Below are 72,089 nucleotides of genomic sequence, written 5' to 3'. Positions count from 1 at the left end.
TAATTATTGTATTTCATTGTACTTTGACAGATTGTCTTTAAATCAATTGTCAGAATATCCCCACCTCCAAACAAGAACAAAATTGCAACGATTTTAATAACTGGCTGTTTCAGTAACCTAAAGTACATGTTTTAAGTAATAATTTAACAATATATGTAAATGTTTTAAGATATGTTTATGTTGTGAATGTCTGTAGATTGTATCTTATTTTTAGTTTTTGTTTTGTTTCACGTTAATTTTATAAGGGAATCTTGATTCAAATACTTTTTTTTTTCACAATCTGGTAATGCCAGACAGAATTCACATTCGCTGCAGCCAAATGGCCTTGCAGATCAGATATCAAGGAACAAAACAATTATCGCGCCCGGCTCCTCAATGGAATCGCTTTAACATGCTAATGCGTTGGTGTGTCTACAGTACATTGTGAACAAACCGGTTTCACAGGTATTTTCAACCCCCAGCCACTGTTGTTTCATCGGTTGTTATCCTGTAAAGCGCTTTGAGGAGCCACCTTTAAAGGCGCTATATAAAATAGTTTATTATTATTATTAATATTGATCATATTTTTCCTCCCAGAACTTGTAAATTGTTGTTGTTATTGTTGTTGTTGTCCAGTAAAGCGCTTTGAGAAGCATACTTTCCAGCTTGTCAGGTGCATTCTCTTGTAAAATAATAAGTAGAGCTTTGGGCTTATTAGTGCTCCACTTACAGCACTACCCAATGTAAATACATTTTGTCTCCAAATCCACCACCACTTCATAGCAATCATAGCCCTGCCAAATGATGCAAATTCCGCTGCAATGGTTATGTGCAGGAATTTTTCCGTATGGTATTGATAGCAATATCAAAATAGCAATATTATGGACACATAATTGACAGCTGGTTTTAGTTGACAGCTTGACACAAGTTTATCAATGAAAAGACCACGAGCATTCTTCCTCCCCCCTACATTCTCAGAGTAAAATATAATTTATTATCAGCACAATTTATTACAGTCCTAAATTTAATATTATTGATTACTAATATTTTATGCTAAAACCTAGCTTTCTTAACGCGAGAAGTACTACCGTAAGTACTGTACAGTAAATACTTACTGTACTTACTGTACTGTACTTAAGTACTACTACTGTAAGCAAAAAAAAAAGTTTTTTTGGGGGGGGTGTCTTGCCCCCTTCTACTTTGAAAATACCTGTGAAACCGGTTTAATTCATCACAGCCAGCACTCCCGCAGAGAGTGATGAAAACCACGCAGCGTCAGGCGAATGCACATTAATGTTGGGCTTTTGGGTCCGGGTGGATTTACACCCTACAGTTCAACCTGCGGTACCGCTGTGTACTGTACATACAGTACAGTACGAACGTGTTATTTTGAAATATAAAAAATGTCAATATACTTTAGGAGAAATTGAGTACTAGTGTGTATTTTTTCTTTAAAATGCCAATAACAGCATCATACAGTTTACATAATATGTTTATATTCCTAAATTAATATTGTTTATGACCTTTATGACCTTCATTATGCTCCTCTGTGTTTTATGCTTAGCTACTAAAATTTCCCTTTAGTAGTAAAATTCCATATAAATATTCAATACTAAGCGGTTTAAAATGTGCACAGTAAAGAGATTAAATTATAAAATATTTTCACTAACGACCAATACACCACATTATCTTCCGTGTCGCATTAACATTGGATTTTTTTTTACAAGTGTCAAAAGAAGCGATACACAACCTGTCTCCTCTATAACTCTTCAGTTTACAGAGAAATTCCACCAGAGCCTCACAACATTGTCCAATACTCTTCTCGTGTCTAACTTTTAGTTAAGCAGGATTTGAGCTACAGACCATAACAGACCAAAAAACAGAATCCACGTGCAATTCGGGTGTTAACAAAACGTGTTTACAAAGAAAGTGAAATACAGTTATACTACCAGCTATATAGATACATAGATTTAGAAATTTAGATCCTTAAATTAATATAATTATTAATTTATTTAGATACGTGCTTACATATTCTCGATTATAAAACAGATAATTCCGGTCCTGGAATCTGACTGGCTGACACCCTTCTGAAGCAGTACCATAATCTCTGGTATACGGACGCCCCTGAAATTTAACTTGTTACTGTGTGATACATTTTAAAGACGTAGATAAAAAAGCTTGAATTCTCATGTATCTGGTACAAATATCTTTTAAAACAGTCTTTGTTGTGCTCTTAAATAAAAAATCTGCTCCTTGTGATATTTTGAGCTCTGGTTGAATGATAAGTGTCGCAGTTTAAATAATTTTAGTTGTTAGAAATTATGAAACGCTCTGTTAAAAGCAAGGGAGTTTTATGTGTGTTATACTAAAAGAAAATGCCCAACGAACTAGGGATTGGACAGTTTTTCAGTGCTTGTACAATCGATGGAAATATTCAAATAAATGTGCTAAAGAAATAAACCAAAAAAGTAATTTATTCCTTTATCATATTGGCTAGCTAATGTCCCGTCCTTCTTATTTAGATCAATGAAATGCTGTGGTGTTACTTTTTGTCAATGGTAGCTAAAAATAAAAATAACCAAAGTATAGTAACATCTTTGAATTTCATTAACCATTTCAATTTAAGATAAATAATGAAATATAATATGCATACTGTATACAGTAACTAGTTACTAGTTACAGCTAAAAATTAAAAATAAGGTACACACCAGTATTTCACCTTCCTCATAAATATTTTCTGCATAAAAGATTTTAACTTGGTCACTTGCTGTGGTTATTTTGGGAAGGTGATGATGTACTCCTTTAACTACATGTGTTGTAATGGTGAACCAGAGCAACGGTTGGTGGCACAGTGATAAACTTCTGCAAATATGGTCTAGGTTTGATTCCAGCCAAAACAAATTGCCCCTTCTGTATAATATAGACTTTCTCTAACAATGAATAATATGTAAAGTATATTTCTGATTTTATATATGACAGTATGCCAAATATTAAAACAAGATTAATAACAAAGTAATAATATGAATGAACCTTCAGACCAGCAATCTCCAGGATGCACGGAAAAAGCAAGAAAATTTAAAGATGGCCTTAAACAGAAATCACAATTGAGTTTTTTTTTTACATGTATACAGCATTTAATGCCACTATGTATATTTTTCAATCATTTAAAATCTAAAATTTATTTTTATGCATGTTTTTTGCTGCCCTTTTTTTCCTTTGTACTTGATATAACCATAGCAGTTATATATTATTATATTAGTCATTTTTATAAGAATAACATTGTCTCCTCACATTAGGGGGAGGGAAACTGGTTGTGGGCTTTTATTTTAACTCCCCTTCTTCAATACACATTCCCAATATTCACTGATTCTGCTTTAGTTTAGTAGCTCAAATTCCCATAAAACCCACGGAGCAACTTTCTGGTAGCGTTAATGTCTCCTGGTTACTCATGCACCTTAATGTAAGGCAAGTTACATAATGCAACAAATTAATTCAAATGAATACTCACATTTTTGTGACTGCTACTTCCAATGCCGACTACTCACTGATGGAACTGTTCAGCTAAGGACTTTTTTAACCGCCTGCTACTGTTCTAATTCAGGTTTTCCTTCCTGGTTTTTGTCACATTGTCATGGATTCCATGAAAATGTTTCTAAGGTACTCCTCACTGCAACTACTGGAACTGAAACAGAAAAAACACGTATGATTGCCACCGTAATATTGATATCCTGCGACCAATGCATTACATTCACCACAGCACAGGACACCATTTCTTTCCTTCATCCACCTGCAGAGTTTCTATCCCTGCCTCTCGGCGCAAGGCTGCAAGACCATCCCGCATTGGCACCAACCTAAAAAATGTACTCACTCTACCATACCTGGAACCAAATCCTCTGCCCCCTGGCTCCCTGAGATTTGCCAAATCAGCACTATTAAACACTCACTCCATGAACAATGAGGAACTTCTTATATGTGACTTTATCATAGAAAACAAAAAATTGACTTTCTGTGCTTAACCAAAACCTGGCATAGACATAGTGATGGTCTCCTGTTCAGGGGCGGTGTGGTGGCTCGGTGGCTAAGGATCTGCACCTCTGGCTGGAGGATTGGCAGTTCAAATCCAGCAGCCGGCAGAGGAATCCTACTCAGGTTGGTCCCCTGAGCAAGGCCCTTAACTGCAACTGCTCCGGGGGTGCCATATAAATGGCTGACCTGTGCTCTGACCCCAAGCTTCTCTCCCTGTCTATGTGGGGAATGTGAAAAGACAAATTCCTAATACAAGAAATTGTATATGGCCAATAAAGTGATCTTCTCTTCTCTGTTCAACCAACTAATGCCTCCCGGGTATGGGTTGTTTGACCTCCCTTGTCTTTCAGGCAGAGGTGGGAGCATCATTTTTATTTATAATCTTCTTTAGAGTTTAAGTCCTGTTACTGTACCTCTTCTCTCTTTTTTGTGTGTCTTGTTTTAAATGTCTGAGCAAAGGGTACATTGACCTAACCAAGTTTGTTCTTAGCCCAACACAAAACAAAGAACAGACCTTTGGTTTAATCTTTGCAAATGACTCTTTTGTTTCTCACTTCTCTTCCTTCAAACTAGGCCTCTCTGACATCTCAGCTATTCTCTTCAATCTGGAATTACCTGTTTCAAAAACTTTCCACTAATGCTCCGCATATTTTCATTAACTGGAGATCAGTTGATCAACCTAGGGTCACGAATTCTATTCTGTCCTCCTTATCTTGTTTCTCTACCTCTGATGATCTAGAGGTCAAAATACATTTGCTTAATAGCACTCTTTTATAAAAACGTGAATCCTTTGCTCCTCTAAAAATCCGTACCATCTCTCTTTTTCACTCTGCTCCCAGTACACCGACCAACTGTGTTCAAAGGAGGCAGTCTCCTGGAAACTTGAACATAGGTGGCATTTTTCTGGCCTAAGCATACATTATCAGGCTTGGAAAGATTACTTGTCTGAATAAGGAATATACAGTCTGCGTCCAGCTACTTCTCTCACATCATTGAAAATAAACATAACAACCCTACACCCATTTTCTCTACCATCAACAAACTGCTAAAGCCAAACTGTCCCACCACATCTATCAATTGGCTTCATTACTCTGCTCTCCTCCCCACTGATAGCTGATGTGTGGTGAGCGTTCTGGCGCACTATGGCTGCCGTCGCATCATCCAGGTGGATGCTGCACATTGGTGATGGTGGAGGGGAGTCCAGATTACCTGTAAAGCGCTTTGAGTGGATTGTCCAGAAAAGCGCTATATAAGTGTAAGCAATTATTATTATTATTATTATTATTATTATTATTATTATTATTATTACCTGCCTTATCCACAGACATGCCAAAACAATTGTGTGCAAGTCAATGAATTGCAATATGATTGAGACACTGTATACATATTCTACATATACTGTAAATACCGTGATTTATGATACCATATGGTTTTAAAGCCACGATAGTACAGTACGTGCGAAATATATTTTTCACAATCAAAATCTAAAGTAAAATTGTTTCCTAATTACTTTTTGCAGATATTTACAGTAAGACTGTTACGAATGTCGGAATGGCAAGCCATGGAGTGGCAGGAGAGAAAAAAAGACCCTATGGTCAGATGATGTCGGGTAGAAACCTATGCTGCAGGCTGCGGAGAAGGTGACCTGGTGCTAGGCGGGTCTCAAGACATCCGAACCCTCAATGCTGAGCGAGGAACAGAGCAGACACAGGAAGTAAATAGGCTCAACAACAAGACACACCAGAAAGACATGAATAATCATAGGGAACTAGGAACAGGACAGAAGAGCAGTGCCCTCTAGGTGTACAGAGCATGACAAAGACAAAATATAATTTACTGTAATGTTGATGGAAACCTGAAAAAAAAAACAAGCAATAATAATAAACTATGTATATGAGTACAACTGATTAAATTTGCTTGGTAAAACAGCAGTGCTTTCTTATTTAATATTAATTTAATATTTAACATAATGTAATACTCATTATGAAATTAATAAAAGTAAAAAAAATACATGTTGAATTTGATAATTAGAAAAAGATTGTCCATACGGTGCTGAACAGCATTTTAGTGGACAGCCCAGAATACTTCCACACACTGGACTCCCATGTCACTGCACCTCCTGGCGATTTTACAAAGAAGTGCAGTGCTGCATCAGATTATTTAAACATGTCTTGTAATTTGGTTAATGTACTGCATTATGGGACATTCTTTGTTGTGCATTCTGGAGTGCTGGATCTGTATGGAGATAGGTATAACAATGTTCTATTAACCATTTTGTGAAGCCTAGTCATTTACAGTTAAAAGGACTGAATCTTCCAATCTCAGGGTAAGGATATGTCTTTAAGATATACAATATGTCTTTAAGATCATCTCTAGGCACACGACTTGTGAGCAGGAGATTCTTAAAGGCCTCTCTAAATTTCATTGGGATCCAGTGCCATTTACAGTATAGTGGACAGGATATACAGTATATGTTGATGAAGAGAACCATAATTAGAAGCAGTTATTGAGTTATTATGCAGAAGGCTATTAGCACATGAACCTTGGACTTCAGAATATACTGAAACCTATTTAGCATCTTAGAAGTGTTGGAGATGCAAGAAGTCATGTCACAGTTCATTGCAGTTTAAGAGCAAGTTTATTTTGTGCAGGCCTGGGAGAGCAAAGCAGATGTATCTTTGCCTACTCTGCTGTGAAACCTACACACCTAAGAGGGCATTTTATAAACCAGGCAAAGACACGATCGACCTATTGTATAACCATAAATGTAAATTTAGGACACACATAGCACAGAATATGTGACACACTCTTTATAGTCAGTTAAATAAAAACATGTCACTGTTAGAGTCAAACAACAGATGCAATACCTTCTTTCACTGCCTGCATTCTTAATATAAAGGAACAATGTCAAACTGAATTCTACAGAATATAGTGTACTATGTAAGATATTGCAGATTCAACAAAATGTCTTTGCCGTTTCTTGCATTTTGGTTGTTTTCAATTGGCATACTGTGTCATAAGCTCCTTTTACAGTGACTACTGTATAAACCTACTAAGTAAATATACAGAACTCTCATTTGAATATTTTTTTGGCCCAAATGTTTAAATAGATACTATCTGATCTTTTCATCCATGTACTTTTTATAAATAGGTTAATTTGTATATTGTCATAAACAAATAAAAATAAAAATAAAAAGAACCATTCCTCTCAATGGCACTACCTTACAGTTTTCTACCTATGGACCCTTAAAACACAAACAGATACAATGGAACCCTTATGCAACAAGCATTTGACTTCACAAGCACTTCAAGCCACACATTTCTCCTACTCACACCAGGAATCCTACAAGTCAAAAGGTCTATATCAATTGTATAGACCAGTAGGAGTGATTAAAGGAAAGGGAATGCAGAGATTCCATAACAGTACCAACAACATTTTAGCTGATTTTCTACATTGTTTATAGGTAACTCAGTGTTTGCTTTTCTTAAATAAGTATGAAAGAATTAGATGAATATAGGGATGAGGGAAGCAGTAGAGTGCAGTGTATTGTCAGCCTTACCTTATGGTACAGTATGTGTAACTGTCAGTTTTCATTAAGAATTTTCATTTATGATCATGTGTTCAATTAAAGTGGTAGTGTATACGATTTCAGTATTTGTAATACCCTTTTTATATCCTATAATGAGTCATCTCTAACATTGTCTACAGTAGTTGCTTATTTGACTGCTCCCTCCTGTTTAATCATGACCCACAAACAGAATGAAGATTAATTCAGTAGTCTTCAAAGAATAAATCTATTCATCCTGGAGGATATCAAACTGCATATATAACTCTGATGTTATACAACTCCATTAACCCTACATAGTTCTATTTATAATCAACATACTGTAAAATATTTTGTTAAAAACATAAAAAAAACTTCTCAGCTGTTGATACAAAGATCATAAAAAGTATGTTTTTGTCTCTAAAGATGAAAGAGGACACCACAATCTCATCTCATTTGTCAAGTATGCCACACATTAAAATAGATACATAGTGGTAAAGCAAATATGGCATTCAGTTCTTGAACAAACTACAGTTATAACCTGAATGTACAGTCATAACAACAATTATTAAGCTGTGTCATGTTTTATTTAAGTAATGTATTTGCAATACTATTTTATACTTGATTTGGGTGAAAGTCAATTATTGATAATACATATTCAGGAGTCTCTAAGAAGATAAAACATTATTAAGTAAACAATGATAATTAATAGTAATAAAACACAAAAAATGCTATTGGTTCTGATACTCATTTGTACTTTAATACCTCTCAATATATTTTACAACATATTTGTTTAAGCTACAAACAGAAGTTCAGAATATCTGCTTTAGAACTTGAGCTTGTTAGAACAAAGAACATTTAACACAGTATTTACATTGTTGACTTCCATGTTTACATTATCTTATTTCTGAGCACCTGAGCCCCACAGCGTGAATAACTGAGAGCCTTAGCCCTACATATAGGACACAGGGAGGGACTGCAACTTGGCTGGGATATCTGTCCATTACAGGGTATGTACAAAGTGAAAATTTAGAGAAACCAATTAGCATAGTGAATGTCTTCAGAAGTTGGGTGAAAGCCAGAGCAAACAGACAAAACCATCATGAACGTTAGGATAATATGTTAACATTAACATTAATATGAGGCATTAACATTAACATCCAAACTACTTTGTTCAGTATTGGTGTTGCTATAGTGTTTTTAGTGTTAATAGTATTAATTGTCATTTTTATATGTACAGTATACATTTATTTCTGTGACAGAGACCCTTAACCCAGACAGCCTACAGTGTGAAGATGTATAGTAAGCTTAGGTACAAAATGAAGCAACAGATTTGACTACAAGAAAACACAATAAAATGACGGTTAACTCCTATGCCATGCAATATGATTCCTTATGACTACCCAAAGTACTAATGTCAGTGTAGCATACCTGATATTAAATGTGAGCCTTTTATATATACATTTCATTACAGAAGCAAAAGATGTGCATGCCTCTGCTTTCACTTTTCTTAAAATGTATTTTTAATATGGTATTATTTACGAGATATTATGGATTCTGCTTAGCCTTGTAAAATTGTCTCACTGCATATATTGAAAGTTTTATATTCAAATAATCAAATATGATGGGACTACATTGCAGAAATAGTATTAATGCCACAAGTAATGATTAAATGTCCTCAGGATCAATCATGTAAAGCTCCACTGAATGAGCAGTCTTGAGTGTCACAATGTCTTAGCCCACAGGTGGAATTATTAAAGTGGAACTCTCTATGGCATCATCTTTAATTATTATAGTCTGTGGAGAATTTCTAGTGACGGCAAAATTTGTCAATCTGACAAGCAATGGGCAACTACAGTACATTACAATCAAGGTAATGAAAGTGAAAGGACATTAGAACAAATTCATTTCAATTTCAAACTTTTCTAAGTGGCAGTCCAAAACCTTTAAGCACACCGACATGTATAACATGTCGCACGATGGCAGTCTTTTTAGTTTTGGTATAAATATTTTGTAATATTTGTAATAAGTTGTTCAGAATTTATATGAAATATAAAAAAAAAACCTTTTTAATTGCTATAGTGACATTTATTTGTCTGAGAACTATAAAACAATTCAAATCCACTATTGATCATGGTTGATTAATTCAGAAGCTGCCTCATTTCATTTCTTTGAAAAGAAAAAGCAGCTTAATACTGGCTCATTGCAATGAAAATGTATGTTACGCCATAGATTGGATTGTACGCCTTCTATATGGCATACTACAGTTCAAATTGTTAGGAACTGATGCAGAGGATTGTAATTTGCTCTGCACACATGCTCAATAACCAAGATACTAGCTTTTCAAATTATACATTAATAGAGGAGTGACAGCTTACATTTTGGTTGCTTGTGATAAAGCTTTTAACACCTTTCACCAACTTGGTATTGTTTCCAGCAATACAACTAGCTTGTAACCCATTCACCTAAATAAACAGCACAATCTTATTTCTCTCTGTAAAATATTTGCCATATACAGAAGCATTTTTTTGTTTTGTTTTTTGTCTTAGTTTTATTTAGACAGGATTAGTAGTGTAACCTGTGGCACAGTGGCGCAGTCATTAGCATTGTCTGCCTCGAAGTGCTGAGGTTCTGAGTTCAATTCCTTTGGGTTTCTAGTGGGTTTCCTCCGAGTGCTCTGGTTTACACCCATACTCAAGGATGAGGCCCTGCTGTGATTGTCAGTGTGTGTCCCTTGAGTCCCTTGATGGACTGGCATCCCACACATGGTGTATCTTGTCTTGTGCCCATTGCTTCCTGGAGGAGGCTCTGCCCCCCCCCCCCCCCATCCCTGTATAGCATAACACAGTTAGAATATGGATATATAGTAGTATAATTGTTTTCAGTATCATAAAATGTCAAATTAAACTTCTGTTCTATATTAGTAAATAATATCGTTATTAAATGTCATGAAGTATTTCTTTTCATTTCTGAAAAGGCTTGTGGTGGGGTTTTGCATTGATCAATTATTGGAAAATTAGAATGGTCTGTATTTCCCCCAAAACAAAGTACTTTACTCATTTAAACATTAATTAATTGTTTCAAAGATCCTCTTCTGAACAACTTATTCAGTTCTTCTTGAGAGCAATACTCCATCTCCCAGGAGATTAATATTGTTGCTGCCCAATTAAAATATTCTATTGAAGACAGATACTACACTAATTGAAAATATTTACAGCACAGAATATTCCATTTGCTACTGGATCCATTCCTGCTGTTCACTCTCATCCAGATAGACCCAATTCAAATCTCAGTATTTTTTCATCCCTTGCTCTTAATCAGGCTTTCAGAACTGCCTGTCAAGAACCGCACGTGAGCACTTAGATGTCACCACATACTCAAGTGCACCTCTCACTGTAGACTTTCATGCACTAATTAATCAATTATCATTCCACGCGATCTTCCCTATTTATACCCACTCACTCACTAATAGTCTCTGCTCACTATTGAGGTTCCCTCTCCCGGGCTCAAAATTCGTCTATCCTTTTTGGAAAGACACTTTCATCTGGTTGACATCTTGGCTCTCGAAACTCTTGCACTATCCCTTGACTTAGGCTTCACTTAACATTTTTTAGGGTCCAAACCAGCTGCTTTGCTACGATTCCTGGCACACCATAATATTATCTAATGAACATTTCTCTATGAATTATGGTAATGAATGTTCTTGCTATTTCACAATGATAAGTCGTGGCGAATAGTCTAAAAAAATTATAATCAACCTTTTTGCATATGAAGTCAAGTTTAGCAGCCACAGGCAACAGTTTCTGTCCTTATTAGGGCTCATAAGCATGAAAGAACAGTGACATGGAAGTATATTTGTATTTAAAATCAGGTTTATGTTGTGTTTTAAGAGTATGCAAATGCTGGAATGAGTATGAAATAGTTCACACTGTGTAGAGTAGAGTAGTAAAATCTTTCAAATAGACTTCTAGTTCCGCTGCATGTATATACAGCTATAGTTATCAGCCACAGACAACTGTTTTGCTCTCTTTAGGGGTCATTAGACAGCTGTATTTAGTAATATCATTGTCACGCCAAAGCAAGCCAGGGTTTGCACTGAACTTCACAGGGTTCTACAACAATGGCAAAGAGCCATATTCTGATGTGGGATGCTGATCAGCCCATTGCCAGCTGACATAGAGCTAGCTGCTGCCCCTTATCATCGTTCCCTGGTTAATTGCTCAATTAGGTTTATTTAAACAATTTCCGGGTTGCATTAAGTGCTTTGACATTAAGTCTGTTTTCCACCTCTAAGTGCTTCAGTGTCTGTTCTCTCCTTCCTACATTTCCAACTTTCCCCCTCGATTCTCAACCTACAGTAGTCTTTGGATTTTCCCCTCGACCTGATATTTTTTAATTATCTACTACCAAACTCAAACCTGTGTAATCCTTTTTCAGCACACAGTGCTTGCAGCTCCAGCCCTGTCTGCAAGCTGTACTGTAGCAGCCCCTGTGCTTACCTTTGCCAGTGTTGCATAACCCGAGTTTTATCTGTTCTAGCTGCTACCTGCTCTGTCTGTTTCATCTACCACTTTTATTTCAATTGTCTCTCATTCATCCCGGTTCTGGCACATGGAATCTTTAGCTGTATTACTCACTAGTTGCAACTCCCTCAAACTAAGCAGCTACATTATTACAATCAAAGTTTGATCACTGAAATATTCCTTGTGAGACATGTATACAAGTTCATTTCACTTAGCAATAGTTAGCAAATGTAGCACTAAAGATCAATCCTTAAAATTACGATTATCATCATCATAGGATTTCCCCTGCCTTCAACCAAATTTAGTTATCATATCATATAACAGTCACATAGAGCAATCTTAAGATGTTTTTTTATGTTTAAAGAGTTGAACTATTATAATTTGTAGTTATGTCAGCCACAAAAAAACTCAGAATACAGATGCAGCCATTTAGAAAGCATCAGCAGTAAGCAAACTGCAGTATACTGTGCACTGTTTCTGCATACCGAATTTAGCACTTCACTGCTCAAAGAAGATCAATAGCTGGCAATTGCACATTGTTAGATAAAGTAGTCAGAATAGTGAAGCTTCATTAATCTGTTTTTTTCTTAGTCTAATAATCATATTTCATAAAACGATAACATATTTTATGTGCTCTATAAATACAAAAATACATATATCTGTACCACCTGCTGTTTTAAAGTGTAATATGGCTGTACATTTTTTTAAAGGGGATTACATGCCATGTTCTTCATTCATCCTTTATGTCAGTGATAGCAGTAATGTTACAAGAATTGTCCAGTTTTACAGCGCCAAAAATGGAAACCACACATTGATTGTCCATTACAAAGAAATGTTTTTATGGTCCTGCATCACTCCCTCTGGCAAACCCATGTATTTTTGGTTGTTTCTGAAGTGGTCAAGTGGTTTTGAACAGAGTGTTTTTTTCTGGTTCTTTCGTTTGCCTGTGTTCAAGCAATCTATCAAGTTTAGATACTTTCCTGTGTTCAAGGTTACTGTAGATACTGAATAGTCTTCAACTGAACATTTAATTTCACACTTGTTTCTCAGGTGCAGCCTTTGGCTGCAGTACAATTTGTTTAAAAAAAATATTGGCATGTTTATTCCTGCTGTGTGTAGGTTCATGCATTGGGGTCCTTTGTTTCTGAGTAAACTGGTAATTGAGCTCAAAATAACAGAAGGAAACATTCCCCTAAAAGTGCTTCAAGATACTCCTAAAGAGACAGGAGTTAACATGACAATGAGTTATTCACATATACTGTATCTTTGCAGACAGTATTGACTTTTACATGAACAGAAAAAAGATCCACAGATTTTATATCAAAGGTTGCAACAAGCAGCCACAAAGAACTGTGTATTTCACATAGAAAACTTTTTGTTAACTTTACTATTGATTGTTTGCTTTGAAACATGATTTCCAGGTGCAGATTAAATCACCTATTGCACATCTAATATTGTAACACAGTGGGTTCATATCATACTATCAGTATTCTACTACAGCGATTGACCTTGAAAGACCTTGCCTTTGATGTCTGTATCTACCTTCAGTCTCTTACAAACATTTCACAAATCACTAGATCATATACTCTACGCTTTGCTTTTTAGAAAATGACAAAATTATGCTTTCTTAAAGTCTGTTGCAAGATGTATTTAATCAATTAAATTAATCAAAATATATTTCACCAACTGTACTATGTATCATAACATGTCACATTAGTATAACTTTAGTCTTCATTGTGTTCTTTTTTAAAAGTTTTGTCTTTTACTCAAGTCCTACTAAACACAAAAGCAGTTACCTTGTAAGCTATACAATTCTTACATGGTTAATGACAGAAGGACTGTTTTTCTCTCCAAAACTAATTTGAAATAAATCTCTATCAAATTCTTCCTAGTTTTTAAATAATGTTTAGCTTTTGTTATAGTATTTAACTACATGTGGAAATAGATAATTAAATAATAGGTGTTAAGAAATTATCATTGTGAAGCTGATTGTTCAAATTTTTGAGGAAATCATTTAAAGTAGTGTTTACAATTCAGGAATACTTAGTAGCTATTATTCTCTAGTTTTATCAAGCATAAATGTTTTAATCAATTATTCAGTATATTTGATTTAAAATAATAGGTTCCACGTTGTGAGATGAAAGTTTGGTTTTCCTGACCTTTTTATAACACTTGTCAAATAGTCCTCACAATAATTATTACCTCTTTTCCCCTGTTCTTTTTTATTTTAATTAATATAATATCAGACTTATACTTCTGACTGCATTTTCTGCTCATTATTTTCACTGTGTGTGAAATCTCATTGCTATCATGCATTATGACATAAATCTAAGTAATGATGTTTTCATTGAAGAAGATGGCAGAACACATAAACCAGAAAAAACAATTAGGCTTTTAAATAATAAAAATGCCACCATCAGGGAATAAAAGATCTGTTCCATATTTAATTCCTTATGAATATAGATGTAAGAAATGCCACATTTAACATGATAGATAGGGCATTGGTTCCATGTAATTTTTAAGAGATTGAAAATTCTTGTTAATCTAATGAGATAATTCCAGATTTTTCAAAGGAAGCAGCATAAAATTAAATTCTCATCACTTTAAAAACAGAACATCAGCTCATTCCATGTTATTTTAAGAAATCAAAATGATTGTTTTCCTTCTAAATTATGTCTTCCAATTTTTCTAAGTGTTTCTTTTAACAAATTAAGATCAAAGGAATGGTAACTATGTGAGCTGAAGCCATTTGGTATGATCTAGTAAACAGAGTATATCAGGGTTTTCAAAACAGTCTTTTGAGATAATTCTAACATTAAAACAACAAAACAAACAAAACAAAAAGTCAGTAAAGCTAAAAAGAATACCGAATTACCAATATGTCAATTACCAGGTATTTTCTATCACCCACAAGACAGCAGAATTAAATGGGCTTCTTAAGGGAATTTTGGCTGTCTGACTAAGAATTTTGTTGATGTCATTATCTGATTACTTGCAAGGAATCAATTACCAGGCCGGATTTTGAAGGCCAGTTCTCCATGATCTTTCAGGCAGCAGTTTGATGAGTTTTAGAATCAAGTGCTCCTATCAATTTGGCATTTGTGATGAGCTGAACAGCCTTGTCTCTGAGGCATGTGCTGTTCCCATGATCTGAACTTACTTTACACAAAGACCAATTCATTCATGAAAATATGCAGTATTTGATACATTAAACAATGTGCATATGATATAATTGTACACAGACTATAGTACAGTCTACAGTATTACAAATATAGCCTCTGATCATTTGTATACAATTACTTTTCATGAAGAAAGAACACAAGGGTAAAAATTGAGAGAGAACAGTCTTAGATTATGTTGTTGCCATACCTGATTTCCTTTATCTAATTGTTCTATTGTCAAGACGTTTATCTGACTCTTTTTATGTTTGCAGAAATGGAGAGCAAGTTGGGGTATGCGAAGAGACACATTTCTAATACAAGAAATTGTATATGGCCAATAAAATTATCTTTATTTATCTTAAATGAGGTCAAGCCGCTAGTTCATTTAGTTCAAATATACAGTACGCAGATGTACAAGTATTTGGAATGAAATAACGGTACAAACTGTTTTTTATTAAAATCAGTGTATACTTTTCAAAGTTAAAGGAATATTCCTTTTACACATATTTACATAAATAAGTTATTTGAAAGCATTCAAGATAAATCTGTTTTTGGATTGTGAACCTGTTAATGAATGGTTGATTCAATTATATGGTGTATCGCAGAGATATTAGTATTAGGACTACTGCTCTTCTTAATTTGTTTAAATGATTTTCAAGATACTGGCAAAGTAAATATTGAACTTTAAGATGATACTATGCAAAAATACATATTTTATCTACATATATATTATAGACAATGTTTGGAAGCTATTAAGAAAGCAAACTGTATAATATAAATAAGTAGTTCAATAACAGTAGCTATTTAAATAGGTTTAACAGATTAGAGAAACTAGCCTCTTTTCTGAATCAACAATGAAACATTAACCAACACAAACCAGAGGAAAAAAGTAGAAACTAATGCACTTAAAATGAGAAAAGGGAATACATTTCTTATACAAAGGGTACTGGGGGTCTGGAACAAGCTAACCAGTCAAGTAATTGAAGCCAATACCCTGCCTTCTTTCAGCAATAGGCTATATTAGATCCTCATTTCAATAAGTTACCAGCAAACAATCATGATGGTTTGACTTGTAGCCTCTTATTTCCTTATTTAGAATGGCTACCTTACCAAGAGGCTTAAATCATTCCTGAACAGAAAACAAAGCAGTAAAAGAATGAATAGAACTGTGAATAAAATACAATAAACATTACAGGACATGGTAGGTTTAACAAGTGCAAGTATCAGGCAGCATAGATTTAGTATCACACACCTGAAAAAGGCTCCACAGTCGGAACGTTGTGTTTTCTATCTTCTCTTTTCAGCATCGAATAAACCTATTACAAGTAAATATACCCTTGGATACAGAAGTGAATATTTTCAGCTTGTCCTGCAGATTGATCCAGTCATTGATAGTAACAAATTCAAGTAATTTGCTCACTGAGACGATAGTTACTTTAAAGAGGTTCAGATTCATAAAAAAGAACACTTGTAAAATTTAACATGAAATGCGATACGTTATTAGGACAGAAAGGTGTTTTGGTGATCTGCAAATTAACTTGAACCAGTGATTCATTCTTCTAGTGTGCAACGAGATCCAATAGATATAAAAATAAATGTCACAGGGGTACGTTTAATGGGCACCTGTTGTGATTATAATAAAATCTTTTTTATACTTAGATTTTGTGTATCACCTTTAACAATAATCATCATAAAGTGCTTTGCAGTACATAAGTTCATTACATTTCAAAGTTCAAAGTTTGAACTGAAGTGGAAATAAAAAATGAAGAAAAATACAATGTTTCTGTTGCAGTCCTTAAAAGAGAGTAGAGATATAAGGGTAAAAGAGGGTAAGGAGAAAAAAAGGGCAATATCAGAATGGATCAAGGGAGGTTGGTATGTTGTCCAAAGATATGGAAATCTGGGAGATGAATGCCAGAGGAAGTGTAGATGTCAGAATTCTGTAAATGGAGTGCTGGGGGTGGTGTTAACCTAGTTAAATATTAAATTTGAATCTGTTGTCTTTCTTGGGTAGGAGTCTTTGAATCGCTGTGAAATGACATTTACAGAAAGGACTGCATAATCATGGCCAGTAGAGCTAAAATGGGGATAGGTAAAATTGGCTTGGAGCGATGTCTGATATGCATTGCTTTGACATTCCTAGAAATACATATGGCCAGTCTTATTTTTGTTTCACCAATGTAAATTCCTGCTAAAATTTCTGTACTTCAGATAAAATATTAAACTGTGATCCTATTTATTTGATCATTAAAGATCCCAGTGGAAAGATTGTAGAAATACAGGAGTTAATGGAAGTATTGAGGGTAAATTCTGTTTTGGGCTTGGACAATCGAATCTGTCCTATCTAAATCCTCCTTGAATTCAATTTTTACTTCTCCACCTGATGTGCTGTGTAGGGTATTTTGGTGCCTATTAGCTGCTGTGCATCACCGAGGTGGGTGCTGCACACCAGCTGTGATTGACACAGGTCACATCTGATATGTAAATTGCTTTGAATAGCAAACTATATATACAAGGACTGTGTGGAACTATTAATATTAGTACTATTAACACTACAAGCCATCATTCACTGTAATGCATTGACTTGGGTGGCAGTTTGGTTAGAGAGGTTTTATACTAATGCAGTGAAGGCTACTTTTTCATGCCAACAGAAAAGATAATAGGTCTTAATAGTCTTAATAATAATGTGTATTCTGAGTTCTTGTGTATTTTTGAAAGGTGCCTATATTGTATTTTCTGTCCCATGTCACACTTTGCTCTGTCTGTCTGTTACCAAAGTGTATCTAGGGAGAGGTAGCCTTGAATGCTGCCTTTTCTACCCATTTATTTATTCCATTTATTTATTTTTCCATTTTCATTTACTTTTATTTACATTTGTTATCATCTCAGTTTCAGGAATGGCATAGTATATTCTAATGTTCAAGGCCACAAGCCTGAATGGAAAATAAATTTCATTTAGTTAATTTTCAATATGCCAGTCATCCCCTGGTTGTTCTCATTTCTTCATTTGTACAACTGTATAGGAGACAACAAGAAATAGATAAAATATCAGGGAAGAGGGTGTACAGAGTGCTTACATTTTTAAGTCTTTACATCACAGCATAAAAATAGATTTTCTGGGACAAATAGTCTTGCTTCCTAAAATCACTGCAATATAAATATAACAGAACATGTCATGCCTTTTAGCTTTGCTATTTTTCTTATACATTTTCTCTCTTGTAGGCTAGAATGTGTTCCTATGACAACCCTTCTCAAAGTGTTTTTACTGCAACTTTGCAAGCATTGTAATTTTTGTTAAGGGTTCTAACATCTTTGACAGCTTTAAGATGTAATGAAGTTTCAAAGTAAAGAAACAGGAAAAATAAATCTTTATTAAGAAATTATATTTATGTGGGATATGCTAATTATTGTAATGATTTATGATGAAAGGAGGCCATTTGGCCTATTCAGCTTGCTTGGTTGCTTAGGTAACTGATTTGAGGATCTCATCTTGACATGTCTTGAAAGATAATAGGAAATTAACTTGAACAATGTTGGTCAGGAGCTTGTTCCAGACTCCAACAAATCTTTGTGTAAAGCATTTACCTCCTTCTCTCAGTCCAAATACACTTTATTGTAATTTCCATTTTTGTGTCAGCTATCTTGTTTTGTACTGTTCAACCTGCATAATAAAGCTTTACAAATATAGGAATACATCTTGGACACAATAAACCTCAACTGTTTTTCATCTGAGACAGTTGTACTGGTTTACAAAAGAATGCATTTTCCATTTAAAGTGTCCTTGGAGATAGTTGACTAAATGGTGTTTGTAAAGAAGCAGTTTGAAGTGTGAACCTATTATATCTGAATTTTATACTGATAACAAAAATTATTGCATAACCGTATATCATAGAAAATTTGGATTTGGCTTAAGAATGACATTACTGAAGTTTCAGATCAGTTTGTATACTACTTCCCAACAAGACATTTTACTGACACAGGAACACACTTTTTTAACATTTCAATCATTCTGATTTAAAGAAATATCTGACTAATAACTAACCAATTGACTAACCACACAACTGATACAGATGCAGCAATATAGTGTTCATGAGGTGTTAGTAGGTATAATTGAATGTAAAATAAAAATGAAAAAAAAATCTGATTATAGGATGTTGACTAGTGCTGTGGCACGCGAGGCTGTTATCAATGAGTCAACTGTTCACAATATCCAAAAGATATACAGTAGCACCTCTAAGTAAAAGATGCCATTCTAAGTGGCTTCTATGGTTCATGATTTCTACATTGAGAAAATGGAAAATAGACAAAATTTTTAGATTGAAGAGATGGTGAGTGATAGAAAAATTGTGGTGTACAACATGGCTGTGAAGCAACAAGCTCTGCACATCTATGAGCGTGTAATGAAAGATCACGAAAACCCCAAGGCTTCCGTGGCCAACCAAGGCTGGCTACAAAGATTCAAGAACAAGTATTTAATATTGGTGAAACCACCTCATTTTATAAGAGAGTTGGGGCTCAGACTTACATTTAATAAAAATCAGAAAAGGTACCTAACTTTTAAAGACCATGCCACATTGCTTCTGTGAAACACTACTAGGTGGGATTTTAAGTGGAAGCCTGTCATGGTGTACTGTACAGAAAAAACAAATGTGGTTGAAAGAAAAAACAAGAATCGAACGCTAGTTCATTGTCGGTTTAACAAGAAGGAGTGGACATTGATGCAAATACTCTGGGATTGGTTTAATAATTGCTTTATTACTGAAGTGATTAAATATCTGCAATTAAAGAACCTGGTTTTCAAGGTAATTTTAATCCTGGATAATGCTCCTGCACATTATAAAGGCACATTACAGCATGCATACTCTAGCACTGAAATTCTACAGTATTTGTGCCTGCAAAACCAATTACCCTGATCCTGCCATTAGAATAAGGCATTATATTTTTTTATAAGTTATTATACTCAAAATCTGTATAAGGTTGCCGATGAAGCCCTTGAAATGATTAATGATGGTGTTTTGGAGAAATTTCAACAATCGTGGTATCATAAACTTTGTTTATGGAGCATGGGAGATGGTTTCGGCAAACACGATAAATAATGGTTGGGAAACCCTGTGGGATGCAGCAGTGACCAACTTTGAAGACATTCCATGGATAATTGGGGTTGTGAAACACATCATTCTTCTTTCTAAAGAAACTGCAGGTGAAGTAGTCAATGATATGAATGAAGAAGATGTTGAAGAAATTCTCGATGCAAAAGCAGGGGAGTCTACAAATGAAGAGCTGGATCAGCTGGCTAGTGAGGGAGGAGTTGATGATAGTGATGATGGTGTTAACATAGATCATGAACAACCAAATTTGAACACAGTTATTTCTGCTAAGCTTGCACAACTATTACAGAATCTACATTTTCTATGTAACAAGTTTGTAGTAAGTGATCCAATTATGGGCGGAAGTATGAAGTTTAAAACAGGAGTTGAGAATTTTGTTGCTTGTTGGCATCATCTGAATTATATCAGGAGAGCAGCTACATATATGACGAGCTCCTTTATGCCTATTGAGAGATCAAAAATCCAACCTTCTACAAGCTCAGGCTTAAACAGATCTGAACTTCTGTCCTCTTAATCTTCCTTCAAGAAAAAGGAAATGGAAAATAAAACAATATAGAATAAGAAAGAGATGCAGAAAAATTCCAGGACAAAGAGAATTGTGTGGGAGATGTTGAGCAGAAAGAGAGTGAAGAAACTACTGCCTTTTCCCTAGCAAATACTGAAGTTTTACTGTATTCCTACTGTATGTATAAATATACTGAAAAAAACTCTTAAAAACAGTATTGTTCTTTTTCTGTTTTCATGATTGCATCATTTCTGTGGCCAGAATAACAACTAAATTAATACATATTATTTCTTTATCGTTGTCTTTTATTTGTGCTTAATAGTATCAAACTATACAATAAATTAATTTTCAGGATTAATAGTGTTTATCAGTGTATCGATTATCAGAGTTTGCCTGCTGTCATAAGCAGGCAAATTCATTTCAAGTATTAATTTTCCATAGTTGTTTTATTCTGTTGGTGAAATCACCTAAGTTTTTTAAAGCACATGAAAAATGTCAGGAAAATGAAAACAAATGGAACTGTATTTCTCATACAAGTGTAGCCTCATTCTTAGGGTTTCACTGCCATAAATCTTGGAAATCTTATGTTTTAAAAAAGGTTTTCAAAGCTCTGAGGTTCAGGCAAAATATTGACCCAGTCAGGTCAAACTAAACTTGAAATCTCCCCAGGCCAGATGCACTCCTCTGCTTCTGCAGTAATGTAGATAAAAAAATATGAATAAAATATTGAAACTGACACTCTTGTAGATAACTTGGTGTTCCATGCATGTAAATGACTTTCCTCACACTTAGCTGTGTTTTAGTGAGGAAACACAATCACTTTATTCGTGATCAAACCTTACAAACTCTGGATGTAGCAAGGTGGACACAAGTGATTGACGTTCAGTTTTTCTCATGGAACACACATCAGGTACTTTTTAGTTGCACAATTCAGTTATAGATTTCCAAGAACTTGTTAAGTTGTAACACAAAGAACTGACGAGAGCATATTTTTACATTTTATATATCAGGAGCTTTCAAACACTTGAATGTTTTTTTGGATTAATTCAGGATTTAAAACATTTGCAAGCTAAATTATTACTTGGAAATATATTTTATTAGTATATTTTTTTTCTGATAACTCAGAACATTAATGAGGAGGTGGTGTGCAGAAGGCTTTAGCTTTCTTGGCCACTGGCAGCTTTTCCATGGCAAAGGCGATCTGTACAGATGGAATGAATTACATCTGAACAAAATGGGCACCAGTCATCTTGGCTTAAGGAACAACAAAAAAATCCAGAAGCATTTAAACTGAAACAGATGGTAAGGGAGGATAAAGACACAAAGAGAACCAAAGGGGACAACATAACAAAGTATCAGGCAATACAATTCATATGTCTAAATGCTCGAAATATTAGTAACAAAAGATGCTAATTGGAAACTACCATATTAGCAGGCAATTATGGCATAAAGCAGGGGTGCCCAAGCAGTTGATCGCACTCTACCAGTTGATTGAAGAGTGCTTGCCAGTCGATTGATCGCAAGAAATAAATAAAAAATAAATGAACTATTTGACTATTTACTTTTTTTCGATAGCCTAAACATCTATTCAGATCTGTGCATGTAATGTCATACATTTTACTGACCCTGCATGTGTTTAATCCTTGTCGAATGGGTTGTAAACATTTCTTCCCTGAGTGCTAGCTGACACTGGAAAAAAAGGCTACAGGAGCTCCGTAAATAAATAGTGTTGTGTGTGCTACCCAGGAACTCAATTCTCTTGGTTATCGCTGCACAAACTCAACATTCGCTACAGTGCATAGTGGAGCGAAACAGACTGGCCTTGACAAGTTCACCAACAGTTTGATAAGTTTGATTGCCTTTTTGATAGTTTTAGTGTTTGAGAGAAAATGATGAAGCAAAGAGACAGAAAACTTACTGTTACCACATGGAATGGGAGTATGATTATTTTTTTGTACTTTCTGCAATGCTGGCGTAATTTCAGGGAAATATAGAACAACATTTCAAAACTGCACACAAAACGTATGATGTGGACATTCCCGATAAAAGCGAGTTAAGGAAGAGAAAAGTGAAAAAATTTCAATCTCAACTAGCAGCAGTCGGTTTTCATGAGGCCTAATACAAGAGGAAAAACGGAAATCATTGCATCGTTCCATGTTAGCCACATCCTGCCTAAACACAAAAAGTCCTTCAGGGATCGAGATGGTTAAAAAAAGTGTTTGCTGAGGCTGCTGACTTGCTGTTTGGAGATTTCAAAAACAAACATTTTTGGCAAGGTTCAGACAACTGTTGCCTGAAATTAAAGAGTTTCTCAAGTCTTCTATACATGGTGAATGTGCCCAATTAGAGGATGATCAATGGCTTCTGGATTTAGCATTCCTCACAAATGTGACTGAACTGCTGAATGAGCTGAATGTCGAGCTGCAGGAACACAATAAAAATGTCATCGACATAATCAGTAGTCAACACGCTCAAAAAAACTTATAAGTGTTCTCAAGTAAGCTTTTTAGTGCCGATGCTCACATTAAGGTAGGATATTCTTTTTTCTTAAATGGGGATCATTACTGTAGCATGAGTCACTTGATTTTATTTGCTATCATTGTAGTGATGGGTATCGTTATTGTACGGATGAGTCCATGGTCTGTTTTCCCTATATCAGAGCTTTAAATTCACACTGGTAGATCGCACTGGACTGCCAAATGAAAAAGTAGATCTTACATTAAAAACGGTTGGGCACCTCTGGTGCAAAGGATGAATGTAACTTTAGTGAATACACAGTGTTCCAGAGAGAAGGGAAAAATAGAAGAGGAGAAGATGTAGATGTATATCAAAAATAATATTCATGTTCTATAACTCAAGCTAGATGAATCAAGAACCCCTGTTCTATATGGATAAGGTTGGTCAAAAAACATTCCAAAGGTATTGTGTTAGGGGTTTGCTACAGACCACCAAATGCATATGTTGGTTATCATTCAACACTATAAAGGTTTAAGATTAAGAATTTAAATTCAAAAGAAGAAATAGTTCTTCATGGGAGACTTCAACTTTCCTAACATGGGAAAGACTGGGAATGACCTGCAGTAAAGGAATTTTAGAAACAGAAACTGCAATGGAAGACATGTTTAATGTGTTAGGAAAGTGATTTTTATTTTTATTTTATTCAAATACTGAAGGATCAAACTTAAGACTTAGAAGAGTAAAATAAGTTACAACAAATGTCAGCAATATCTAAATAGATATAACATATGTTATATGTATAATACATATGTTAATAATATATGTTAATTTCATAAGTGTTCAGACCCAGTATTTGGTAGAAGCACTTTAGCTGTAATTATAGCCACAAGTCTAGTTGTCTCCTTTGCACACTGGTTTTTAGCAATTCCCTTGGCAATTTGCTCAAGCTACAGTACCAAGCTACCAGTTTCTTGGGGATGACCTATTGACAGCAGTTTTCGAGTTTTTCCACAGATTCTTAGTAAGATTCAAGAGTGGGTTTTCACTGAGCAACTCAAGGACATTCACATTCATATTTTAGGCTACTTTAGGTTGGGGCATAGTCCTGCTGAAAGGTACATTTTTATTTTAAAATAAAATTGATGTTCCCATCTTGGTCTTGACAACCTTACCAGCCCCTGCTGATGAGTAATAGAATTTTGATTCATGATTGTATGATGATGCGAGGGGAGGGCCTTAATTAGAAATTGTTAAAAAGAAATTGCAAGAGTACTTGAAAACGTTTAGGAAGCAATCAAACATAATAATGTATTGTCTCAAAAATGAATTTTAAGTATACAATATACAATTAATTGATATAATGCCAAAAACATGCATAACAAACAACAAATGTCATAGAATATTTGTAAAAAGATCTGCTGTGATACAGTACAAAAGACTGATCATTCACTCAGGGATAACAAGGAGAAGAGTTAATAACTTCAGAAAAAATACAATAAAATGTATAGTTGATGTAAAATACATCAACTTTAACATGTTACAGTCAAGCTAGTAGTTTTATCAGTCTCGTATAATTACATCACATTCATATTCTCAGATACAAGTAAATATGAACTGAACTAAACATCAAATGTGTTTGGAATAATAGTTTAATAGTTTAAATCATTGTACTGCTGCCAAAGAGAAAGAGGAGAGCTTTGCCTAGCATTGCTACGGACACTTCTGCAAGAACTAGCATCATGCTAAACTTCGGTCTGTGCATAGTTGCCTGCCGCAAGGTAGACAGGTGGGAGAACCCGGCTCATCCCAGCTATAAATCGGTACTGAATATTTTGAGATATTCAGGATGTCAACAGAAAGAAGTCCAACTGTCTTATTTAAATAACCAGGTGAAGATGACAGTGGGTTCACAAACAGATTTTATTTGTTTCAGAAAGAATATTTTGGGCAGACATACTTTTTATACTTTACTGACTCACTCTCTTGGCCTAGCATTTTGGAGACTCAAGTCCTGACTCCGACTGTTTGCAGTTTATAAAATCCAGATTGTCTCTTCAGTTGGTGAGAGATCAGAAGCCAATGAGTTCTCCAATGAAAACTTATTTGGGTGATTTTTTGCATTTTACTTTCATATAATTAATCTCTTATTTTCTTAGTTTTTTGTTTGAATGTGTGAATCACAATAACAATTGCTATTTCAAAATGTCATGACTGCTTCAAAATTAGATAACTATTGCAGAGGTTTGATGGGTTTACTGAGACAATTATTAATTGTAGCAGTAATCACGAGGTTGTTCGTTGTGGCTTTTAGAAAATCAATCGTTAGAACAACTAACAATGCACACACACGGGTTCAATACACGAGATACATTTATTAATATAAATTGTGCACCAAACATATACTAGTCTGCCTGGATACGAGCGGCAGACCTTACTGTGAGGGTTATCAATATACAAGGTATATAATCTCGAAGAGATGCAAACACAAAGAGATACACAACAGAGAATATATGTCAATATATCGTTCGGTTACCAAATCGCTAATCAGTGTTATTACCCACTGTTACTCTAAACTCGGAAGTAAATACATTACTCATGAATTAAATTGATAACAACTTTGCAGACAACAGCAGTTGTCACGTGATTGTCTCTGAGGATGTGCGAAAATGGCCAAGGAGAGTATGGAATCTAAACACCCGAGCAGATGGATTTCCAATCAGCACACGTTACACTAAACGCTAGAAAACAGGAGGATTTCTTTACGCAGTTATCAGTACACCCGGTATTCGCGTATAGAAGCCGCGGTGCTGTGCTGAACTTGAACTCACAGCAACATCAGTTATTCTGTGCGATTGATTCTCATTTAATTCTAAACTCGCCCACCCAGGGACGCCATTAAATGTAGCGGTTTGATGGGTTTACTGAGACAATTATTAATTGTAGCAGGGATCCTTGGCCTCGCGCTTAGAACAAAGTCCAAGTCCCTTAGCAGACAACAGCAGTTGTCACGTGATTGTCTCTGAGGATGCGCGAAAATGGCCAAGGAGAGCCCCGATCTAAGCTTGCGCTCCCTTTTTGACCAAGACACAGATGTGTGCTGATTGGTTGAGAGTTTGACGGGCATTGGAGACCCACGTGGTATTACCACGCCCTGCCAGTCCCTGATTGGTTGATCAAGGTGAGATATGAGTCACTTACTCTTGAAACTTAGGAATGCAGTCTAGATGTCCATTCGGCACTCCCTAGACAGATATGCGCCAATGGATGACCATTGATCATGATAGCCAGGCTTAGCTAAGTGCATCCCCGTCTGGGAGCTGTCCCTTATCAAAAGAAAACATCTTAAATCAGCCTGCATGAATACTTTAGGGTGAGATGGGGCCTCATTTAGGAAAGCATACCAACGCTTAATTCTGTCTTATTAACAAGCATTGCCGCTACATATCCCCCCTTTTTGAAGGTCACGAGGTCCTGAGGCGTTGTTGCCTTCAAAACAAAAACAGAGTTAAGTGATGTTTGTTGTACCACGGTGGATTCGACAACCCAATATTCACATTACCTCTCGAGAATTTGTACAGGAAATAGTGTTGGAAAGAACATTGCGTATACCTGCTCTCAGTTATAAGGTACATAGAAATGAGGCATTGGGCATCATCATTAGCCCTAGACCTTAAACTTCCGGCAGTTCACTATCAGTATCGGATAGCTCTGCAGCAGGCAGACATTTGGGAGTGGTTACCTGATTTCGGTGATACACCATTGCTCCCTTTGTCTCATTCAAACTACCCCGCAAGGCTTTGATACAAGAGAACAGCATCCAACACATTACCCCAGCCATGATCCAGCTACCCAGCAGCAGTGTCAAGATGACCACGTTTACTGTTCCCAGCGCCCCAGAGGATCCACAACGACTGTGCTTGGGACCTACCAGCGTAGTTTTTAAGTTTGTGTCGTTGAGAACAAATTCGACTAACTGTACACCCTCAAGACTTACTGTCTCTTGGATTCTCTCATCCAAGTCAACGATGTGTCCTCTGAAAGCGTCCACAAAAGTGGTTGTCCTCAGTACTTCTTCTACTAAGGACAGTGGAACCAAGTAGGTTGGAATCTGTCCCATGGCTAGGCTAGTTACCGTGGCACTAAGCTCCCTAAGCAGATCCTGCATCAGCATTCTGACCTGTTGCACATAAGCATAGTCCCACTGTAACATGTCGACAATCCTGCCCACGGTGTGGAGGGTGTTATTTAACACTGCTGCATGAAGGTTTACTGCTAAAATCGTGCCCTGTAAGGTTTTCCCTGGGCTTTCCAGCCGCTGCTGCTGTTGATACAGCCTGTCATAAATATCTGGCATTTCCTTACGCAACACAGACACCTGCCTTCTCAGGGTGGTCAGGGTGACAGTGTTAGCAGCAAACAGACCAGCTGAAAATAGCGAACCCACGGCGGAGGCCGCAGCAATCAGACCCCCCAAGAACCTTTTGGGGCGGCTGAGGCCTGTCATCTCCTCCTGGGTGACTGTTGCCTTCCTCAGCTGGCGGAGCATGTGTATAGTGTCTAGCTGGGCATGCCATAAAGTATCCCCAGCCCACTGCCTACCATGATAGGACACCCTACTGTTCATGTTGATGTGCTTCCGAAACACATCATTTGGGTCCAGCCGTACATACACTCGCTGAGTATATGTTCTGCAATTTGTTAACAACAATCCGGGAGCGTCCTGCAGGACTATGCCGGTAGGAGGACCGGGTTCCACAACTTCAAGGGGCTGTGTCGAGGCGATCCACAGTACTGTCAAGTCCAGCCGTGGCAGTTTTAGGATTCCCATTCTGGAACACAGATGAGGCACATGGTACAGTTCCACTATAATTTTGAATATATTTTCCTAGCAGGACCTACACTACAGTACCTAACTACCTGCAGCTACAAAGGGGCACCCCCCTCTTTGATCGGGTTTGGACTTTTAACCCTATTCTGTGTCCTCCGGCGCCGTTTGAGGTGGGCGATACAACCGGAGGTGGTTGCGATGCACCCACTTGTAGACCAGAGATTGCCTTCCCTTTTCAATCCGAATTCGATAAGCTACCGGTGATACCTTATCGACAATCTCGTGGGGTCCTGTCCAACTGGGTAAGAACTTCCGGGCCACCCCTGTGGGTTTGGCAAATTGGAAGTACAGGACTTTGTCTCCTACTTGGAGTTCCTGGTTAACTGCCTTTCGGTCATAGTATGCTTTCCTACCCTCTGCATTCCTTCCCAGATTGTTCTGGGCAAAAGCAAAGGTTGCCTGCAGATGTGCTCGCAGGTCTGACACATACTGATGGGCCGTAGCAGCCCCCGTCGTGCTCAGGTCCTCCACCCCATAAAGACAGTGTAGGGGAAGAGTCATCTTCCGACCTGTCATCATCTCAAAAGGTGGGACCCCCGTAGAACAATGGGGCGTAGCTCGGATGGCCATCAGAACCAGGGGTAGCTTAATGTCCCAGTCCCTACTGCTGGTGGAGACAAACTTTTTGAGCATACTAACCACCGTTCGGTTTGCCCTTTCTGCCTGGCCCGAGGATTGAGGGTGGTAGGAGATATGCAACTGGGCTTTGACCCCAAGCATATTCCACAGGGTTGCTATTATTGTAGCTGTGAAATGGGTTCCCCGATCCGAGTCCACGGTCAGAGGGAGTCCCCATCGACTGAACACATGGTTCACCAACAGCACTGCAGTTGTCTCTGCCGTGTCGTTGGGTGCTGGGAGGCACTCAATCCATTTTGTGAATGCACACGTAACAGTGAGGAAATATTTGTTCCCTCTGGATAACCTCACCAGCGGCCCCACCCAATCCATTTGTAGATTGGACCAGGGGAATGTCATGTCCTTTTTCTGGAGTGGTGCACAGTGCAAGGGCCGTGATGGTTGGAACTGGCTACACGTCAGACACCCCTTTACATACGCGGCGATGTCTTGGCCCATGTGAGGCCAGAATGCCACCTGCTGGATAGTGTCGTACGTGGCCTTGATTCCCCGGTGACCCCCACAGGGTTTGTCATGAGCGTGTTGGATCATGACCCCCTGATGACAGCGGGGAACTACCCACTTTGGGACACCTTGTGCAACTGGTACACAAACCAACAACCCCTTTCTAATTTTTAGGTTGTCTTTCACCTCTGCCAGCTCCTTCAGCTCCGGAGACTGGCTCAGCACCTGCTCTGAAAGAGGTTGACGCACTGGGTCAGCGATATGCCGATACATTTGCCCAAGTGCTGGGTCCTGTTTCTGCATTTCCGCAAGATCGGTGTTAAAACCCTGTGACCCAAGCACTACAGATTGAGGGTCAGCTCCGACATCCTGTCTAGCCCTGCGTCAGGTGACCACCTTGACCTCAGCCACGGTTTCTGGGGGTAGCCATTCCTGCTGGAACTGCCAGGGTTCACCCTCTAAGGCGCCAGATTTGGCCAGCCGGTCGGCCTCATCATTCCCGTCTTTCTCGGGTCCCTTCACCTGGGAGTGTCCCTTCACCTTCCTCCAGTAAACCATTATTCCAGCCTCAGTCGTGAGCTTGTCACTGGCCAGGAACATCTCTTTGTTCTTTACTTCCTTGCCCCGGGCATTTTTCATGTCGTTACCCTTCCAATACGGAAGGTGGGACACGAAGCTATGTTGGGCATAGTTCGAGTCACTACAGATGACAAACTGTTTAAGGCCATGTGTCAGGGCCTGCTGGAGGGTGATCAGCACCCCAGCTACTTCCGCATACTGACTAGTCTTTGGTCCTAGCTTATAGCGGGTCGGCCCACAGGGAGTATTGTCTTGCCAGACTACTCCTACCCCTGCTAGCACCTGCTGTTCGTGACGAAAAGAGCAACCGTCAACATAGGCCATGGGTAAGCCCTGGCCCACGTTCTCATCGTAGTACCGATGATTGTTCGGTAGCTCAGCAGCGGGAATCGTTTCTGGAGCTTCCATGTCAGTGTCACAGCCGTGACACACTTGGCCCAAAACAAGGCCCTGTCCCAGGTACATTTTCTTGCTCTGTTCATAATGTACCTCTATCTCATAGCCTTGTAGGGCCATCATCCATGCCACAATCCTGCTATTTGACACCCTGCCCGCTTTCAGTCTCTGGCTATGCAGGAATGTCACAGGTTGGTGGCAGGTTTCGATGATGATCTTTTGTCCCCCAACATAACTACGGAAGTGTTCTACCGACCAGACCGTAGATAACAGGGCCTTCTCGCAGTCCAAGAACGTTTGCTCCACTGGGCTCAGGGCTCGACTGGCATATGCCACCACCCTTCGCTCTTGGTCATATTCCTGACTCAGAGCAGCCCCAAGGCAGTGCTCTGAGAACCCTGCTTCAAGGTAGAAGACCTTATTTTTGTCATGGTAGGCCAAGCACGGCGCACTACTGAGTCTGCGCTTCAGCTCCATCACAGCCTGTTCTGGGGAAGGCCCCCACTCAAAGGGCACGTCTTTCTGCAACAGCTTGTGGAGGGGCCTTGCTATTTCAGCGTAATCCTCAATGAACTGCCGGGAATAATTACATACTCCCAGAAAGCTGTGCAGTTCAGACAGGTTAGTGGGCAACTTCATATTCTGGATAGCTTGGACTCTGCTGGACTGTGGCTGTATGCCTTGGGCTCCAACCAATAGTCCCACGTACTCCACTTGGGTCCTACACCACTGTCCCTTAGCCAGGGACAGTTTGGCCCCTGCACGGGAGAGCTGGATCAACACATGCCTGATCTCGGCCATGTGTTCTTCCCAGGTCTGACTCCACATCAGAATATCGTCCACATAGACCAGGTTGCCCCTGGCGGCTGCATCACTCATGGCTTTGTGCAGAAATATGTTGAACTCCGCTGGGGAGTTGGAATACCCAAAGGGGCATCGATTCCAGGTGAACTGCCTGTTTCCAAAGGAAAAGGCCAGTTTGTACTGGTCTGTCTGTTCTACCTTAAGGGTCCAGAACCCATTGGCCACATCCACTGTGGTGAAATATTTCGCTGTTGTCACCTTGGCTAACTCCTGATCTAGGTAGATCATTGGCCATCGTGACAAAGGAACCTGTTTATTCAGCTGCCGGTAGTCAATGGTCAGACGCCACTTACCATTGGGTTTCAGCACCGGCCACAGTGGGGAGTTATAAGTGGAGTTACACTCCCTTATGATCTGACGCTCTAGTAGAGCATCCAACGTCTGCTTTATGGACTCGTATGTCGTGAGGGGAATGCGATACTGCCTGACATAGGTTGGGCGGGTGCCAGGGGCCGTGGGAATGTGCACTGTGTGCAAATCCGTCACCCCGCAGTCATAGGCGTCCCGTGCAAACACTTCCTGGAAATCCTGGAAGATCTGACGCAGCTGCTGACACTGGCTTTCCGTTTCCAGGGCATCTGCCTTACCAACCTGTTCCTGTACCTGCTCTAGGAGCCCCGCTTTTGACGGCATGGCGGTATCCCGGGTCGCACTCTCGGCTGAGTGGTCCGTCGGAACACCTGCGTGTACTGTGTACACAACCATCTCATCCTTATCGCTAAGGTCCACCCTGCACACCTCCTGGTTGCAGAATCCCTCTATTGGCATAATTGCAATCATCCGCTGGGGGTAGGTGTAGTACACCTGCTCAGTTCCCCTCTCCCTGGCCAAGGGACCAGGGAGCTGCCCCAGTACTGGGATGGCCAGTTCAAAATCATAGAAACCATTGTCAATTACCAGTCCCATGTCAGTGCGAGCAGGGATCTTGTTTTGCTATGTTCTGCACCAACAGGCAGGTTGGAAGAAAACCATCTCAGCGTCCATTCTCTGTCCCTTCTTTAGGACAAGGCGTACCGGAAACCCTGCTGTTGACGCAGGAACAATCAGGTCCGATTCGTTTACTACCTGGCAGGCCTGAGGAATCGTCTGACCTGACCGAGCGTTCTCGGGGTCGCCGCTTAGAGAGTGGGCATCTGGGTTCACCCGTGTCCAAAGCACACTGTTTACTGTGTCCAGCTGGGCGCCCAGTCGAACCAACAGGTCTGCACCAATATAGACCGAATGGGTCAGCTGAGGTGCTACCTGGAAGTAGTGAGCAAACTTCCTTTTTCCCATGGAGATGGAAGCTACACAGCTTCCTTTGCTCCAAATGGACCTATGAGGTGGGGGTGCCCACCACAGAACCTGTGACTGTGTCACCAGGGTCACCTGACGGCTTCGCGACAGGTCCTCGAACAGACCTTCACTGATTATGGACTTCTCAGAGCTGAGGCTAAGAATTACATCATCAACCTGCACTTCTGCCACCTGGACCCCTCCCACCACCATGGGGTGGTAGTCCTGGTCCCCCTGAGGTGCCAGGATGCACAGCAAGGACTCCCATTCATTACCGGACAGGGAGATCCTCTCTTCTTCAGGGATGAAAAAGGGGTGTGCTTTACCTGGCGGGTCAAGCAGCTGCTCGGAGCACTGCTCCTGTAGTTGGGAGACCGTGGGAGTGCTGGCCTGGGCAGGACTTCCCTGTAGTTTTGGAAAGCAAGAAAATACATTTATTTCTCATCCAGAGGAACCAGGAGGAACCTCCAACTCAGCTATAGTGTTCAGTGGGCACTGTGTGAGCACAGCATAACCACTGAACCCCCCGTTCTGCTTTACGACAGGCTTAGGGTTTTTGACCTGAGCATACAATTTTTCACACTGGCAGTCCACCAGAGGCTCCAGCCTGTCAAGCAGGTCTTGGCCAATGAGCCAATTTAAACCTAGAGATATAAACAGGATGCACCACGTTCATTGGCCCGAACCTAAGTGCCACCCACACTCGGTGTGTGATCCTGGCATGATCCTGGGTATAGCTGGAAATCTCTATCTTACACGGTTCTACCTTAAGTCTGATGCCTTTTCCTTTCACTACTCGTTTGAGCTCGCTGAGTAGCTCGGCTGACATCAAACTAATTTCAGCCCCAGTGTCAATCAGTGCTTCTCTATCTAAGACGTTTTCAAGAGAAACCTTGATATAAATACGCCTTGCTTTGCCTTTCTGGCTGAGATTCCCTAAGAATTGTTGGAAGCCTGCCTTTTCTTTGACTTCAGGGGCGGGGTCAGCGCCCAACTCAGAGTCACAGCCTTCTTCCAGGCAGGAACCCTCCCACCCAATCAGATAGACTGAGGGAGGGGCTTGGGATGGATCCCCGCCTCCTCCAGTGAGAAGGGGCGTGGTCCCCCTAAGCTCATTCATGTTTCCGGCATTCGGTGCGGAAGGTTTACCCTGTCCTGATCTCTCAAGCAGGGCTTGTTCAAGCCTGGCCAGGCGGGCTGCAGTTGACTCCCTTCGTCCAGCCTTATGATAGGCTCTGCCTGAGCCCTTGCCTTCCCCGTAGTGCTCATGGCGGCTCTGACGCTTAGTGCGGTCCTGCCTGCCTATTTTGCGCCGGGGCTTAGCGGGCTCAGGAACCTCAGCTCCCTCGAGCTGAGGCGAGTCGTCAACCCTGCTGGCTTTAGTGGCGAACACGGCCGTTTTAGCAGGTTTTCACTCTGAGGAAGCAGAGACTTCAGCTCCCCAGGCTTTTTGAGCCAACCTTCTAATGTCAGCCATTTTCATCGCTTTTGCATCAGTGTGCATCACAATCATTTTCCTGACTGAGGGATGCAGATTAGCAATGAATAAACCTTTGAAATTCACGTTCTCTTTGCAACCCTCTTCATTCCGCCCTGCAAAATAAGTGCACCTAAGCCTCTCATAATAGTCGCGAGGGGCTTCAGCTTTTTCGTGCTTAATATGGTGCGCAGCGGCCACGGCAGCTATGGGATCGATAAAAGCCGAAAATTCTCCGATCATTGCCTGACACAGCTCCTCAAAGCTATTACAGACCTCCGGTCCTTGTCTAGACATCTATTCGTGGACCGCTCGGCTGGTAGTTTTCCTTACTAACATAGCCTTTTCCTGTTCAGACGCTTCGGGCATAAACTGCAAAGTATATCTCAGCTCATCGATGTAGGTCTCCACATTATTCCCTGACACTGACGGGTTAAACCTTTCTACATCTTTGGCTAACTGCCTCAGGGAGTGGAGGTTAATTTTTACGGTTTCTCTGCGGGCAGGGAGACGGCCGTGATCAGGAGCAGGGGGTCTATGCCTGAATTGAATCGCCCTTGCGTCTCACGCAGGACTCGGCGATCTCCCCCATGCCGATCTGACCACAGACCCTGGCCGGGAGAAACCTCCTTCCGGCGCGCTGGGTGAGCGCTCCGGGCTGCTAGGTGGGCTGGCATGCAAGTGGGATCTAGCCTGTTTTGCTTCCAGTATGGCAGCATCTAACTCCTTTTGCCTTTCCTGGCTGAGCTCATTTAAACTTTCAATTTCTTTTTCTTTTTCTTTCAAGCTCGCTTCCAGGTCTCTCCTAGCTACCTCAGCCGCAGTTTCTCTAGCAGACAGGTCATCTAATTTACCTAAAACTTCCCTGAGTCTGTCTTCACTTTCCTCATTTTCACTCTCTTTTCTCTGATTATATCCAACAACTCAACTCGCTCCGCCTTATATTTTTCTAGCTTTCCCTGAAGCTTTTGAAACTTTGTCAGCTCGGACAAAGACAGTTCCAGCTGTTTAGCTAGATTTAAGGCGAAACTAGATAGGACCTGAACTGCATTCACAGACCCTCCTATGTTAAGGTGGTTCGCTACCTTAGCTACTAAATCTACTTGCAGCTTCTCAATATCATCAAAGTTCAACTTTTCGATACCGCTCCAGTAACCAGGATTGTCGTCGCTAGAAATAGTACGTATAAGCGACTCCACTTCAGACATTTTAGCAGCCATTGTCATTACGTCAGAGAAACTTTAAGAGTATTACTTTTTTTCCTTTTACCAAAATACAGTATGGAATCTGAACACCCGAGCAGATGGATTTCCAATCAGCACACGTTACACTAAACGCTAGAAAACAGGGGGATTTCTTTCTGCACACCCGGTATTCGCGTATAGAAGCCGCGGTGCTGTGCTGAACTTGAACTCACAGCAACATCAGTTATTCTGTGCGATTGATTCTCATTTAATTCTAAACTCGCCCACCCAGGGACGCCATTAAATGTAGAGGTTTGATGGGTTTACTGAGACAATTATTAATTGTAGCAGGGATCCTTGGCCTCGCGCTTAGAACAAAGTCCAAGTCCCTTTGCAGACAACAGCAGTTGCGCTTGCGCTCCCTTTTTGACCAAGACACAGATGTGTGCTGATTGGTTGAGAGTTTGACGGGCATTGGAGACCCACGTGGTATTACCACGCCCTGCCAGTCCCTGATTGGTTGATCAAGGTGAGATATGAGTCACTTACTCTTGACACTTAGGAATGCAGTCCAGATGTCCATTCGGCACTCCCTGGACAGATAGGCGCCAATGGATGACCATTGATCATGATAGCCAGGCTTAGCTAAGTGCATCCCCGTCTGGGAGGTGTCCCTTATCAAAAGAAAACATCTTAAATCAGCCTGCATGAATACTTTCTCTGTGGCTGCACCACAGAGATGTAGGGTGAGATGGGGCCTCATTTAGGAAAGCATACCAACGCTTAATTCTGTCTTATTAACCAGCATTGCCGCTACACTATACATGGACCTGAATACTTTTGCAAGGTACTGTAGTTAATTAATGGGGTGCTGGTGATGAGACCTAACAGTAGATAATCTATTTTACTATTCCTTAGCAACTAACCATTATAGTACTACTGTCCTAACACAACTTCCATTTGTAATTTTAGCTTTATTATCTAATAAAAAAGCCTGGCCATATACTTTTCAAATGAAGGAATCACTAATTACAGTTCTTAATATAGTATCAAGAGAAAAGTTGATTAATTTTAAGCAGTATTATTTATCAAATTATGAAACAATGGTTAGACTATATCCAAGAATAAACTCAACCCCAGCTTGGCTTACATAGTCACAACATTTTGTCTATCTGTTTGAAGTTTCCTTGCAACTACTTGCTCTCGTTTTACTTAGCAAAGATCCAATGACCCCCCATTGCATTGCAACCAGTACATATACAATTTCTATCAAATCTACACATATTTTGTCTCCTTAAGACCAATATAGATGTTCAATTTTCTTTCTTTGAGTTTCACGATAGTTTTATATACTTTCAAAGAAATTTTACCATCGTCCTGAACACACGCATGAACTTCATCCAAAGTTAATATTCATTAACTCTGTGGCTGACCATCTTTTTATGAATAATCTATTTCAAATATTTATTAATAATAAATGCTAAGAGCATGTCCTTGCACTCTGAGGTTTTGACATGAAAGAAATGTATTTCCTTGCAACACAGTATTGGCCCAATATAAAATGATATTTGGAGGACCATCAAAGGAATTCTGAATTTTATTTATGATGTCAGGGTTAAGGTTTACCTGCAACCCAGGCATCAAAGTTTGTAATTTAACATTTTAAAGGTGTCTTGCAAAGATCAAACAAATCCTAGAGCTGAATAGGAGTGGATGCCTATTCACTTTAAAAGCATAATTGAAGTACACAATTCTCAATGATTCCATTGTTTTTATGAGGTAGCTCTTCATATTAATGAATAATAATTATGAAGCAAATTGTATAATATTCATAAAAATCAGGTACTTCTTTTTTTATATATATACTTTGAACATTTCTTAACAATATGGCAGAAATGGATATTTATATTATGAATACAAGATAAATCTAAATTTGACTGAAATATGCATTAGAGAATTTTATTACATTAAATTACTTTTATTTAAGAATTGCACACAGATTTTAATTCTGTCTTTAATTCTTCATGCCCTCACAAGAAAATTGATTGATTATATAATGTTCAAATTTGCAGGTTACAAATACAGTATGCCTGTAAAATGAGACAGTACATTTACAAATTGCCAAAATAAATACCCTTAACACTGAGAAATGTTACAAGCTTTTTTTCCATTAGAAATAAGTGCATTGTTCTTTACAGTATCAACACATTGAGTTCAGATATAACAGTATTTTTAAAAATATGTTTTCCATTATTTCCATCTAGACCTTGGAGCTGACTTGTCATAGCACACCATGAAAAATGTCTCCTGCTTCTTAAAACAAGTAGTTGAGCACAACAGTGCAGGGGGGAGCCAGACACCTCTATGCAAGATTATAAACGTAAAGCAAATAACATCAAATAATCCATTCCTGAGTGCTTAAATCGTAACCTTAGAAGCACGAAGAATAAATGTAATAACTCAAGGCTACAGCAGGAACAGTTAACTATGACATTATAGGAACAACTGGAACAGTAACCTTTTTTATGTTCTTATCTATGACTTTTGAGCTGTGCTCCTATTGTTTACCCTGGTAAATAACTGTCCTGTATTGGCTAAATGGTATCATAATGTTCAATCCCTGTATCATAATCCATATTGATATAAGAAGTATGCCCTTGACACATAATTATAGTAATATTTTATGAGCACATTTCTCAAGATGAAGTCAGTTCTGTATGACTTCTCAAATGGTAGGATTTCTGAAATCTCTGTCCCCTAAGCTCAGAACCTTTTTGCTTCCACTCACCTTTTGATAATGGAAGATAGCAGGGAGTGCCTCCATAATGAGCAAAAAACACCTTTACTGAATGATGTAATCAAATGATGTGTGTCTTTCCATTTCATTTGATTACATTATCATCCTTTTAACTTATTCATCTGGTGCTAATGAACCCATTGTCTTATTTTTAAGATGTGCTTTTTAACATAAAGTCTTATGCTTTAACGTGTGTGTTATTGTGGAGGTTGAATACTGTATTTAATAGCTACTATTGGATAAGAGACATCATATAAAATCTTTTAGTGCTTGATGCCTAAAATTATCTGTATGAATATTTTGTATCATTAATAATATAAAAAATGCATTCCTTAGTTATTCCTACCACAATAAAAAAATACTTTTTCTTGTTGTTTTGTTTTTGATCAAATAAAAAAAAAAAATTAAAAGAAATAATAGCTTGTGGGTAGATAAACTAGGGGGTAGAGATCACTCTGCAAGTCACAACTGGCAACCCACTGAAGCTACAGATGCAGCCATTCAAAGTGGGTGAGGTATTTCGTGGCATACCCCGGTGGGCGTGTCGCGGTGTCACATATCATTTGACGCTCTGCCGGAAACTATCCGGCGTCGCCTTGTAAAACCGCCAGGGGGAGCTTAACCTCTCATTTACAGCATTTGAGCCTTTAATTTTGAACTGTGTATTACAGCATGTTAATCATCAGTCATTCAAATGTTGGTATATTTTATGAAAGCAAGATTGCTCAGTTGGACAAAAGTACACAACCTACCTTTATCAGAAATATTTATGCATCAAAGCCTTTACTGAAGATATTACTAATAGTATTAATAATGGATGACTTTGGACAAGCTGTATACTCAAAGTATAATTTCTTTAGCACATTTGTACAAGCACTTGGAATCTGTCCAAGCCATACTTTGTCAGGCATTTTGTTTTACTTCAACGGGCATAAAAACTTCCTTGCTTTTAACAGGGCGTTTCATAATTTCTAACTACGAAAATGATTTAAAATGCGACACCTATCATTCAACTAGAGCTTAAAATATCACAAGGATCCTCAAGAGCACAGCAAAGAGTGTATTAAAAGACACTTGTATTTATCAACGCTTTCTTTTCCGTATACCAGATTTTATGGAACCACTTCAGAGGGGTGTCAGCCAGTCAGATTCCAGGAATCGGCACTTTAAAGGAAAAATACACACCGGTATTCCATTTCTCCCTAAACATTGTAAGCTTCGAAGTCTTTAACTAACGTGATACCAGAGTCAACAAGCATACTTTTAGAATTTGATTAAAAGGGAATATAATATGGAATCGCGTATCTCAAGAATTTAATAACGGTATGATTATATCCGTGTACTGCGACAGGGCTGTGTAGGGCTGTTTCGCCTGCCTGTTCACGCGAGCTGTCTTGTAGCCTACTGGTCTAGGTGCGTGACTACCAACTGGCAGGTTGTGTGTTCGAATCCAGCTGGTGCTGGACTTTTCTTTTAACAAACATTTCTTCGAAAAAATAGAATAGCGATATTATGGACAATCAATTGACTTTTATATTTCAAAATATCGCAACATGATCGATATTTGCGATATTTTGAACATTTCTTCCCTTCTGACAGCGGTTCTTGCTTCTAGTGTGTGTGTGTGCAACAGAGTAAATTTTTATAGAGAAATGGAGGCTGGACAGTATGCGTTACAATATAAACATTTATATTGATTTAAATCGTGTTCTGATTTAAATCGCAAATGCGTGTTTAATTATGTGTTTTTTAAACATAATCAGGCTAATGCATTTCTACATTTTCTGTATGAACCAGCTTAGAGGTTCATACAGAAAGACAGCTTGTGTTTAAATTGAGTGTAAGGTAATTTATGCTTCTAAAGTCATGGTCAGCATTTATTATTGTACTGTGCTGTAAACTTTTTCTGTGCCTAGTCACATTATTTTATAGCGTTTTTATTGCGTTATTAAATCCGGTGGCGCTGTGTGTTAGTTTCCTGACTCCCATTATTTAAACTGCGACACTGATCATTCATCTCTAAATAAACTTTATTTTATATAGCGTTTTAAGCGAATAGGTAATTAGGCTCATAAACCTAATCGCTTTTTCTACATAAACACAGCCTGATTGCTCTCTGAAAATGCTTTTCCTTTATTTTTAAAGTAGGCTCAGATTTCAACTATAGATCGTATTATTATAAACTTTCTTGGAAAAATGTATTTTATGTAAACCATGTTTGCTATTAATTCATTTAGGGCTAAAATACGTTCATTGTCTTCCAATCAAGTCGAGTTGACATTGGAAGCCTGCCACACCCGGACTGTTAAACCAACGCATTAGCACGTCAAAGCCCATTGAGCCAGTATTGGCTTTAGTATTCCCCCCCTCTCCCCTTCAATTCAAGGTGTTTTATTTGCATGACAGATGGGTACAAGCAGTGTTGGGTATGTATATTGTAACGCTTACGGCAGACAGGCACTGTGTAAGAGCCGGCGCACCAGAGCAGCGCACCGAGGGAGCGTCTGCATTTATAACTAAGTTTTTAAAATTAGTCAAGCAATATGAAGCATCTCCTTTTACTTAGTGCCTGAGCATAAAAAGAATAGGAGCATACTGCAACGCGTGTGAAGTCCATAAACGATATTAATTTTGGAACTTAAACATACAGTATATGGCTGGTCTCGGTACTTTAAAGAAAACATACACACCAGTATTCCATTTCTCCCTAAACATTTTAAGCATCGAAGTCTTTAACTAACGCAATACCGGAGTCAACAAGCATACTTTTAGAATTTGATTAAAAGGGAATATAATATGGAATCGCGTATCTCAAGAAATTAATAACGATATAATTATATTCATGTTGCAAAAGAACTGCAACGGACATAAAAACTCCCTTGCTTTTAACAGAGCGTTCCATAATTTCTAACTACGAAAATGCCAGGTGAAAGGATTTGTAAACATATTTTTTTAAAGCAAGTCAGTTTTTTCCGCAACACATAAAAGACATTTTCCCAAGAAAGTTTAGCCTTTGTCACTAATGAAACCACTAAATAAAGACATAAATATAGAAATCTTAAGATTTGTTTTATTTAATGTTGGTAGCAGGATGAACTGTCAGAGTGTATATTTTGTCGCAGAGCTGCTGCAAGATGTTAACAGTGAAAAAGGTATTTAGAAATGAGTTATTTCAAGATGAAAATTGACAAATGCAACATAAATTGATATCTTTGTCTTCTTAGTATCTTAATAAACTTTCAGCATAGCTTTCTCCCCGTTTAGATTTATTTTGGGATCAAACGTGGAAAGATTAGATTGTAATCGTTTTTATTTTTTAAATACATTTTAGAAAAGTGTAATCTATACTAAAAAGCTGTACACCACCTGCTATAAAGATACATATTGTAATACTTTCGGGTTCGGATAGGACAGACACAAGAACTCAGACTTGCGGAGTTAAAGCAAGTTAAAGCCTTGATTTTATATATCACCTTTAAAAGTGGCATCTCAAAGCAAAGTAAATACCCAACACTGATTGTACCCATCTGTCATGCTAATAAAGCAGCTTGAATTGAATTGAGAGGGGGGGGGGGGTATATTTGCTTTGTGTATAAAGTACATTGTGAATGTTTTCACAGCCTTCACTTTGTCGTTTTTATGCCATTTTTTGACCACGCACGAATATTCCTATGTCCGTATCTTCGCAAGGGAATCAGTGCGAATTTTAATACTAATTAAATGACCGCGGGCACTTTCCACCCCCTCTACATTCTCAAAGTAGAACAGACTAACCTTCTAATGAAAGACGGTCCACCCCCACAGACAGGAAAAGTGCCCACAGGCACTTAAACTTAATATGGTCAGTAACAGTAAACAGTAACATGGTCAGAAGGAGCACGTACAAACGTTTCCGAAATAACCACATGTAAGACTCTGATGCTTAAAATGTTTAGGGAGAAAGTGGAATACTGGTGTGTATTTTTTCTTTAAACTACCAATACCAGCCATATACAGTCTGTAACGTAGGGATTTCTATATGTCTTTATTTAGTGGTTACATTAGTGACAAAGGCTAAACTTTTAGCTTCAGTAACGTGTACATATCTCCCCTTTTTATAAAACGACATGGTTGAAAACTGTTCCAGAGCCACTGTTGTTTCATCAGTGAATAGTATATCATGAAATGCCTCTCCCTGTTCAATCCACTGGAAAAAAGAAAAGGAGCATAAAGCTTCTGATGGTCATAAACGATATTCATTTAGGAGCAGCATCAGAGATATGTTTTTAACTGCACTGCATTGAAGAGAATACCATAGTGTGTTTTTTTTTTTACTCCCTGGTGGAAACTGGCTTCCAGAAGAATCAGTATGGCTCAGAGATTAAATAAAACTTCACTCGCACCAAACAAATTTATATTTCTAAATATCACAACATGATCGAATTTAAGTCATTTTAATAACAATGAATAGTCACCTATGCGTTACAATATAAACATTTATATTGATTTAAATCGCGTTTAAATCACCTTTATTTAAAACCCATAAATAAAGCTGATACTGTTTAGACTTTTAATTATTTAAAACTGTATTAAAGCAGCACGATACACAATGCAACGTAAATCACTTTCTTTGTCTTCTGTGTAATAATGTTCACCTCTCTGTCCAGCAAATTTACAATAGTAATAATAATGAACTTTATTGTATATGGTGCTTTTAAAGGTGGCTCCTCAAAGCGCTTTACAGGTTAAAAACAATACTGTTAGGCTGGGAAAACGATTTTTTTAAAAGAAATACAAAATGAGATATAATGATATGTTCCGGCTTAGACATTAACGAAGAGCATAACGCGTGTACTGTATACACTGCAAGTACAACCCCCCTTTCTGCAGGAGTGCTGGCTGTGACGAATTGAACCGGTTTCACAGATATTTTCAAAGTAGAAGGGGGCGAGATTTCCAGCGAAAGACATCCCCCCCCCCCCCTCAAAAACCCAGTAAGTACAGTACTTACTAGTACGATTACAAACGCCAGCGGAGAGAGAGAACAGGGGAGGGATGTTGGTTTTGCATAAGGGGCGGGGCTATGGAAATTAGGTCTATTTGGAAATGTGGAGTTACATGTTGAGGTATTGATTTTATGTAATGCTTTATGTTGAAAATTGAGGTGGATTTTGTTTATAATAAAGAGGATAAACTGGGATGGGAGGCGGGTTTGGTTTTGCATAAGGGGCGGGATTATGATAATCAGAGGAATTTGAGAGAGTTATATTTGATTTTGTATTGTGGTTGTTATCTATGTTTTTGGTTGGTATTATGTTTATATGGTTGTTTTTGTTAGTTGGTCGTTATTATGGTTATTAATAATACGATCCATAGTTGAAATCTGAGCCTAAATAAAAAGAAAAAGCATTTTCAGAGAGCAATTACGCTGTGTTTATGAAGTGATAGGTTTATGAGCAATCTAATTACTTATTCGTTTAAAACGCTATATAAAATAAAGTTTATTATTAATTTGCTGGACAGAGTGGTGAACATTATTATGCATAAGACAAAGATAACGATCCTGATCAGTTTAGAAAATCTGTGTACGCTGTATGGTTTTTACTTCTTAAACTTTTAAAATGCACGTTTCGAATAGAAAGAAATCCTCTTCCTGGTACAGTATGTATAGCAAACCAGCACGACCTTTTTCTCCAATCAGAGGGGTGTCAGATGGTGTCAGCCAATCACCATTCTGAAGCCCTACCATAATCTCTGGTATGGGGAGACCCCAGAATTCTGTCCCATAGTTTAGACAGATGATAGATACTTTTATTGATCCCGTGAGTAAATCATTTTCATTTTAGGAAATTATTAAACGCTCGGTTAAAAGCAAAGGAGATTGTCTGTTATAGTGGACATAAAAACAAGAGTTCGCTGGCATTATATCCTAGAAGACACAGACCGGCGCCAGACCGGTAAAATGCCTGATGAACTAGGGATTGGACAGTTTCCAAGTGCTTGTACAATCAATGGAAATGTTCAAATAAATGTGCAAAAGAAATAAACAAAATAATCATTTATTTCTTTATCATATTGGCTAGCTAATGTCCTCTCTTTGCTAGTTAGTGGCTGTGTTTCTGCGTTGGGTAGCAACGGGTGACTGTTCTCAGGCGGAAGATGTAAACAGCTTAATGTTCGTGTTAAATAATTTTTTTAAATTAAAATTCATTCTATACAGGAATCGCATATTTGGGTACCGTTTCATAAAACTTTCATGCTTAAAATGTTTAGGGAGAAATGGAAGACTGGTGTGTATTTTTTCTTTAAACTACCAAGACCAGCCATACACAGTAAAGTTTATGTACATACAGTAATGTTTATGTTCCTAAATTAATATCGTTTATGACCTTCAGATGCGTTATGCTCCTCTTCTTTTTATGCTCAGCTACTAAAATTTCCCTTTAGTGGTAAAATCCATATAAATATTCAAAACTGAGCGGATTAAAATGTGCACAGTAAAGACATTAAATGATTAAATCTTTTCACTACCAACCAAAGCACCACGAGTGCCCCTGTCGGTCATTTTGGCCAGCCAATCACTTACCCCGGTGCCCTCCGGTGCCCTGCGGTGGCTTGTGGGTAGGTTACTGTACCGCGGGTTTTTACCGCGCATTTTGAATGGTCCTAATGCCCCAGTATAGTGACGGGGACACTATAAACAGGCGCTGTCCTTTGGATGAGATGTAAAACCGAGGTCCTGACTCTCTGTGGTCATTAAAAATCCCAGAGTGTTTCTCGAAAAGTGAAGGGATGTAACCCTGACGTCCTATTGGCCCTTACCAATCATGGCCTCCTAATAATCCCCATCTATGAATTGGCTTCATTACTCTGCTCTCCTCCCCACTAATAGCTGATGTGTGGTGAGTGTTCTGGCGCACTATGGCTGCCGTCGCATCATCCAAGTGGATGCTGCACATTGGGGGTGGTGGAGCGGAGTCCCCATTACCTGTAAACCGCTTTCAGTGGAGTGTCCAGAAAAGTGCTATATAAGTGTAAGCAATTATAATTATTATTATTCATCTAAATTCTTATATTTGAATCAATTTCAAAATGGTATTTGCATATTGTGTGATAAACTTAATTAATCGGCTTGCTTATAACATTTTTATACCCGGAGTTTGAAATGTTTAGTATACATACTGTACGTAATATTTCAGCATATGTAATAATTGAAAAACAAATGCAAATGCAAAAAGCTTTATTTGTTTAAGACTCACACATTAACAATGCATTAGAAAATGAATTAGAAGCATCAAAATATGATACATTTTAACTTCTGCTCTTTGATTTATATGTTAGAATGGCACAGAATCATTAAAATGAAGCAGCTTTCTATTAAGTATGGATGGACTAGTATGAATGGACTAGTGTGTTGTAGCTTTTAATGATCTGATGTTGTTAGCTCATTCATGTTTGTGACAGGGGGCTCTGTCACCGATCTTAGTCAGCACTAACACATAAATACATTTCCTCAGTATTATTAGCCGGTTTCTGTGGGTGCATACACATTTTAACTGGTCTTTCCATCCATTCATACCCACTACACGCATGGCATCTTACATTCGTTCCCCAACAATTAATTAATCTTCTAATAAACAAATTATTCTCATACATATAGGTTTAAAATGTTTCTTTTGTTTTACATATCTGTCTATGTATGGAGCTCTCCTGTCTTTGTCAGATTGCTGGTATGGAGACACCAAGCCCCACCAGCACAGTTAATGGTTAGAAAAATGTTTGTCATGTGGTAGTGTAGTGCTGTCTGTCTAATCCAGTGATGTTTTGTCCATTTATGTTATCATATATAGTTTTGTTATTTTCATGAATGGATGAGTTTTTGGTGTGTTCAAATTAAACATCTTGCTCAATCTTGCTTTGTGGCCGAGTCATTTTTTTTACCTTTTTAAAGAAGCAGAAGTCAAAGGACCCACAGTGACAATCAGGCAACATTACCTCACAGTGTTCTATTCACATATTATTGCAGCAAAATGTGTTACACATCTTCAAATTAAACTTAAGGTTTTTAGTGCCTAATTGCTCCTTATTGTCAAATGTATAGGCTTCAGATCATTTGGCTTCAGCAAAAATGCAGAAATTGTCTTTCTCACCATCTTTTTTTAAAAGTAAACTTATTTCAGGCATTGAGTCCAGTTCTGAAATGTTTGTAGGTTTAGTACACATTTTTGCTGAAATAGTGCTTCAACTTTTTCTAAAACTTCAATTTTTTCTCAAATATTTTAGAAATAAAATTCTAGGCTTAAATAAAAAAATGAATAGCTAAATACGTGGGGTAAACAATGCAAATATTGTATACAGTCAAATGTATATATACATTCATTCTTTTATTCTATACAGCTTCTTTCTCCACCTTCTGAGTGCACAGTAACAACATAACGTGGAAAAACGCCAGACATGACAAAATCAGAACTTTTTGTTCTAAATGCAAAGTGTTGTATCTGACTCAATCCCACAAAATAATGCATCACCCAGTCAACACTGAGAAATTTGGCCAGGACGTCAGGGTAACATCCCTAAGTGCACCCTGGGATTTTTAATGAGCACAGAGTGTCAGGACCTTCGTTTTAATTCTCATCTGAAGGACAGAGCCGTTTTACAGTATAGTGTCCCCGTCACTATACAGGGGCATTAGGGCCCACACAGAACACAGTGTGAGCACACCCTACTGTCCCTTCTGACACCTCTTCCAGCAGCCTTAGTTTTTTCTCACACCTGCTCTTGATATGGCCGATATGGCTGCTCTCTCACATTTAAGAATGTGAATGTCATTGATTGGCCCAATGAATATCCAGACCTGAATCCTATTATGAATCTGTGGAAAGATTTGAAAACTGCTGTCCATACACGATCCCCAGTCATCATGAGAGAGCTTGAGCAAATCTGCAAATACAAATGGCCACAAACTGCACCAGACTGATTTTAGCTTTTGTTAATATTTTTTGTCACTTATCATACATTTTCATTCATGTCTTAATAATTATAATAAAATATTAAGCTTTAAGAAGTGTGTAAGCATCATTATGTACATTCACAAAATGGAACAACATAGGAAATGTCTGAATACTTTTGCAAAGCACAGTATACCTCACCGAAGCAATTCAGTGAAATAAATTACCCAGAACAAAGCAGTTTATAAGAGATGTAGAATGAAAAATGTTGATAATTTGGAATGAAAATAAGGCAGTGTTATTGAAATAAACTATATAGACAACTTACTGCTAGACTACCATACTTCACCTTTTACTTTTTAACAAGGTCGGTGCTTTTCGTATTCTTGCGCAGAGATTTACAATTCTGTTTCCCTGAGAGAGACATTCAGTTTATGTGATAAATAAATATAATTTAACAAATCTAAATGAATTCCCACATTAGTTCCTGTTCAAGTGGTGAATGACAATAAAACATATTTACTATTCTTTTGCTTTTCACACAAAATTTATGAGAATAATTGGAAGTCATTATGTTCAAGACTGTGGTGGTATACCCTTGATACTAACCTGATTAAAATATTTCTTTAACTTCCCTGAAAGCCAGGAAATAATGAAGCATAAATATGGAACAACAAAAACTTAAAGACCATTTAATTCAGTTTCTGCCTGGCAATCTGTTATATCCTACAACTTGGAATGTTTGTTATCTTTGCAATGGCTTTTCCAGGAAGCCATAAAGAAAATCAATCAGGTGCAGTTTCAAAATGGTTACTTTTCATGTCATTTGCCCCAGGTACAAAAGAGGGCATATATTTCAAGACAATCATACTTCTTCCTGTCTAAACAGCTAATGAGGCAAATGAAACCATTGACTGCTGCTTGACCATGCATACATAAAAAGCAACTGATATGAGGCAGATTCTTGTTTTGAGACGAAAACATCTACATCTCACCCCACTGGGGGGTTTCTTTAGGCTTGTTTCTGTACGACATGAATACTGATGCCTTGTTTTGGCTAAATAGTACTAGAACATTTTGGATAAAATGCAACAAAATACAATTTTATTATAGAAAAGTTTATAGGCCAAATAACATTAAATGAAAACTGCTACAGTTAAATAGCACATATTATTGAATAGAGCAGCCTTTTACTGTTTATTATTTTTATGTTTATGAAGTACCACAACCAAATAAAAAAATAGAAACATACGTGTCTAATGTCTAATATGATTCACAAAACACTGATTATCAGTCTGCAAACTAACAGTATAAAGTATTTATTTTTTTTCTTTTAAAAAAGTACTATTTTTCTTTCTAAACTCTGTATCTTTCATTTACAATGAAATATGATAAAATTTACTCATTTTAAAGTAAGATGCTGACATCTTAAAAGTGTACTGTCATTTTGACAGTTGACAGTTGTTTTCTACAATGATACTACAATTTCTACAGGCAGAGCTGTGGCTCTGTGGCTAAGGATCTGCGCCCGTGGCTGGAAGGTTGCCGGTTCAAATCCCGCAGCCAACAGAGGAATCCTACTCCATTGGGCTCCTGAGCAAGGCCCTTAACCCTACCTGCTCCAGGAGTGCCGTACAATGGCAGAATCTGCACACTGACCCTAGGTTCTCTCCCTGTTTTACGGATAGCAAGCTGGGGTATGTGAAAAGATAATTCCTAATGCAAGAAATTGTAAAGGGTTAATAAAGTGATGTTATTATTATTACTAGATACAGTATAATGTCAAGAGGCATGTTGTAATTGGACAATGTTCAATTAATATTGATTGAATTCAGACTTTATAAAGCTGGATTGAGATTGTAATCTAGAATTTTAAATGAATGTGAATCTATTCAAGCTTCTCTAATCGAGGCTTGCATTATGCTGAAGAATTAGCAAGCAAATTTAATTTTTAACTTCTATAAGTGAAGTGAGGATTAGTAAGTGCATGTTTCTGTGTTTAGAACAAATTGGAATGCTAAGTGAAGATACTGGCAATGATTTTTTTGATCCATCAACAGCTAAAACTGATTTTAAAGCTTTTATAATACTGTTTGATTGCTTATAAAGTGTAACCATACAGCTTACAGACTTCAAAAAGCCTAGTTAAAAATCAAAACAGTAAAAGAAAGACCAGGAAATGGTTTCTGTTTCCTTAAGGTTATAACAAAAAGCAGAAGTTTAAAGAGGAGAGATGTCTCACAAGAACAGAATTTCTCCTGGGTTTTTTTTCTTTGCCTCCAAATATAAGGTTATAATGAAGTATCTCTACTATGGAGGCACACCATTGGATTCTAATTAGGAAAATCATAATAGCAGACCTTAGTGTACACAATATCTCATATTTTTGCACGTTATGTCAAAATTTCTTGAGGAACATTTATATTCACCCTACCAATAATTAAAATAAACATAATATTCCAACAGCTTCATCTAATTCAGGGTCACAGGGGAGCCAATGTCACAATTTTTATCCCTCCTCTAGAGGGCACTCTGACCCTGTTTTAGTTTCATTATCACATCCACCTTACCCTTGTTCCGTCCATTATTTAAACCCCGTGCCTCTGAAGCTCAGGGCTCTGCATTGGAAGACAGTTGCCTTACGTCCGCAGCTTGCAGGCATAGGCTTCTGAATGGCGTCCTGACCAAGCTGTGTCCGGGGCTCAGAGCGCCTGGCCTCGTCACTCCATTTTATTTTCCTAGTTCTTTGTCCCTGTTCCTGTTTTTAATTGTCTTGTCTTGGATGGATCACCTGGTTTTGGGCTATGCCCCGGATTTCCTACATTCGACTGTTTTTGGACTTGTTTGCCTGCGTTCCCTTCTTGCACCTGGATTCAGTGTCGGCACCGTCCCTGTTCACCACCCCTTCCACTCCTAACAGTGTTTTCCCCATATCCCTTTTCCAGTCACTTCCGGATTATACCGTCTGCACAGGGTCCTAAACTACGCATTTCACAGGAGTCAGGACCTGCTCCCATTACAGAATGCAGAACCAAACTTTGGACCCCACAGATGGTAGTCCAGAAGCCCGGGACTCCATCTGTTTTCATTTTTATTTTTTCCCCTTGGACTTTTGTTTTTCACGCAGGGCTTCGGAGCCACCCTTGGAAAGAGGGGGGTACTGTCATCATTTTCATCCCACTTATAGAGGGAACTCCTACCCTTTTGTATTTTAGTTTCATTATCACGTTCACCTGCCCCTTGCTCCGTCCATTATTTAAAGCTCGTGCCCCTGAAGTTCAGGGCTCTGCATTGGAAGACAGAAGTCCGGAGGCCCGCCTAGCATCAAGTCATCCTACGTCCGCGGCTTGAAGGCATAGGCTTCCGAATGGCATACTGACCAAGCTGAGTCTGTGGCTCAGAGCGCTTGGCCTCATCGTTTCATTTTTAATTTCCTAGCTCCTTATCACTGTTCCTGTTTTTAATCGTCTTTTCTTGGATGGATAACCTAGTTTGGAATTTTGGACTGCGCCCTGGAATTTCTTACATTGGACTGTTTTTGGACTTGTTTGCCAGCGTTCCCCCTGTCAGCACCGCACCCTGCCTTCCCTTCCATTCCTAACCGTGTTTTCCCCATCTGCACAGGGTCCTAAACTATGCACTTCACGGGATCCATCTTGGTAAGCAGTGGGTGCAAGACGGGATACAAACTGGATGGGATGCCATGTTTTGTGGGGCACACACAGACACAGGCTCACGCACACTCTCACACCAGGGCCAACATTTACCAGAAGCCAGTTAATCTGCCAGTATACTTTTGGACTGTGGGAGGCATCCTGAGCGGCCACGAGAACCCGAGCAAACATGGGTAGAACAGAGAAACTCCATATATACAGCACCCCAGGTCCAGAATTGAATCCAAAGCCCTGGTGTGCAATGTTAAGCACTGCTTCACTGTGTCACACTAGTATTATTATATAATATATTTAATATAATAAATATTTCATTTTAATTCCTTCAAGAACTGTATTACTTAAATTTAATTTTTAGTTTTAACATTATTTTGTTTCAAGTAATCAGTTCTGGACCTGTTAGAGATACTGTCCTATTGAATTGCCATTGTGTCTACAGATAAATGTATGATATTCATTAGTATACATAATGAGCTTCCTATGAAATTGATGGATGCTAAGTAATTAGCATAAAAGAGAATTAACGAGACAAGAAGCCCATAACTTTGAATATATCTCAGTATTAGTGATATTAAAGAAGATTAAGGAGTGAAATAAGACAATGTTTTTGTTCATTCTTTACCCAATAGTTTCTGTTTACAAATAATCCACTGTCTTGAGATTTACAGATATTTTTCTAGAAATTGCTGATTTGCCCTAATAGAAAATTAATAAAATTCCACTGGATTAACCAAAGTAGCAGTGTCTCTTTGTAAAAAAATAGTACTATATTAACATGCTTGGTTGAAAAAATGTATCTCTAAAAGTAACATTCATTACTGTTTATCAATATTATACAACTATGCACACGTGCACACACACATTTACATGATCTTGATTAATTCTTAATTATTATTAGTATTATTTTCAAGATGGATTTTAACACATTTCTTTTATTAACAGTACTATAGAGCATCAACAGACTCTGTACAAGCTATTCAGCATGAACTATTTGCAGTTAATTTTATTTTGTTGCCTTCTTCAGTCAGAAACATCCGAAGCTCTGCCCTAATGCATAGATTTTCACAAAGGTTGCTAGTATGCCACCCTCTACAGTTTCTAGGCTTAAGGAACATTTTCAAATCTGATGATTGGAGGGCTTCAGAGACAGGTTGCAAGATTACTCCATAGTGACCATAGCTAGGGTTAGGGTTAGCATTCCAACACTACACAGACATTTTTTACAGTCCAGGCTGGATTTTGGGTCCCAAGGGAAATTGAAGATGAGTAATAATTTGTTCTTATCTACAACTTTTTTTCGGAGACCTCTGCTGCCTATTTTTTTGTATGGCAGCGTTCAGTAAATGTACTCCAAAACTGAGTCAGATCAAAAATTGTTAGAAAACCTGTTGTGCTGGGAAAACTCTCTTAATTTTGTAATTTAATTTGCAACTAGATGGATAACTGCAGTCAAATTTAATGGATCCTCTAACACAGTGATTTCCTATATTGGCCTGAAATGCCCGCTCATTTCATTAGCTTTTAATAGCATTTTTCATCTGACTGAAAAGTTTCCTTATCAAAACACAATATTGAACACAATCAATCTCCTGTAGCATTTGTCAAGGTTTTGGACTGTTTTGCAACCATACAGATCCAGCTATTCAATATGTGCGAGGTACGCTGCGTTAAAACGCGGTGGGCGTGACGCTTCACACTGCATCATGCCGCATTTTACCGCATGTTAATTGAAATATGATAATCCGGAGGCACCTTGTAAAACCGCCAGGTGGAGCTAATAAAGTCTCATGTACATCATTTGAGCTGTTGCCAGAAAATGTCCTGTTTCGAATCCCAGTCACTGCTGAGGGACAATCTTTTTACTATTAAAAATTTAAGTTGTATACTCTTCAGATTTTTTATCATTTTAAACTGTGTATTACATCATGTTAATCATTAAACATTAAAAAGTCAGTATATTTTATAAAAGCAAGATTGTAAAAAAGTACACAACCTTCCACCTTCATCATAAATATATTAATTATGCATAAATATTTTATGCATCAAATTCTTTAACTTGGTAACTTACATGGGTTCTGGTTTTAATGTGCTTGTTCTAACATTATTAAGCTTATATTCTGTACTTTTTAAAAAGTTTTATCCTTTTCTAAGAATACGCAATAAGAACACTTATTGTAAAAAGATAAATGTTGTAGTGATTTAACATCACTTGATAGTTATATTAATATGGAATCCTGTAACTAAGCAGCTAAAGTATCACAATGGATGTTTTGGAAACATTTTGACATTCGTTTTTTTTTTTTAATTCTATTGTCCTTGTAGTGGGAATGAGCACTGTAATGTAGCGAGCTGCACCCAGGTGGTTCAAAGCATGATCAGAGCTGAATGCATAAAAATAATCCAGTATTATAGCTTATTGTGAACATGATGTGTCTCTTTCAGGTTTAAGACAACAATTTAACTTGGAATTTAAAAGAAAAATTAACTGTACTATATAGTACACCACCTGGGATTTAACCCAGTCCATCAGTGTCATTCAGCAGGGAACCAGCTTGCTTGGCTTAAGGAGACCTCAGCCCGGGTTTGTCCTGGAGGTTGTGTCTAGCAAAATTGGTTCTGGCGTGTGTATCTGGATTAATTATTATACTTGATGGTTTTGTATTTAAGCATTTCTTAATGGAAATCTTTAAGTTAAACAATGGAGGGGGGCATTGTTATTTTTTTTTACAATTGCAGTAATCGGAGAACAGCCTATAAACACGATGGGAAAACAATTTTTTTTATTAAATAAAAAATAAGATACAATGATGTGTTCCTGCCTAACTCAAACATTGTGTGACTTTAAAAGCTGTAAAAAAAGGTTTAAATAGTTAAAAACAACTTTTTAAGTAAACATTTAAAATACTTGAATTTCATAGAAGTTGTACTGATTTAATGTATCTTGATAGTAATATTAATATGGAGTCTTCTAACTAAGCAGCTAAAATATTACAATGGGACATTTTGGAAATATTTGAAGTTCGTTTTTTTTTAAATATATATATTATGGTCCTTATAGTGCTAATAGGCAAAGGACTGTAATGTTGTGCGCTACACCCAGGCGGGTCAAACCCTGATCCGAGAATTACTTTGCTTCTTACATAACTGAATATATAAAAATAGTCCACTATCATAGCTTGTTGTTGGCTCTGGCATGAATTTGTGTATCTGGATAAATTAAGTGATGGTATTGTGATTAAGGATTTCTTCGCAAAAATCTTTAAGTTAAACAAAGGAGGGAAGAAGAGTTATTTTTACAATTGGCACTTCGAGATTCTGACTGATTTAATTCCCTTGTAAACCGTGTTTACAAAGAAAGTGGATTACAGTAATACTACCAGCTATATAAATACATATATTTAGATCCTTAAATTAATATCATTATTAATTTCTTTAGATAAGCGATTCCATATTATATTCCATATTTAGCTAATTGTAAAAGGTATGTGTTTTTTACTGCGATAACGAGTGCAAGTATTAATAGAAAAAGTTAAAACATTATAACTTTTTATGAAGTATATAAACCTAATATAGTCAGAAGGAGCAAGTAAAAACTTTTCCAAAATAACCACAGTATGTAACCGAATGAAAGACATTAATACTTCAAATGTTTATGAAGTAAGTGAAATACTGGTGTGTATTTTTAAACTACCAATACCAGCCATATACAGTTCACCTTATATGTTTATGTTCCTAAATTAAAAGCGCTTATGACCTTCAGACGTGTTATGCTCCTCTTCTTTCTATGCTCAGCTACTAAAATGTCCCTTAAGTTGTAAAATTTCATATTAATATTCAATATTAAGTGGATTTAAACATACACATTAAAGAGATTAAATGAAACAATCGTTTCACTAACAACCAATGCACCACAAGTGCCGCCTGTCAGTCATTTTGTCCAGTCAATCACGTACTGCGGTACAACGCAGTGAACTGGAGATAATTTCCTGTGGTACAGAGTTGTACTGTGCATTTTTAATAGTAACAACCCCTTAACATCAAATTTTAAGATTTCAATTTCAATTAAATGTTTACAGGTAGCCAGTTTGTTGAGATAATCTCCAGTAATAATCTGAAGAGTACCTTCAGTATATATTTACTTTACTTCATTACCGTCAGGTATGTTATAAAATAAAATCCTAAAACATACTTGATTTTGTTTCCACACCACCTCTATTAATATCAACATTTTTTCATACAGTTTGTCACAGACTGTACAAATATTGTTTTTCATGACATTTCAATCAAAAACTCTATCCTTTATTTAGTCTTTAGGGACTGTGTACTACATGTACTTATGCTTTTGATTACAGTGGGCTTATCACAAAAAAATATTTCTCTTATGCTGTCATTCTCGGTATGTGAAAGTTTCCAAGTAAAACTAAGCCTGGGAAATACTTTGCTGCCAGCTCACCTTTGATGATGTGATATATGTAAAAAGATCTCTGTAAGCTTTTTAATGTCTTTTTCTAGTCTTTCATTAGGCTCACTGAATTGACTGGATCTTAAGTAAGGTAACAGCAGCTGACAATCAACATGCTGAAATACCCCTAACTAGCACTCCAGCAGCCTGAAGAAATGACATTTCTTTAACTCAGTGTATCTTTGAACTTTCTTTGTGAAATAACATTAGATGTCAGGTATATAAGAACAAAAAACTTTTAGAAAACTGTTAAAAATCATCTTTTAAGTGGTGTTTAAATGTGCCTGTGTTGTTGAAATGGAGTGTCTGTTGGTGACTTTCATGTTTCTAATAGTTAAAAATTGACAGATACTTGTATTAAAGCCAGTTCGAGAAATCGTAATAATTAATTAGTTTGTATTAGTTCTCTGTAAGTGGGAAAGGAATGGGTTTGACAGAGCACTTATTTGCTTCTGTTTTCATGATTCACCTTCATGGACTAGATGATGATATGACTTTCTGCCTGAATTTCAGTCCTTATGATTCATTACAACTACAAAGATTTTCAAAAGACAAAAAGAGATTACTACATTTTTAAAAGCTCCAGTCAAGTCAGAAAAAAAAACTAAATAGAAGCTTAAAAGTATTACTATGGCCACAAGTCACAGGTGTGATTATTGGAACACCGAGACCCTGAAACTGGAAGAGAACCTTAAATCAAATTGCCCTGTGTTTTATTTAAGGATGTTAAGGACTGCTAGACACATCTTAATAGGAGCTGTCTTGCCAACTCCCACCAACTAGGGAATTCCACATCGCTATACACCACCCAGTCCATGAGGAAATGTATATAGAGCTCTTAACAGGCTCAGGGGAGTCTACAGTGAACTGCTAGAATTGCATGTTACATTGTCCCTTCTGTAACACTCCTGTTCTGCTCAGTAAAGACCAGGGACAGGCACAAGCAATAAATGACTTTTTAGTGCCAGGTGTTTTCAGAGCCTATGTCAGAGGTCTTAGAACTTATGTTACTTTTACTAGAAATAACTTTACTTGGTCTTACACCAGTAAAGTTATATTAAGAAAAATAATAAGAAACTATTTTATTAAATAAAATACCTTTCCTGATCAGTTCAGGGGCATACAGCTTTTGTATACAAAGTCTCTTAGGGAAATTTTCTAAACCCTTGTAATAGCTTCTTTTCTATATGCATGTGTATATGTTCTTTTTACTAGTTATTTGAATTAACTATGGACATTTAACAGCTGAAAAGCTATGAAACTGTCTTTATTTTGTTGCAAGTAAAATTCCATTTATGAATTTAATTTGGATTTTTAAATTTTCTTTCTTAAAGTAACAGTGATAGTATCTTGAAAAAAAATGTTTGCTCCTGTCTCAGACACATTTATGTAACATACGTGTCCTCAATAATGATTCCAAGGAAAGTGATTACCAGACAGAGCAGCTTTTTTGGTAATGCAGTACTGGTGATCCAGGTTTGATCTCCAGCCGAGGCTACATTTCATTCTAATACTTTTATCAGCTTTAATTACAGCAGTGAACTCCAATATATCACAATACCAGGTTTCTTGCAGCAAGAAAACTCTAGGTTTCAAAGTAGTGTTGTAACTTTCAACAGGTTCTTGGATACTGAACCCTGTTACAATTGCAAACAGGATCCCAAAACATTCCACAATAAATTCCAATATATTATATTGTATACTGGTATGTAACCACATGCTGGTAAAGACATTGTAGTTCTTTAGCTCTAGCATATAAAATAATATGTTAATTACAGAAAAAGCGTAAATAAAAGGAGAAGTGAGGGCAGGGCAGATTTTATAACTCTTTCAGGTTTGTCCAGGATACTGTGTTTAATACTCCAACTCTTAATATAGGACTCGTGCACATTATCTTTTCCATTTACAAAATTTCACAATGATTATCCACTTTATTCTCCATCTACTGTTTTTTCAGCAAATATCTCCATAACTTATCAAACAAGTTATTTATACACGGATGGGAACCTAATAATTTGACCTGAATATATATATATAGTTACAATTGGGAGGTTATGAAAATCAGGAACTCACCAAGCGGATTAATCATTTAGTAAATTAATCATAATCTCTAACTTGTAAATGATTTCTGCCAAGGATATACCCCAGCGGTTGATATGAATTTTGTTCTCTGGCACAGTGTAACAAACAGTTCTTTCCGGGCCCTATGCGGAAGACACGCTCCAGATTAGTGAAGGGGATAAATAGTCATGCAGGAAAAGGGTCTGGAGACGGGGGGCGTGTCCATGGAGTGCAGGTGTCCAGGGGAAGTGAATCCAGGCAAACAATCCATGTAGGAAATCCAAAAGAGTAATCCGAGACAAAGGGTAGAGTCCAAGGCCAGGGGATCCATCCAGGGAATTAAAACACGAACCGGGTCGGAACCGGCGAGGGGAACCAGGAACTAGGAACGGAAAGTTAAAAGCATAACGGAGCCAGACACAGCAAGACCCCGGGCTCTCATGATGTGGAAATCAATGAGGAACCAGGAGTGAGGTTCGCGTTTGGCTTTTAAGGGGGAACAGGAATAGGGATCAAGTGCAGACAATGTGAAGGAACGAGGAAGGGCTGGAGCTCCCTTAAGAGGAGGGGTTAGCGATCGTGACACACAGAATTAGTGAAAAAAGTAATAATTCAGGCACATGTATTAAAACATATTTATTAATAATAACAACGCCCACACTAAACTACACACAACATAAATATATATAAACACAAACATCACATTAGATACAAATCAGATGTCCCAGAGGCCTGACGTCCTAACCCCAGAAAAAAACCAGACTGTTACCAAGTATTCAGACACTTATATAATACTTACAAATGCCAAATTCTTAACTAAATAGAATACAACTTATGCTTAAATATCTCTCTCTAAATCCAGATGCCATTAAATGAAAGGGAATTGTCCTATTCTAAAACACAGGAAATACATTTTTTATAAACAGAATTGCAAGCTCTAACAAGGTTCAAATACTTACTGTAGCTTTAACCTAGTTTTCCTGGGTGATATGGAACAAAGATCTCTTGCCTCCAACATCTTTCTTGTGGTCTTGTCTGTGTCTTCCTCTCTTCCTTGACTCCCTAGTTGTCTCTACGTTTTAGGCTCTGTTCCTGGATTGTTAATTGACACTCATTCATTTACCCAGAATTTAATTGACTAAAGTAAACAAAGGTAAGCTTTACGATTGCTCTGATCACTGAATCTGGACCCCCTACATCTCAGCCAAATAACCCTTTGCTTTGAAGCTGGAGATGTTGACATTAGCTAGGTGCTACCCATTGTATCTAATTTCTTAGAGACACTTCTGTCACCTTTTGCTGTAACAATATATTTATAAATGTTTTATATCTTTCTGAAGGGATCCCTTGATTTGTGTTGTGACTAGAAATAAAAACACTTTCTGAGATTACACAAATAACAGCAATAGTAATATGGTGGATTGCACAGTAGTGGTCAACAGTCCATGGATTTAAAATCTCTATTTTGTTTCATTTGTGTTTTAGAGTTGGGTATGAGTCCAGGTGCCACAAGTTTCTTTTGGAATCAAATTATTTTGGGGATTTCTAGAACCACTCTGTCATTCTTATTAGAAATATTTCTTGTTTTTCTATCCTTATTTTTCATACTGAATATGGCCTTTAGCAAATCTCTAATGCATCAGCAACCAATTTGTCATAAGTGTTTTCTCTGCCGTTAGTAAAGATTTTGATTTGTCATATTAAGGTAATAGAAATTAAGGTAATATGGCACTAAAGACCTAATTATGAAATCATTTCATATTCAAACACAGCAATTTTTCTTTAAAAGTTATTGTATAATTACTAATGATGTATTTAAATGATCCAAATAATGTCATTTCAGGAGATAAATGCAAGCACATTTCATGTTGAAAAGGCACCTATTGCTTATATAAACAAGGATGCACAATGTATCAGGCCTCATACCTACCCAGGCAAAGCAAGTAATGCTGAGACAAGTGGTTTCTAATTCCAAAAGGATTAAAATCTCTGGCAAACCAACTCCTCTCTGAAACTTAAATATTTCTGATAAAAAAATCAAAAAGTATTTTAAGAAGTATTATAAGGTTACTTGACATTCATTTTTGGTGTCAAATAAATTGAGTAGTGGGTGGCAGCCATTATGTGCTATGAACATTGGGTAAAAAATTGAGAAAGTACCTTACCATTTGATTTAAGGGGAAAATTTGAAAAGGGCAACTTCAAAAAGTACATATAATTCCCAGTCATAATATAAAGTTTGTAAGTCTGGAATATGTAATACTATTTATATGAAGTTCTACTGGTTATTCAGATGAGTAATGTTGCTGAACAAACTTTGCTTTTATTTCTGATAATTTTAATGTGACATTAAGCTCTGTGGTTTAAAGCAAGCAGCATAAGTATTAAAATCATTTTGTTGACAGGCAAAATAATCTCTAAACAGTGCTCTTGCCACTCCCTGCAAATAAACAGATAACTAAGTTGCTTTTGGATTTTTTTCCAACCCCTAGAACCTAATAATTTCAAACTGTGCCTTATAATCTCTGATTTATTAAATTCAGAAGTGGCTTATCTGTTACTAAAAAATACACTATTTCTGGAAATTTATGAGCAGCAAGGAAGACCTCTTAGCCAAAGCAGTATGTCATTTAATGTTCTTTTTCTTGTTAAATCTCATAATAAATGAGTCAAAGCTCCCTGCAGTGGACATTTACAAGCTGTTCCTTATTAGAGTGACTCCCTCATGCACTGCAAAAAAATATGCCATGCTTGTACTCTTTAATAGCTGGACCTCCCTGGAATCACTGATTTGGAGGACCATTTCTCTGCAATCCACCTCTTACTTTTTAATCTTCTTTCCTCTTTTCTATTTGTATTTCAATCTTTTGAAGTTTACCTAACACTTTGGGATTTACCTGCTTAACTTCAGCTGTTTATCTGAATATACCCCACCTCCCCGCAGCTCTTGCAAGTGTGATAGCCCTTTAAATATATGCTATTTTTAAATTAAAACTACCCTAGCCTATCTTGATGTATATTATTACTCCTAGTTCAGGTGGGTACCTCACACCTGAAGAAGGCTTCACGGCCGAAATGTGTTTTCTTTCTTCTATTTTCAGCATGGAATAAACCTATTACTTGTTTCATTATTACTCCTAATCTTGGTGTAGCATCTATAAAGGCCATAAGATTTGAGGGTGATGCAAGAAGAAAGTGCTATACTGGCAGATGTTCTTCAGTTAAAGGATGATATTTACTTGCAACATTTTTAACATATTATAAATAAACTACTAAAAAGACAGAACAAGTTTGGTTATGATCATTGGCGTTCAGCACTGGGGAGAGTTGTGGTTGCACAGTAAAGTCACCTTAAACATTCCATATCAGATCCCACAAAGATCACTTCCTTTTGTACATGTATGATCAATGTCCAAACTCAAAACTTTCTACATCACATGGAATGCAGCTATTAAACGACACAAAACTACACACTATTCAATGCATTTTGCAATGTGCATAAATTAAATGCATCTACACAGTCTAGTACAGATTCCTACTGTAGAACCAAGTACATAACGTATTGTATTTCTTAATAAATTTAAGATAAGAATGAATGTGAGTCTGTATTAAGAAACAGGACCTTTAATTCCTCAAAAGAAACTTACTTGCTTCAATAATTTATTTTTTAATTTAAATTTTTAATTATTACTAATAAGTCAAAAGTAAAAATTATAATGTAGGATTTAATTAGTGTGGAAGAAATGAAATGGCTTTTTTGTGATAACTATGGAAGAACTCTAAAATAAAGCTTTCAGCACCTTCAAGTGTGAGTTGGTACAGTATGTGTGCAGATCCCTTACACTTTCTTAACCAAGAGTATGTCTGTCACATCTACTTTGTAATAACTGATGCAAATCCAAATACATTTTTATTGAACAACGTCATGTCTGTATTATAAGTATTCCAATCATACTAAAAAACTCATCATTCCTCACAGTTCCTCAAACTTCAATAATGACATAGACTTGCAAATGTGCTCTTTGACAACAGTTAACCTACAAACTGGATCGACCTCATCCAAGCCAAAAGTAGCCCTCCGGTGAGGAATTTCCAGACCCTGAATTGAATTCCACTGGTGCTTCTTATTCACCCTTCTATTCACAGGATAATCAAGAAAAACCTCTTAATTCTACAGGAGGATCCCTCAACTGGAACCTTTTTTCTTAGACTCACTTATCATTTCATCCTCAGTGACTGCCTTTGCAGCTTTTATATCCCCAGTTCGTCACCATCCATGTCATGCACATTTTTCTGTAACCGAAGATGCTGCATCACCTGCAAATATTTCTTTAGTACTATGCATATACAGTACATTTCAAAAATCACCCACTGAACATCTTGTGTAACCAGTAATCTTGCTTCCTGTATCTCTTGCAGAAATTTCCTTGTAATTAAGTTCCTTGTAACCTCTCTTCGTGCTTTACTGTTTTGTACAATTTAAACATAAAATAAATGGCACAAATGTTATTTTGAGCAACATAATAAGAATATTAAACCAGATTAAAATTGTGTGCAAATACCCAAAACCTCAGTTTATGCTCAAATTTGTTACAGCCATGCTCACAAAATGGTGAAGTGTTTATAGAATGTAAAACCTTGTATATAGATGAAAAATATGCATAATCCAACCAGCTAAAAGACAAATATGGCCTCTCACTTTTTCCATTATTTACAGGTCAAGCATTTTGTTAAGCAAAACGTGCCTCAGTTTGAAAATCTCCCAGAGCCAATCTGTTCAATGATCTTGTGCAGCAAACTCCCAACTCGAGACATTTAATATCACAGTTTGTTTCTTTTTTTTCTATGCATACAGAGGTGTCTGTTAATCACATGAAACCATATAGTAATTTTAAGGACACAAGTAGAAACTATTCCATGTAAAACTAAGAACATTTAAAACTGAGAAGAGGAGGCACTTCTTTTTACAAAGGTTTGTGGAAGCTTTCAACAAGCTGTCTATTCGTAAACAGTAAATAACTGGTTGACATTGGATGGGTTTCAACTTTGAAAATGCTGTGTTTTCAAAGACCAGGCAGCTCAATTTGTGACAATGTTACCCTGCTCCTATTGCAAAATGTGACACATCATGCACACTTATCCCCCATCTAATATTCCAGTTATAATTCTAGTCCCAACAGCATTAACATATATGGAGATGGGATATTCATGCTGAAACAAGATGGTTAGGGACAAGTGCAATGAAATGCTTATTTCCATGTATGCTCCAATACAAAGGCATTAAGGAAACACCAAAAACATAAACATGGAATAGGAGCAGCAACAACAAGTTAAATAACATTCAACTTAAACAAAAAATCAGTGTGAGCCAGTGGTAATGGTAGAATTCAGTAATCTGACAGCTTGTGGGAATAAACTGTCTCTGAATCTGTAAGTTTGTGCCATTTTGCTCCTATAATGTTTACCAGAGGGAAGGGGGGAGAAAAACGAGAAACCAGGATGACTGGTATGCTTAGCGATACTTCCAGTCTTCCTGAGACAGCGAGTTGTAAAACTGTCCGAAATAGAGGGGAGCTGTATGCCAATGACAGACTGGGCTGACCTGATCACCCCTTGTAACACCTTATGGTCAGACAACAGCTGCTGCCAAACCATACTGTAATCCCACAAGTGAGGACTTTCTCAACAGTGCACCTGTAAAATGTGGTAAAATATGTTAAGGATGGTTGAAGATAGACCACATTTTCTCAGCTGTAAAGGCAGTAAAGGCATTGTTGTGCCTTCTTGGTAGCCTGCTTTCTAAAATCGATGACCAGCTCTTTGGTTTTGCTGACATTGAGGGAGAGATTATTGTCAATGCACCACTACACGAGGTTCCTGACCTCATTCCTGTAGGCTGTCACATGATTAGCATCATTAGCCAATGATGGTAGTGTCATCAGCATATTTGTAGATGGAATTGGAGCTGTGTCTGGCCACACAGTCTTAGATAAACACTTCTTTTACTTCATTGTAAATATACAAACCAAAACATTAACTCATGCTGTTTAAAAACGTTTTGCCAGTTAATTCCAAACATGGTAATTATTTTTCCAGTAAGCATACCATTAACATCCATCACACTCATTCCTGCATATAATAAGATGACCAATGGTATGTCATTTAATTCTCACAATTAAACCTGTTCCTGTCTTGGCAAACACTACACAAATTGCTCTGAAACTTGACAGACAATTGAATATACACAACTTGTTTGGACCTGCACCACATAAGCTGCCATTTTATTTTTTCTCCATTAGAGCAAATTGCAGTTGCTTATGCAAACTGCTTCTGTTAAAGGACTGTTTAGCTAATTTACTCCAAACAGTTTATGTAATATTCCAGTGACAACACAATTATCCTATAGTAAAATGGTGCTGCATTTAAACATAAACCACACTGACTGACATTTTGTTTGCAAAATTCAAACTACCATTGTTTTGGAACCTTTTCTCCTATTAACTTCAGACCTAAAAAGCTTCAATAAACCTGCTTCAGAAGTTGCAGCAATACTTTATACACAAAAAGCAGGAGAAGGTGATTGTATGCTTGATAAAACGTAGCTTATGCTCTTCTTCTAAAAACTGCTTGGCCAATTAGCTCCAAATCTTGTAGATATTAGTGACAATCTAATTAAAAGAATGTTAAAAGAATGTTCCTAGTTAAATCAAAATGGCTAGGTTTTTTTTTTAATTTAAGCCGAAGTTTTGACTTCAGCTCAGGAATCAGACTACAGATGTAGTAGGAACCTCCATTGGCCTTGAAACTTAGCAACTTAGCAAAAGCTGCATCAGAATTGCACCTCACATGTTGCAGTCACTCATTTTACCCTTAAAATGGGACATCATCTTCTTGGCTAAAGATGCTTTTATTTAATTCTTTTAAAATCATTTAGCCAGTGAAGTCCAAGACTTTGTAGGTATCATTCTTGTTTTTCCTTAGTTGACTCATTCTGTTAAAAAGCAGATAGAAACCCAGTCAATATAAATTAATTTACTGAAAAGTAAATTTTAAATTTACTTTAAAATTTACTTTAAAAAAAAGTGAATAGTAAATTAAATTTTAAAAGTAAATTTAATTTACTAAATTAACTGAAAAGCTGATCAACATATTTGTATTCTCTCGAATTGACTACTGCAATGGTCTACTTGCTGGGGTATCTAAATCTACTCTGAACAAACTGGCTCTACATGGCTTGGCACCTCAATACCTGTCTGATCTATTATCGCCCTACCCCCCACCTCGCAACCTCCACTCTTCAAATTCTGCCCTCCTTACTGTCCCCCAAGCCCGTCTACATTGTATGGGCGACAGGGCCTTCTCCTGCTATGCCCCCAAGCTCTGGAACTCTCTGCCCAAGGATATCTGAGAGTCACCTTCTCTAAACTCCTTCAAATCCAGACTCAAAACCTTCTCCTTCAGAAAAGCCTTCACTTAACGGGTTCCATTCTTCACCCCTCTACTCTTCTTAGTACCACCTTTCACGGTCTCCTCTATTGTTATTGTTGTATTGTTGTAATTGTAATTGTGTCTTATCTTGTGAATTCTTCTTATTTATTGTCGTAGTCTTCTTATTTATTGTTATTGTCATCCTGTAAAGCGCTTTGAGAAGCCACCTTTAAAGGCGCTATATAAAATAAAGTTTATTATTATTATTATTATTATTATTATTATTATTATTATTATTATTATTATTATAATTTGACTGAAACTTTTATTCATAGCAACCATTATATCCATGTACAGAGCTGGTAATTTACAGATGCAATGTAATCAAAGTAGTTTCCTCAAGGACAAAACAAAAGTGCTTCACCCAGGACATGAACCTGCAGACTACAGGCTATTTTATGTTTGTTGTAAGTGAAGATGTTGTAACAATACTACCATGTTGTAAAATGCAATATATTACACCTGCAAATGAAATGGTTTGTCAATTTTCAAAAATAAGTGAATATTTGTAGTATAGTACAATTGCCATTAAAAGGAAAAGCCTCTTCTGGCTTTACTTTTTATAGTTTTTCTGTCCAATTTAAGAGAGAAACAGTAATTTACAAAATATGATTGAATGTTTTTATTAAAGTGCCCAACACAAAGTTTTGGGTTTTAGTAAATGCAGCACTGTCATCAAAGGAGTAAAGTTAATAATAAAATTTTACCTGTGTTATCATACAATGTCTCAAATAGTGGGCAATTGTAAAAGTTGGCTGTTAAGTTTTTGTGGAATGTCTTGTAAATTATTTGTTAAGAATGGCAAGTTCTGAAAAGTATTGGGATGTACATAATTATAAACCCGGTTATTAATTTTTTTACTTCCTCCAATGGGCAGATTGCCAGGTATGTATATAATGCACAGTATGAAGTTTGTCTAGTGTTGATCTAGGGCTTATATAGTAAAAAGTAATTAATTTTTAATAGCGCAAAAGTAACAAAAGAAGCTATATCATACAAAATGTACGATCCATTAAAATTGAGAACATCAAAAAATGATACAGTACCAGGTTTTAAGAAACTATTACAACACTTTTACATCGTAACATAATTTAAAATAAGCGTTTACTTCCACCTTCTACCTTGTAACTTGGTTTCAGAAATCCACACTTTTAAAGGCTGGAAATATTTTATAAATTGGTTGTTTTTCCAGGTTTACAGTGATTTTGTTAAAGTTTTAGAGTGCAATTATATAATAGAAAATAATTAAGCTTGAACAAACAGATGGCTCAACATGAAAATTAAAGCTATTTAATCACTCAAACTTGAAAAAAAATATAATTTAGAATGTCTATAAAAAGAATTTAGTAAGAGATTTTGGTGGATTGGCTAGTTTTCCTTATTTTTTCAAGTGCTTGAGTAAGTTTTGTAATGATTTTATATGTTGTATTTTATTCTACTAAAGTACAAGTTGCTCTACACTTTTTCAATTTTTTTTACAATTTTCTGAAGGGAATAAAAACTGCTGATTTTGAAACCTATGTGTAGAAATTAATCGATTAAACTGTTCTTGCATATAAAAGATGTTTAGACAGTCAGCACTTTCCCACAGGAAAGAAATGAGCAAAGTGTTCTTATTAGTACAAAGATTTGTAATTCTGGATCTTTACTAGAAGCGGACAGTTTTACCACTCTTGACATTTAATGCTTCTATAAAGGTTGAACAACCTGAATATTGAAATTAAAAACATTTTCTAAAACATACCTTGTTATCTATAAAAATGTTATATATCTATAGAAATATATATCTTATCTATCTGATCTACTGGTGAAACCTAAAGAAAACAGTAATAGAAAGTAAATGGTGCTGATATCAAACTGTTTAATAAAGTTCTATTTTCATGCACTTCAAAAACTCAGTTGGCTCTGCAGGCCTAAATCAGTAAAGCTGCTACTATTTTAGAAATGCCACTGCAGTGAGCAGAACATGCGTTGCTGGATGAGGCAGTAAATAGTTTTGCAAATTAAAAATACTTAAATAAACAGGAACAATTTCAGATTTTGCATAGCTCTTACATATGACAGACTTAATGTAAAATTGTAAAACATAATGAGGTTATTCAGTTTCTTTCTGTAAAAAATAATTCTTGAAATAACAATTGCAGCAAAAAATTTTGTACTGTTTTTAAATAAACAGACAAACCCTACAATTTGTCATGCTGAAAGTGTTTTCCTTTCTTTGACTGCAGTTCAATGTTCCGATTACAGTGTTTAGAGCCAAACCCCTTTGGATTTCAGCTCTATTTAGCACATTTTTAAAAGAATGTTTTTTCCATTGATTGTAGTACTCACTTTAAACTTTTTTGCTGGTTTTAAAAAGTTACCAGATTTTCTCGTATGTTCACCTTTCAAAAATAATCTTATGAAATCATAGAATGTACATTTCTGCACGTTTTTGATGAAAGTACCAAACCTTTGGAAATACCATAGCTATTCTCCAGAAATCAGAGAAAGATAGGAGTCTAAAATAAGAACAAATGCTTTGCATTTCTGAAATGAAATGTACTCCAGACATACAGTGAAATGAATTTATGTTATTAAGTCAATTGTTACGCATTCCACTCGCGTCTCTGTCCTGTCTTGCATTCCCACGCGCACACCCTTTAACAAACGCTCACGCCGCAAGTAATACACCTATCATCATTTACTCCCATGATTATTTTAGTTCTCCTCTTTCCTCGCTTCCACGCTTACTATTGCAGATACTCATAGAGCTCCCAAGTGCGCGTTATTCTCTTCTTGCCTAAACCTCGGTATTTGATCTTCTAGCCTGCTCCTCGTTTTCGACTTAGCCTTACGTTTTGGATTGTTGCCCTCTCGTTGTCTCTCCCATGTTTTGACCTACTTGCTTGCTTCCTGGTTTCGTTCTTCGCTTTGTGTTTTGGATTGTTGCTCCCTCGTTGTCTCTCCCGTGTACAGACCTACTCGCTTGCTTCCTGGTATTCGTTTTTGCTTGGCAATTCGGCTTGGTGTTTTCTCTCTCTTCTGAGTCCTGCACAGGATCCATTCACCCTATCTGCCCAACCCTGATAGTCAACATATCTCTGAATGTTTTTAAATACTAACAATATAAAAAGGAAATAATTCTGATACTTTACTGTTGGCAGCCAACAGCAGCTTTAAGTCAAATGTCTAATTCATTTGCTTTGTTAAATGTCTGATGCTACAGTATGTGATCCATAACAGATTCTGGACTGACTGTAGTAATAACTATTTTTGGAAAACATTCTAAATATTTAACAACTACTAAGATTTCTGTAGTGTCCAACTAATACTTGCTGTCCTAGATATTATGTATTCAACTTATAAGGTGCTAACAATGTGTCCTTGTAATAGACAGCAAAATGCAACCTGAATGGGGCGTCAGTTCGTGTTGGAGAAAGGATTCTTGGGTAGGAGAAGGATGGTGCTGAGTTTAGGCAATGCAGTGTGAGACAGCAAGACTGCAGGTGTAAGCAGGCATACAGGGCAAGCAGATGGAGCAGGTGAGGCAAGCCGTTGAAATACAACTACACTGCCAGGCAGCCCAGCAGAGGATGCAGAGCTGCAGGCATGCAGCTGTGGTGGAAAAAGGCAAAGGTACGATCAGTACAATCCAAACGGAATAGTTGGGCAGTTGAGAGGTCTAAACACTGGTGAAATGAGTTGACGTCAGACAGTCTGGGTCAAGCACTAAGCAAAGCCTAAGGAAAATCCAGGAGTCAAGGTCAACAAACAAACCTGAGGATCAAACTGTAAGGGGAATACAAGCACCGGGGGAAAGCAGAAAAACCATGAAAGTAATGCCAGGTCACCAAGTGTGTCTAATACAAGCACTACTATGACAGGAAATTGAGAATAAATGTGCTCCCAATAATCATGTCAGTACTGTTTAATTATAAGCTGGGGGCATTGAGACATCAGGCATCATGTGATTGTGATGTCACAGGAATGGGCAGATTGAGTGATTGATTTGTGAATGTGACTGGAGCTGGAAATGGCAGTCATCTAAGAATGATCATTTCTGGATTTAGAAGCAAGTAAATTGTACTTTGATATATAAAAAATACCAGTATATAATGATTCCATAGAGTGAAAGTAGAACAATAGAAATACAAAAAGATATCAACGTCTTGTGACAAATTATACTGAATAATTTTTTAACTTACAAAACTTAATTCAAATGTCTGAGTTATACAGTATCTTCCTGTCTGTTGTTCAGAACACTGGGTCACTAACTGTGAAAGGTTAGTAGTCTCATTAAAAGACTTGGATGAAGAACTGAATTCAGAAGAAAAAAACAAATATCTTCACCAATAATTTATTTTACCTAAAAGTAAGGCAATAATTATACAGTAGCACTAACAATCAATGTCATTGAGGCACCACACAACACTCTGGGCTTGATGTTTATGAATTCCAAACATAACAAAGTGTGCAAATGGATTTTTTATAACTATATAGTTGGACAACAAAGTATAACACACTTTTGGAAATACACATTGATACCATCAGTAAACCATAAAGTAAATTTAAACAAGAGTAAGTCAATAAATAAAATTGTTTTACTGCAACACAAGTTACATGCTGACTGCTTTTGTTTTGCCTGATTGCCCTACACTAGTAGTCTTAGTTTTTAGCTGGGAGACAAAAACGATCAACGATGAATATGAATAAACATGCTTGTGAATGTGCCCTTAGTTTCAGAGACTAAATGTAGCAATATGAAGCTGAATATAAATAATTTTTGTATCACGCAGTGACACCACAAATGAAATATGCATTCATCATTATGAGGTAAAGAGTATACAGCACTTAAGCAATGAGATTCCTTATCATAATGTTAAGGTTGTTGGAAGTTGCTATTGAGGTAGCTCAAGAATCTTGGGACAATAGCCAAACACTTAGTGTCAACCTTTAAAAACAGGCAGGCAGACAGACAGAGAAAGATAAGAAGGAAAGAGAGAGGAAGGACAGCAAGACACAAAGGAAGAGGAAACAATTCAGTGCCAGGCACAGGGTCCTTGTTCCCTCCCCTGGTTAGAGGATGCATTTTTGAAAAGGGGAGATAGGATTCCCATTCACTTTGTAGCATCCAGACGTATAGTGAAATTTAACTCTAGGTTGCTTGGAGGAGAAGGCAGGATTATCTTTATTTTTGGGCCTGTTAGACATTATGTACACTCACTGGTGGAAGAGTGTTGATGATAGCAATCTATGACCAGAGGAGTGTTCTTATCCACTACTCTCCATTTACGTTAAAACAAACTGAGGCCACCAATACACACAAGGCATCAGGTGGAACTCACCAACAGGCTATTCTGTGATCTGTGTACCAGGCACACAACAGCAAAGACTACAGTGCTGTAAGAATTTTAATCTGTTACTTTATACTTATACTTTATATTATTTACTTTACTAATCCAAATGTGAGGTATTCATCAGTTTGACCAAACTCTTTGAGAACGGAGCTTTACTGATGCTCATGAAGTCAAAGTGGTGGTACAGGAATGATACAGAGACCAGGGTATTATTGCCAGGGTATCCCTAATATTCTGAAATGGAAGCAGGAGTATTTCTATGTTTATGACAGTCTTCCGTAATTGTGAAGCATATGTGGATTTGGATGGATTTGTTGTAATCCCATGGAGAAATCATAATAATATTCAAATAGTTTCATTTGACTGGAATTGTTCTTTAATTAGCTGAGCCAATAAGTGCCACTAAGCATATGACACATAGAACATTTCAATGATTAATCTATTAACAAGTTAGAGATACTAATTTTAAACAATGAAATATTCATTATTAAATACATTTTGTTTCCATGGTAATCATCTAAAAACACTTTACACTGAATTGTGAAGATGTTGTAGGGTAACAAGTCATCTATAAAGTACAATTATATCGAATTTAAAATAAATACAGGTATTTAATATTAGCTCAGGCGTTTACAGTAAACTTAAATTACAAGAAATATTGCTGTGTAAAACAGTTCTTCAAGAATGGCATAGAAAACACAAAACCACGCATTGTTCCTATTTCTATGTACAATACATGTTTATAGTTACTAAATAAAATCATAATTTTACAGTTGAATTACTTATTCTGACAGCCCAGACTGTTTGTACAATCTTAGAACTACTTATCTGAAAGATCATATCAGTTTAAATTTAAAAAACAAGAAAAATATAAAGGCATACAGACACACAAAATGATATTTGGTATATAGCACACTGCATGAAAAGAACTGTTATCTGAATCTGTATCAGGTTAATATATCTGTTATTTTATATTTAACATCCTTTTTTCAGCTGACATACTGTAAACATAAGCCTTTCTGAGGGTTAATGTCCTTCATTTAAGATAAAAGTACTACTGCTTTTAGTGACATGATTGTTAGTAATCCTATATATTTTATTATATTTATATTTGTAATTAATTACAGTTTTATTTTATTAAACATATGCTATAGGGAAATACATCTGTCGGATTCAACAGAAATGTTAAAATGTTTATTTTAATAGTAAAACCATAAATCAAGTGTGCCATCTAGAGTTAGGTTTGGATCATAAATTGTATATATGTGAGTGATTCACTACATACAGTTATGTTTTAATACTAAATATCTTAGAACCAAAACCGTGCTTTTGGGTTACTTGAATTAATATGCTACACAGTTCAAACAGTCATTTGGTCTTTACCATGCCTTTACCTAATTTTCATATTGACAAGCTTCAGTGTGATTCAATTTTTCTGTGCTTCAGAATTTTGAAATGTAGCTTTCATAAAAACCCAGGAAAATGTAAATGGTGTAAACTTTCAGATATTTCCTTTGTCCTTTATAACATACTGTAATTAGCAAATACATTTTATTTTCATTCTAATTTTTATTTTTTAAATGTCATATTTTAATATAAGTTCTATTTTAAATATGTAGCACTTGATGTTGATATATTTAATACTTGTTTCATTTTAATGGCTGGCAGTAATTGAAGATCATTTTAAAAATTCACATTATGAAAGTAATTTTTATCAGTACTGGTACAGTACATGAACTAAGATTTATTTGTATGAAACTAAATAGACACTTTAGTGTTTGAATTTTCACTTGAAACCTTTGGAATGATTAATTAGAATCAGACTTTTTAGGCTTAATTGGTTCACTTCCTTCAGATCACAATTCATTATACACAGAACCATTTTAATTATGCATGTTATGGATCACCATCACTGAAACCTTAAAAATGTATGCTGAATATTTTATGTTAATTAAAGATTAACGTTTTGAGAGTATTATTGACACCCAGTGACCGATTTGGGAACTGCCACCGAGCTGGTGTCCAGAATTAATGTGAACACTTTAGTTAAGTAAAATTAAATGCAAATGTAAAAATTCTAGAACATTACTAGGGTCCAAGGTTTAAAGATCACAGGCAAATACTTCATATGCTATGTGTGAAACATGTTCTGTATATTGCTGTATATAATGTGATTGTTATATACAATAATATATAATATAACATAGGAAACTATTGCTGGATTGCTTCAACATGCTGAACTCTGAACTGTAAGTTGGTTAGACTTTACAATGTTTCTTTCCAGCTCCTTCTGT

The sequence above is a fragment of the Lepisosteus platostomus genome, chromosome 2, assembly GCF_059453375.1.
Source record: "Lepisosteus platostomus isolate fLepPlt1 chromosome 2, fLepPlt1.hap1, whole genome shotgun sequence".
Taxonomy (NCBI): Eukaryota; Metazoa; Chordata; class Actinopteri; order Semionotiformes; family Lepisosteidae; genus Lepisosteus; species Lepisosteus platostomus.
The sequence above is the reverse complement of the archived record's forward strand: the minus strand, read 5'-3'. Positions refer to the sequence as shown.